This window comes from Homalodisca vitripennis, chromosome 5, assembly GCF_021130785.1.
Source record: "Homalodisca vitripennis isolate AUS2020 chromosome 5, UT_GWSS_2.1, whole genome shotgun sequence".
In the NCBI taxonomy this organism is placed as follows: domain Eukaryota; kingdom Metazoa; phylum Arthropoda; class Insecta; order Hemiptera; family Cicadellidae; genus Homalodisca; species Homalodisca vitripennis.
In genome coordinates this window covers 115,098,709-115,158,366 of record NC_060211.1, presented here as the reverse complement: position 1 = coordinate 115,158,366, position 59,658 = coordinate 115,098,709, and the positions used below count along the sequence as shown (strand labels likewise).

Below are 59,658 nucleotides of genomic sequence, written 5' to 3'. Positions count from 1 at the left end.
TTGGTATTTAAAGTACACATAGATTTAAAAGAATATGTATTAATCGTTTTTTTATTAAATTTTGCATATTACAATACATTTTTTGAGTTAAACAAAATATTTAATTTTTTGTCTTTTGAGCTGTTATGTCTATTTTTCCCTGTGTAAAAGTGTGCATTAGTATGTTGGTGAATTGTGGTAAAAATTTGGTTGAAATAAATGCAGTAGTTCCTGAGGAATCTGCGTTCAAAGTTTAAAAAAACCTGTTTTTTCGGGAAACGGCAAAAAATGATGAATACATAAAATTGTAAGCAAAAACTTTAGTTTAAATTACTTAAAACTGGCCAGTTCCGTAGGTTTGGTCATCAGGGCCTTCTTCCTTATCTTCCAGCTTTCTCTTAACTTTTGCCTAGCTTGCATTTTGAAATCTGAAGAGTTTACGCTCCGATGCTTTAATGCGGTGTTGGTCCATTTGTTTCATGCTAGGAACAGTAAACTTTCCAACGTTCATCTCTAGTTTTTGGAACATCTTGCATTTAGTTACATTACCACTATTGTACACTGACACAGCATCATACACTCTGAAATGTAGTGTTTTCATTTCAACAAAGCCGGTTTTGGGTAGCCTAGACCAAATAACCGCGTTCACACTTTCGTTTGGATTTTGTGTCTTGTCGTGTAAATATTTCCGCAACAGTTCTTTGTCAGATAGACTTTTAAAAACTGGTTTTATAAATTCCATTACAGCCAGAGGAATACTATTTTTGTGGCTGTAAGTCTCACCTTTAGCATTTGCCTTTTGGTATCCGCACCAACTTGTCTCGCCTTTCGGACACAAATCGTGGTGTGGGTCATTGTCACTTGAAATCTTGTGGAAGTACAAAGCCAAATGTTTTTCACCATGTTGTCGAGAATGTCTGTGTTCCTTCTTATTGCTAAACCATAATAGGTCTGGAGTTGATCGATGACAGCTTGAGATAGCCTATTCTTCCCACCTAAGCCTTTACCGTCAGAAAAAAATAATATGTTTGTTTTCTGATTTTAGTCTTCTCACATTCTTTTCTAGACAAGTCAGAGACATTCCAATTTAGATATTTTATTATCAGGACCATATGGTTCCAATTCTTGAACAGCATATCTTTCCAATTCAAATCACACATAGCAAATTTTGCGTATTTAAGCACTGCACAAATGATTTCAAAAATTAATTATGTACACTTTTATATAATGTTTTATACATAAAATTACTCGTAATAAGGTGTAGAATTATAAAAAAATTAATATTTTTTTTCAATTTTTGCCCTCGTGCTCCCCTTAACATACATTTTTAATACAAATATGTAAAAGATTTTCTGAATGTGCAAACAACTAAGTCGCTCACACATTTTGCGATGTTTTATAACAGCTGCGGACAAATATTTTCCAAAAGAATGATGGTTATATCGCTACTACGAGTGTAAAGCGTGGTATCCGTATACTAAAACTGTAAAATTTTGAGCATTATCATTTAGGAGTGATAAAAACCGAATTCAACACTATGCAACTACGTTTTAGTTTCACTATCATCTAAGTTTCCGGTTCATGCATGCACACGGTTCGTATCTAACACAATTGAAATCATGAATTAGTTTGCTCTTTGGAATTTAGTATCTTTACGATTATGTAAACCTTTCTAAACATATTAATATCTTTCAAACTGATGTTTCATACAATGGTGATCACTTTTGTTGATATACTATTGTTGATATACATTTATTTGGCTTCCTTTTGGAACTAGTTGTTCAAGGTTTTCGTCGCCAAGCTTGTCAGCTTTATATTAAACATGAACGCACCTGTGAGCTACAAATATAAAATTATTTAACCTGCTTTAATCTATGAAAATCGGCAACACTTTTACAATTGAGGAGTTCAATAGTTTTATGTTTCACAATAATAAGTTCTTAATCACGCTATAACTGTTAAAATTTTGAATTATACACTTCTGGATATAATCTATCTTTATAATTTTATCTAAGAAAATAAATATTTTCCGAAAAGTGTAGAGTTCATTTTTTAAATCACGTATTCTGTAAATTTAAAGTAACTGCCTTTCATTAGAACAAGCTAATTTTAAACCGTTTTCATATTAACATCATATTGGTGAAATATGACTCTCTACAGATAGAACAAACTAATTCAAGATTTGGATTGTGTTTGATATGAACCGTGTAAGTGAATGAAAGGGAAACGTAATGATATTAAAACTAAAACACACTTGCATGATTTTTAATTCGGTTTTAACGCTCCTAAATGAGCATTTTTAAACTTTTACAATTTCGGCATACGAGTAATACGCTTTAAACTCGTAGCACCGATATAACCATAATGTTTTTAGACAATTTTTGTCCGGTGGTATCATAAAAAACCTAAAGGTGTGTGAGCTAATTATTTGTTTGTACATTCAGAAAATCTGTTACGTATGTTACGTATATGTATTGAATAAGGTAAAAGATATTTTACAATATAATGTAAACGTCTGCTTGTTAAATTTATATTGGATTTGTGTTAAAAAAGGAAAACAATTGTATTCTTGCTATTGTTCTGAATATGAAGTCTATTTGGAGTTACTCCCTCTTTGTAAATTTGAAAAGGTCGCAATTTTGAAATCAACAGTCGGATCTGAATTGTTTAATAACATGCTATGCGTTTATCTTTGTAAACTCGTACAAAGACAAATGCAAAATGATGCGAGATGGTCAAGATTGGACCATTATTGTTATACAGAGTTATTATTATTTTTAGATTTGTGCTCGTATTAATAGAAAAGCTGAAATTCATATTCAGTGTGATTGGGTCAGAAACAACCCCAGTCTGTTTACGGTCTGTTGGGCTTGTCAATCGTAGTCAACGAGGGGTGAACAGTGGCTGGCTGTGAAGCAACATTCAACTACAACTCTCCGAAAGTGTTCACAATATCTACGCACTTCGATATTTATCAGGCTACCACAAGGTATGATAGTTGAAAGGGTGGAATCTGCGTTCAAGAAAAAGCTTAGGCAGTATTTACTTAAACAATGTTTTCACAATACAGTCTTTGTACAAATTATGTAATATACCTTTAGAGAAATTTTATTTAACATTGATTTGTTTAACTTATATTTTAACTTCAATGAATGAAATGATAATTATTGATAATGATTATTGGCTGAGCGTCTGCGAGGCTTATCGCTTTAGGGGCTGGAGAAATTTCTGCCCGTCTGTCCTCTCAGTATGTCCAGAACTAACTGACCTAGAGACTTGAATTTTGCATAAAGACTCATTTATATATAGTTCGAGCTCGATGTTAGTACATGTCACCCTACAAGCTTTGGCTAAAATGTGGCGAAAAGTTTACATTGGATTTATGATCTACAACGATAAAATCAGAAGTAAATAAATTTGTAAACAAATTCAGTACATTCATAAGACCTTTTAACATGTTACATATTGACACATGTAGCCGCAAAATATCTCGAGAAATAGCATATATATGGATACTTAAAATTTCACACGAAATCAATTGCTACATAGACATGGCCAAGGAATATTGGACTGTTTAGTAGCCATAAGAAAACTATTCCACAAATTTTATGAACAATTAATGTTTTCTCTGAACCCCATGTGAGGCACATGGGATCATGTAGCCTACTGACTAAATATTCCTGAGAAATAGACTTATTTGAATTGTGAACAAGGATGAGTTCTATTACAATACATTATATATTATATTACAGCCATGTGAATTGGCTGAGCGTCATTCGAGCCACACTCTGTAGGCCGAATGAATTTCTTCTTTGCGTCCTAAGGTGGGAGGGGGGAGAGATGTAAACATTTATTTTCTGAGTGATTGTCTCTCTGCACTCAGGACATCTCATGAATGAAATGGCGATGGCCGTATAAGATGTTTTATCTTTTTTGTAAATTATATCTTTTATCTTAATCATTGTAAATATGTGAAGGAAAAAGTAATTTTGAAGAATGGCAAAATCTTTTCGCCCATACACTTTTCAAAAATTATAATAGTTGTTGTCAAGCAGTTTCCAAAGGAAGGATGATTATGAGGATAAAGCGTAGTAGACCAAAATGGTATACATTTGAGAATTCTAATTTAAGAGCGTTGGACACTGAATTCAAAACCAGCAGGTAAGTTTTAGTTTAACTATCATATAAGTTTCCTTTTCGTGCACCCACACGGTTCTTATCTATCATAATTAAAATCTTGAATTAGTTCGTTTGCTCAAGAACAGGGCGGCAAGAGTTGGGTGGTGGTAGCATCATTTTAATTTTTCATATTTATAATAACATACTTGTAAAACATTAAAATATAATATGTTATGTTATATTATGCGTCTTAATGAGTGCGGTGCATCGTAATATGTATTTGTTTATATCAACAGATTTTTTTGAGAGAAAATACGCAACCACCTCGCCTACTACCGCTCTACTACTATTGGATAAAAATATAGAAAACAGAGTTTTAATGTACTATCAGTTTGAAAAACTATTAAAGCTACAATTAAATCATTGCAATTTTGTTAGTTTATTTCTGCGTGTACACATATAAAGCAAATAATGTACAAAGAATAATGTCTACTTTATAATAGCAATGAAAAAAGTTACCGATTTTTGGCGCTTCTCGATCCAACTTTAAAATTCGCATATCGGATATCCGTAGTTCTATTGTTATAATAAGTACACGAGTAATACTTTTGAGCATGTAATTTTAGAAGTTTTGAATTACACGAGCCAAATTTATTATGCCATTATTATGTTAGCTATTATTCTTGATCGGGTAGTTAAACAATTCGGCATTGGTCACGTCATGATGTCCGTAAACTCATCATCTTGGTCGTTTAATGTTGTAAATCCCTATCAAACGCTAATTTTTAACAGATTTTGTTGGGACGCGCAAACCGCCAGATTGCCAAGGGCGGTGTTCCAACAATCTTGCGCAGGCCGATCGAGCCCATGATCGAAGAAAGAAGAAGCCGTAATAACTGTGGTTTTAAGTTATTTGGCCATTTCTCATGAGGGCTTTGAACCAGCAGTGGTAGATTGCTTAAAACTTAATTGCTTGCCAAGAAGTCGTTATTTTAAATATTTTACAATAATTTACATTAGATCTGTTTGCGCGGCCGTGTTTTGCATACAATCAGACATAATAACAATAAGCTAGACTAAAAATGTTACGAGTACTTAAGTAAGCTGCAGGTAATTTCTTTTAAATCTAAAGATATACTTTTCAAATCCAACAATTTACATTCAATTTTCAGTGTAATTATTGTTATTGTTTTCTGCAAGTTTATGGGAAAATATAACTAATTTTAAAGATATCCAGATATTTATTTACGTATTTAATAATGCAAACCTTATTAAATACCTTAGTTAGTAGAACTAACTTCAATTGCGAATTAATGAAGAAACGTAATTATAATTTATAGAAAACCACGAAGTAATAATATATTACCTGTATGTTACATTATAGCTTGGTCCCTTATTGTGAACTGTAAATTAATGTATATTGTGTTACTGTACAGGAGTGACTGGTGGGTGGTGGGAAGGGGTGAGCATGAATGGGGACCGGTTAACGACTGATGGCACAGGGGTGCACAATTACTAAATACGGACTTGATTGGATTGAAACAGTGAATCAGGCAAGTGGTCTTGACGCTTCTATTAATTAACGTACCACATCCAAATTGGATTGATACAAAATACGTTTAAAGCCAAATTAGGGTTAATGATAAAAACTATTTTCAACAAAACTCCTGTGATCTTTGAAAAATGGTGGTTTACAAAAATGATTTAATTTAATATTATTGGATATTATTTGGATTATGTCTAAACACAGGATTGACATTTAAACACATTTGGAATTGATTCCAGGTACAGCCCTGTGTGGAAACTATAATGCTGTAATCACACTATTTGTCTACGTATCTTTTATAATGATTCTATAGGTGATTTAATGTTAAACACATGTATCCTTTGATGGTAAAGCCCCTGATCTTTGTACACCCCACAGAAGTCTCACTAGAACTCAGTTCATGACGCAATCTTATGGTCAGACCTAGGCATTACCATTTACGGACACAGAGCAATACTGACGAATTCTGCTTACTGATCTTAGTACTTATTACGCGATTCATAGTACTTACATCTGTCTAGTGCAACAAAATATGAGGTATAAAATCTTTAAACATTTAAAGGAATGAATGACATGATATTCGTGCATTTTTATTATCTTTCAACAGTTTTAAAGAAGGGCGTTATACAAATCGACCGCCTCTATTTTCCCGTACTGGATTTTGATTAATCCTTTTTAAAATGAAAGAGAGCTGACCCCACTCCCCCCGGTGGCCGCACTCTAAAACGTAACGATTGACCAATATGACCAGTACATTAATTTAGAAGTTGCGCGTATAATACCTCATAGAAAAGCCAAGGTAGATTGCAGAGAAGCAGCTTCTCTTCAAATTATTACAATTCACTTAAATAACGCGACGAAACAATTTAATATTCGTAGTTAGTTTCACTGTTGGAGTAGCGTGGAATTCGTTCTGGAGCTATGCTATGAGACAGGGCAGTTTATGGAGAATGGGATTTTTATATAACCATATGTTACCTCAGTAAATAAGTTATACTCTTTAAACCTGAAATACAGCATTCTACCTTCAAATTGCCCCCATTGTATGTTTAGTTTAGTTAAGATTTTGGGCCACCATAAAACATTCTGTGGTATAGATAAAAACTCTGAGAAAACAAAAATACATTTTTCTGAAACTTTCTAAAAAAATAACTTTTCTTAAAATTGAAATGAAAAATTGTTTACCTACTAGTGCCTTAATTTTATTACTAATATTTTTTCATGTATTTAAGTTGGCATATTAAAAAAAAAATTTTACCATTAAAAAACTAAAGGTCCTCAATTTTATGGGTAGTTACTATTATTTAACGATCTTAGTAGTTTTAGAACTATTATATTGTATTTCCAATATTGTAGTCCTTTTATGTTTGTGTGCTTTATATAATATACATATATATATATATATATATATATATATATATATATATGTATGTGTAAGTTTAAATAATTATCATTTTGTTAACAGAACATGTTTTACACGTTATTACTATATTAGCTATTTATATATATTCATAAATATTTATTAAGCAATTATCTAGTCTGACTGAGAAATATAAATAATCAATAATAACTTTGTAGTTCTCTATTATTCTACCACCAATATACTATCGTTATGCTCTTTTTGTTGTGTTCATTGTGTAAAATATGAACCAAATATTTACTAGAGGAAATTAAGAGGCAATAAAACAGTAGGAAACCAAACGGTAGGCAGTGATATCTGACTTCTGAACATAACTTAAAAACATATGGCCCGTGTTGCCGCCGAGTCACATAGTCTGTCTTCACGCATGCCTTACTAGGGCATTTTTCTTTACATATGCTTTACAAATCATAAATATTTTATTTTTTATTTATTGCATAATTTTAATATTCATGGTATTTTATTTTGATAGAATTTATGTCAGTCTTTAAGATTATATCCAAATAATTTTAAAATGAAATCAGTAAAAAATATGGTAACAAATTCGACAATAATTTTATTATTACATACATTATTTTTATAATTTTAAATAATTTATTCTTAACATATCGGTTTTATAGAATTCTAAATATACTTTTCCTGCACAAAAACTAGTAATATAAATGTACAATGTTGAAAGTTGCGATTTAATTTAAATCGCTATATATACAAAAACAAAAAACAAAAATTCGACAAAACAAATAATACATGATTTTATAGAAACTCTAGCACGTCATTTTATACATTAATGTAGTAACTTACTACTACAGACATTATGTAAAATTTAAAGTTATTTTATATTTCATCCAATATAAAATAGAATTATTATGTAGCAACGAGAATAGTATCATGGAATCCCATAATTTCAAATTAAATTAAATATTTCAGAAATATCATTGTTTCAAATTTCTTTATTATAATAAATATTCACATAATAATTAATTATTTTTGATATACTACACGATTTACAGAATTATAATTTTGTAAAAATGGCGTTAATCTAATTTGTAAAACGCCTGATAATCTTTTACTGCAATCACTAGACATTAACGTTCACCAAGTAACATCAAATAACTTGTAGGTGATTCTACACTTTAAAATTACAGCCTTGTTATTTTACCAAATTTATACTTAGGTTCATTATTTATATTGTATTTTTTTCATACACATACCAAGGTAAACTTTTTTATTGATAACTGTATGTTATAAGTATTATAATAGTGAAATCTTAACTGCAGGTAAAATAGTACCCTTATCTTAGTTTATAGTACATACCGTTTAATATACTTGTACGTTTTGGTTGTTGGATATAGTATCAATTTTAAATTTTATTAATTTATATTCTAATATTGTGTAAATGTAATTTGCAGTTAATTTAGGTCAGCAGTTCCTTTCATGTTCATCTGGCTCATAGGCCATGACCTCTTAAGATTCGTTGGTAGCCTATGAGCTGCTAAAATTCGTGTGTATGACCTGTTAAGATTCGTTGGTAGCCTATGAGCTGCTAAAATTCGTGTATGACCTGTTAAGATTCGGTTGTAGCCTATGAGCTGCTAAAATTCGTGTGTATGACCTGTTAAGATTCGGTTGTAGCCTATGAGCTGCTAAAATTCATGTGTATGACCTGTTAAGATTCGGTTGTAGCCTATGAGCTGCTAAAATTCATGTGTATGACCTGTTAAGATTCGGTTGTAGCCTATGAGCTGCTAAAATTCATGTGTATGACCTGTTAAGATTCGGTTGTAGCCTATGAGCTGCTAAAATTCATGTGTATGACCTGTTAAGATTCGGTTGTAGCCTATGAGCTGCTAAAATTCATGTGTATGACCTGTTAAGATTCGGTTGTAGCCTATGAGCTGCTAAAATTCATGTGTATGACCTGTTAAGATTCGGTTGTAGCCTATGATCTGCTAAAATTCGTGTGTATGACCTGTTAAGATTCGGTTGTAGCCTATGATCTGCTAAAATTCGTGTGTATGACCTGTTAAGATTCGGTTGTAGCCTATGAGCTGCTTAAAATTCATGTGTATGACCTGTTAAGATTCGGTTGTAGCCTATGAGCTGCTAAAATTCATGTGTATGACCTGTTAAGATTCGGTTGTAGCCTATGAGCTGCTAAAATCCGTGTGTATGACCTGTTAAGATTCGATTGTAGCCTATGATCTGTTAAAATTCGTGTGTATGATCCTGTTAAGATTCGGTTGTAGCCTATGAGCGATTAAAATTCGTGTGTGTATGACCTGTTAAGATTCGGTTGTAGCCTATGATCTGCTAAAATTCGTGTGTATGACCTGTTAAGATTCGATTGTAGCCTATGAGCGATTAAAATTCGTGTGTATGATCTGTTAAGATTCGTGTGTACCCTATGAGCGATTAAAATTCGTGTGGTTATGCAATTTGAGCGGGAGCTTTTATACACCTGTATCCTAAACAACTTTATAATGCAGAAAATGTTTTATTTTTGCCTAAATAATGTACAAGTAGTTTAATAATAAATGTAGAGGATTACAATGTAGGACTACAGTATATGATACAATTGTCATTGTAAAATTTACAACATTTATTATTAAAGTGTCGTAGCAGAGCATCGTATACTACTAATTAAATTATACTATTATTACAATAGTATCCCTCAAGTCAGGTACTCATACAAGTCAAAAGTTCACAGCCTCTGAAAAGTCTCGCTCTCTGAGGAGCGTTCAGTGTCTATAATCTTTCCGATCACATAAATTTCTAGCCAAGAGTTCTAGGCTTCATGAACTGTGGAAGCTTTTAGCTTAGAAAGCTTACGTTGCATAGGAGTCCCGACATTTCCCTCTAGATGGTCTCAACTTAGAGTGTCTTAATTGTTGGAATCTCTCAAATGTGAGGAGTTACGGCTCTACGATCTTCCGGACTCGTACAGTTATGGGTCTTAAGAAGTTTTGTTTTCTGGAATATTTCGGTCGTGAACTCTTATGAATTTCCCTGATTTTTAACTTCTGTAAGATTTTTGCTTTTAGTAACTTTCAAATAATTAGATATTGATATCTCTATAAAACCCCATTAAGGCCGATGATAAGCTTTCCACTGTGAAGACACTAAGTTTGTGAGCTCCAAGGCACCCCAGATCTTCCGTAGCTCTCGACACCAGGGTATTCTCAGCATATTGAAGTTTATGGTGAACATGCATATGGAAACAGCTTTTGGGAGGTCTCTGGCTCTGGGAGTCCCTAGGCTATGTGCGCTAACAGCCTCTGTGAGTATACGACTTATGGGAGCTATCTAGCTTTAAAGTTTCCCGGCTTTCAACATCTCCATTTTTGTAGTATAACGACATCTAAGCGATGTATATACACTCAATAAATGCCCTTGAATGTTTTGCAGTTTTTGTCTGTTGAAAGTTTTATTCTGATTTTGACTACATTTATTCATAAGTGTACTCGTTAAATGTCCATATAACTACGAAAATTTCACAATTCCGAGAGATTGAAACCTTCACCTAAATTCAAAGTCATACATTATGTTTTCTTGATTAACTATGGAATTGCCTAAACCAATAATATTTTTTAATATCCATGCGTATATTATATATCTAAAGTATTTAGGCTCTAGAGCCAGTGTGGTGCAACAGTAGTTCATTACCCACTATTGGTCAATATTCTATACCATATAAAGTGTATACCAATCTATTACAAAACCCATTGGTTTATAAGATGTTCATAGTTGTATTGTAGTATAGTAGTGATATATAGCAAACAGTTTTAATCTCTGACTCCGTCTAAGAAGCTTTATAAGCCTATAACGATAGTAAAAAACCTATCCCAACTGAAACGCAAGCATATACAAGTTGAGATGAAGCTCGAAGAAAATGTGCATGAAATCTCTAGACTAACGATAAGGTATAAGAAGAAAAGGAAGGTTAGTGGAAATGAGGGTTAATACTCGTATAATGAATCATTATTTATTTTAACCGTACCTATCGGTACACATAATTTATATTAATTCACAATCACAATTTTCTATAGTGGGCACAGGCTGTGTCTAAGACATTATTCTTGAAGGATAAACTGAATGATGGTGTAGGATGGTATTCGGTTCCCAGAACTAACTCTGAAGGTGTGAAGCTGAAGGAGAGAGAGATTTGCGCGTACAATGAATGGAATCCGCGACTACTAGCCTATCTTCGCGGTGAATCACATTGTGGCTGGGCCTCAGTGTATTGATTATCTTGATTGATTTTTCTACACGGGCTTTGTCATCGACATGTTTGTGCCACGCTGACCTTGAAACTGAGGAGCCATTGTAGACAGGTTCAGCGGTGAAAGACTCCTTAGTGAATAGTCGCAGGTTCAGCTTGGTTAATTTAAACATCTTCCCTCTAATGTTGAAAATATAGCTTTCTCTTAATGTAATCACTAAATTTAAAACTCACTAAAATCGGTGCTAAAATCCCTTTATTTTGGGATGCTTGCTGTCGAAAGGCCTCATAATATAAGAGCCCCATAATCATATTGACATCAACGCCACATATACATAGAACGCCAATATAAAACAATTTCTATAACTTCACTAAAAAATTCAGTAAATGAAATACAATATAATACTAATAATACTATAAACTGGGGGCCCTATAAACTCTCGTAGTGGGGCCCTTCAAAACAGAAACCAACCGATAGGTTGGGCTGCTTCGTTAGTCGTACGATAGTATTCTTTCCGATAGGAGAAGCATTATACTTTGTTACTAAATGTAAACAATTAGGTATATAAAACAAAAAATGACATTTCTCAGTATTTTTTCAGTAAATAACACACTTTCTATTATTAATTTGTTACGTTCCCATAACGAAGAGTTTTTGACCGCCCTGTAAATTCACTTTCTTTTTTCATGATACCAACGATATAGTACCAAAAAAACAATGAACTAAAAGACGAACTATCATTTCATGAAAACTCCTAACGTGAAAACGGGCTTTGATTCGTATTAATTAGTGTTACTGCTATAATAGCACTCCATTATATGTTCAATAGTTTGATATATGTGAAATTTAAAAAGGTAATATTTTTAAAACATTACATCTTTTTTTAAATCTATATATAAATAAAAGAGAAACGATGTTCGATAGTGAGAGTATTGCTTGAAAACGACGATAATAGCCATATATTTATTTTTTGAGAACCGAAAATCATCGAGTGGGCAGAGAATGATTTTGCACTAATTTTGCACACAACGATCACAAAGCAAGAATGTGTACCTTAATGTACTGTGTTTACTTTCCAAGTGCTTTCTAAAAACTTGAACTAAAGGTACAAACGGCGAGGTGGAAATCAAGCAGATGTGCCCTTAAATACTCGTATTATTAATGTAATCGTTGTTTCTACTTCTGTTGTTCAAAAGCTACTATGTACAATTGTGTTGTAATTTTGCATGAACATAGAAATACGCCTCCTTTTGTTTAATTTAATTTTTGTTGTGTCAGGACTCTCATCATACTACATATAAGTGCTCTCACTTGAAAATTACGAACCCAAATTTAGTATAATTCTCACCTGGCCAAAAACAGTTTAAGTGCAACTGAAATATTTGGAGCTATTAAAACAATATCATGGAACATTAATTAAATCAGAGTTTATTTATTAGTGTTATAGACATTGCTCCACTTTCCGGCCATGATAAACTACCTTTTAACACAAAATCCAACTAACCTAAAGTGAATCATAGGATGGAAATTACTTTAAATGATCATCACCTATCTCAGGAAAACTTGTTATGTCATTTGAAAAGAATATCCACAAAAGTTCCCAGTTGGTTAGTAGAAGATTCAGCGAAAAAAAAAAACATATTGAACGCCATAACGGGTGTAGCTTTGATATATTAAAAATGAGATCTTAAAAATACTCACTGGCACTGAATCAACTGGTTGTAGAAAGTCTCTATGTACACATCTCCACATATGCCACAGCTTCGCTTCTGGAAACTCATGGCTTATTCTACGTACTTAGCTATGTACTGATTATTAGTATCAAGTATTGTTATAAATGTACTCTAGAAATCGCCAGCGTTAGTATTGTTTACTAATTGCTTAAGTATTGATAAACCGGTTTATTCTTGGACACCTTTTGACACTTGAGGCATCGAGATTTTCGAAGCTCCAAAAGGACGATACCTGTAGAAGGACTCGGACTCTGAGATGTTCCTGTCACTTTGAGTATCTTGCTTCTGCAAGCTCCTTGCATAAGGAGGTTTCTACCTGTGAAAGTACACACATTCTGGCCTTTGTAGATTTTCCACATGAGAAGCATTCATTATCGCTAACTGATAACATCTGGTAGCTTCAGGCATCATAGCATCAGATAAGCTTTATCTACTAGAGGTATACAACCATGGAGATATTAGGTATCTGGGAGATATCGGCCACTGAAAGCTTGCTGCTCAAAACTTACTACCGAGGAGGATCTCCCCTCAGGAAGGTTTTTCTCACTGAACTTTTTCAACCCACTTGAGCTCCTATCTTTTCAGAGATCCCATCATTTGATAGCTTGATCTCTTCATGCTACATGTATTTGCTAGAGCTTCTTCAAAAAGTTTACATACTTTATCGTTTTTTCTACTCCAAGCACTTGGAGCAGAGCATCTGGCCATAGGAAACTCTCTGCCCTCAATAGGTCTTGATGTCAATTTTGTAATTGAGAAGATGTCTAATTGTGGAATTTCCAGTTATTATGAGCTGACAATGGAAGCTTGCATGTTCTCGAAGGCATTATATCTTCTAGAACCTCTCAGACTCTCAGCTTTTGGAAAACCTCAACTTCTAGAAATTCCTGGCACCAAGAGGGTTCTAACTTCTTCTTGCTAATTTGAATAAATTTTCGGCTTTTGGGATATTTTGACCAATGGGAGCATCAACCACTAGAAACCCTACTTCCTTTATAAGGTTTAGGGCTTAAGACTAAGACTTCTGAAATGCATCAGGAAAGTTTTATATTACACGTACTAACTGACTATAGCTCTCTATTAAATGTGTTTTATTCAATTTCTAAATCAGAAATGGTTTAACGGTTGAACGGTCATACGCAATGTTTTTTAGATAATAATTTTAATAGTTTATTTAATGATTTCTGAATTACACGCAAACCGCTTTAGATCATTAGTCCTGAGTATAGTCAGCCAAGAGTTCTACAAACGAGTAGTTATGACTACAGTTTTTTTAGAGTCCACATCGATAACGAACCTACTAGTTCTCACGAGTATAAATTTTTGATTACTCTTCATACCCTTAGTTAGCTCAGCGAAGAATAAAACAATGATTTTCCTACTCTAGGCGCCAAATTGTGGCCTGTGCGGGCATTGTCGCACTAGCTCGCAATCTCGTAGTGCCCCAGCAGCGATCAAGGTCACAGTTGCGGCGACAAAGACCCAAACCTCACATAGTCTTCTTCGCTAATCCACGGCCAAGGGCCTCCGCCGTGTGAGGGGACTGTAATAGTGTTCGTCTCGCTCTCAGTGCCAAATAAAAAACGTCATTGAAGAAATATGTAGTCTATGTTCCAACCATATCCTGAATCAATAAAAACACCCGTAATGGGCAACAAGATTACGTAAACAGTGGTGTGTCGACACAACCTTCTCTTTCAACGAAAAATTAAATAGGTTTTTTAAAACGCTTAATAAAATCAGCTTCAAATGAGCTATTCATAACGCATCACGCAATTCAGAACAAGTTAGTTAGTTATATAACTCTTAGTAGTCCCTACTGTGTGAGCTGTTGTCTCAATGATATAATCAGTCAAAGTGTGTAAAGCCAATTAAAATCAGACATGGAACTGAATAATAAGTACAATAATTCATAATTTAGACATTTCAGCCGTGTTGCGATGGTCATTCATTATATCTTCTGATTACATTAATTCTCAAAATTACTTCGAGTGACATTCAAAAGGGTTTCTTTTCAAAGCCTTATTATGAATTCTCAAGTAATACGAGATAATATATTTATAATAACTAGCATCGTAAGTTTGTATTATTGGCTGAGCGTTAGCGAAGCCTATTACTCGAGAGACCTGCACGATATCTGGAAAATGAACGGATATGGACTTATATGAACAACACAGTTCGATGATGGTGAATGTCACCCCATGGGGTTATTGGAGCCTATAACTCAGGAGACTGAAACAACTTTTTATTTGTTTGCCGGAGGGTATGTAAAAAAGTATTTCCTGTATGATTATATGTATGTCTATCAATCTGTCTCCAAGGCCATTTCAAGAACGAAGTGTGACGCGATGCGTGGTGTAGCTTAGTCCTACATTGTTATTATTATGTCTTATGTTTATTATTTAACATTATTATTTTACAATAAAAGTTTGGAAATTCACTTCATCCATGCTAGCTAAGAGATGCATTAAGTATACACCCAAATTTATATAACGATAAATACATAGCGATAAATCTTTGATATACTGATGAAGAATGCACGTAGCGGATATCTAGGAACCCGTGTAGTAGCAACAAATTTGTGCTTAGTTAACTGTCCCCTCCCCCCTCCACAACTAAAAGGGGTTTCGGTGTTGAGTTATATTCGTGATAACAGTGTTATTCCTCCTAACGCCCAGTGAGGAACGTTCCGACGTGTTGCCAATTAGGGGGTATGATTTCTCGATTCCTCTTTCAATTAATTCAAGGCTGAAGTAAAAATGAGTAATTGTTAACCTCTTGTAACAGTTAGAGAACGCTGATGGGGTATTTTACGGATCCCTGGAACCATTATAGGTCCTTATCCTTGGCTATAACTTTTGCAGTGATCAAAATTGTAAATACATCTCGTCAATTATGCTTGGATAGTTCTGCTTAAGTAAAATACTCTTGAGACAACACTAATCATTTAATACTTCTGTATTGTTTCCATTTAAAATGTACGAACAAACAAATTATAAAAGTGGTAAATGTAACCTTCTGTCAAAAAATTAGGATTCCCGAACCAACATTCATTACCAATGTTATAACAGTATCGTAGTGTAGGCTAAATACTTGTATCCTAATCACGTGCTACTGTGATGAACTGACCGACAATGAAGTTGGCCGTGTGTGACTGTGAAAGTTGTTCTACAAACGGTGTTAGATATTAGAGTCTAATGTCTAATCTTTGGCAATAATTGTTTGTATCTTAGGTTGTCTCCTAACTATACTAACATACTAACATATGGCACAAGTCTTGTATTTTATTTAATAAAATAACAAAAACGTTAATTTAAGAAAAACTATTTCTTACATTTGAAATGAACCAATTTAAAATACCTGAATAACGTAATCCAGACACTTTACTTCTTTATACCGAGTTTTTGGTGTTCGAAAATAAACATATAAAAAATACACTCAATCATCAACGGGAAAAATGAATCAACATAACTAATCAAATATTCAATTCTATAATTCTACGAACAAAGCAAAGCCTCAGTTTTCTGTGTAAATTATTAATCTACACTGTCAATACTTACAAGTAAATTATAACTAGGTGTTTTAGTTGACGTTTTGATATTTGTTATTGCATAAATAACAACAACCATTAAAATAGTATCTGTTACTAATCATAAACAAATCTCTGATTAAATTTAATATGTATTTTTTAATTTTTAGTCGGAACAATTTCTTTTATATGACAATGGAAATAAATGTTACTGTTAATTTATACAAAAAGGCTCTATTTTGAAGTTTTAACTATGGAAAGATTGTGAAGGAAATCGGATTATTTTCGGACATTTTACTTAGTTTAGTGACCTAACACATAACTATTTAACTAGTTATGCGTTGGGTTAGATAATATTATAGATCTCGAAACGTAGTATTACTGATTTTGTATCACTGAACGATGCCAAATGTCCGAAAATAATCCCGTTTCTTTAAAAAAAGCTCTTGCTTTCCAACTTTAAGTTTAAAATTTTATTTTGAACTATAAGGATAACTTGTCTTTTTACTCGAAATAAACAACAACATTGTCCCGTGTAATCTTTTAACCTTCAAACCCCCAGTCGTCTGCGTAAGCATGTCTCGAGACCAAGCTGTAGTAAAATTAAGTTAATTACAAAATCTTAAAAACCTGTTGATAAAAAAGACAAATATGGCGAAACCACCATTCAAAGTCTTATCTGAATAAACAGCCACTTCGGCTTGCGTCAATATAATAGTCCCTGGAGCCTGTTTCCACCTAGTTAACGCGTTATAAGCATGTAATAACGCGTTACATTGCAAACTTGATAAGTGTTTATTGTCCACGATTAACGTGGAGGTCAATTGTTATTACATAATAGTAACACAACCGTGAAACACAGAACACGTGACTTGAACACAAGGTTACAAATCTATAATATATATATAACTCAGTTAGATATGAGAGTTCTGTAAACTTTGTTGAAACTGATAGTTGCAATTGTGTTTCGTTCTTTTTACTTTAGACATAATGAAACGGCTAAGAATTAAATCTTACGAAACCATGGCTTATGTTCGGTTCTCCGTTTTAGGACAGACAGGAACCGTCTTAGAGCTCTGGCCACTTTTTTTGTAAACGTTTAGTAAACAACTGTTGTATCGCAACTACACAACACATTTGTGTACTTGTTTAAAGTTTGTTATCGAATATGGAAGGTTTGAAAGGATAATACTATTTCGGACATTTGCCATTGTTATAAGTTACAACATTTGTAAAAGTAGTTTCGACGATTGGGATCTATCTTCTTCATCAGGTGTCAACACTCTTAAGAGATAAGGAAGGGGCAAACACATAAAAAACTAGTACCTGATTATGTGGTGATTTAACTCACCGAATTCTTGGTTGAAAATTAGAAAAGTGTATTTATTTCACACACACACACACACACACACACACACACACACACACACACACACACACACACACACACACACACACACACACACACACACCACACACACACACACACACACACACACACACACACACACACACACACACACACACACACACACACACACACACACACACACACACACACACACACCCACACACACACACACACACACACACACACACACACACACACAACACACACACACACACACACACACACACACACACACACACACACATTTTAATAGACAAACTAGTTTTATCGCATTGAAATGCATATAATTTCAGTTTAATTTAAAAACTCGCAAGACTTGGGCAAACAAAAGTTAATCTTCTTTGTCAATATTTACAGAGTGTTGAAGTAGACAGAAATATTTGAATACTCTTTCTATTCTTTATTGTTTGATAAAATCCTATAAACCCTGTAAAATCCTGTAACCTATAACAACAACCTAAACAATGTTGTTTTATATCAAGATACTGGATGATTCATAGGAAATTTTAAAATTTGCAATACAATATTGATAGGCCTTGATGGCAAAACTTTGAAATTCTATTTTGAAATGTTTAATTATTATATCAATACAAAGTTGTAATAATTTTACATACTAAATGTGCGGTATTTAACTGTTGCCCTAACTTTATCACTTTTACTTCTCACTTTTTTCCCTTCGACCCTCACAGAATCCAATGAAATTATTATCAACTTTGCAAAATGTCCCAAAAGGGCTGAACTTGAGGACTAGGGATGATTTTTGGACAATATACAATTTGGGTTGCGAGATTCATCAATTTAAAGTTCTATCTGTATTGAACATTTTAGAGCAAACAAAAGTTAATTATCTTAAACTATATTTACAGGATGTAACAACACTTTTAGAAATACACCTTTAAGTTACATTTAAGTACTGTGTTGTACTAACTAAACATGGAGCAGCACTAACATTTCCCCAAGCTTATTTTTGAGCTAACTCAAACTAAACTTGTAAAATACAGAAAAGTGAAAACTCAACATTCTAATTAATTATTAACGTACAATTAATTTTTTTAACAAATAAAAGATAATTTTAAGATAACACTTTTTTATTTCAACTTATCGTCTATATCTCGTGTTTAAAAATGGCAGCAGAAAATCATAAATGCAATATGTTTTGAGAAATGTGTTATTTCTTAGCTTTATACAGCTACACTATACAAAAGTCCAAAAAACCAAGTCAAATTCATACACAATACACGTTTCTGAAATATAAAAACATATATGGCACTGTAACTAACACGACTATAGCCTCTGAATAAAACGCCTACAGTTGCTGACTGTGCAGACTGCACGTCCGCCTACACCGCGTACAGAAGGGCCAAGGGATCGGCGCGCGCGGGCCGGCCGTCTGATTGGTGGGCGGTGGAGAGGGGCGCCTTTTCGAAAGAACATTGGGCTTTTCCTTAGAACCCACCCTTCGGTATTCTTATGGCCCAAGAAGCAAGGACTAGAATATTTACTGATTTATTCAGTCGTCTCGTGGTTATATTCAAATAAAGGTGTTCCGATAGTTTAGTTCTTTTAAATCAATCACAGAATGACAGCGCGTAGGTGAGGTCAATGTTTCGTGAAAGGATAGTAGATCCTCAGTCGCGCGCTCAGATCCCTTGACCCATCTGTACGCCCTGCTGACTGTTAATAAAATATGTAGGATATCCATTTCCGTTTAGTACTTGTAATAAATTAAAATCGTTGTCGGCATATATCGATATATTTCTAATTACTTCAAGACAAATATTCATTAGAACGGCGTTAGATTCGCCAAAAAGAACGTCAACTACGTTCCGACAAAACTTGAATACTTGGCAATAACCAGTAAAACCTAACATTTATTTTCAGTTTAAAATAACCCATTTACTGTGTTGTTAAGCAACAAAAATTATTGTAAATACAAAAGTATACTTTAATGCTTGTTTTTATCAAAACGAGAAATCGTAAACACGCATTAACCGCGCTATTTTTTATAACTTACGTAAGCTTGCTACGAATCGTCACGATTCACAGGAGAAAAGAATTAATGCAATATGAATACGACGATGCGGCAAAATAACTGGAATAATGAAGTACACAAAATAGCGTAGTAGTGGGATCAGGGAGTTTTTGCTGAAATGATTATAATGAGTAGTGATTAACATGCGAGGCCGTGAGTCGATCGCTATAGCGCATAATCACGCGGTTGCACGTTTTTGTTTTCATAGGTTTTATTAAACGGGCAGTTTTTTGTTGCTGTGGCCCGGGTGTGGACCAATCTTGTAGTATTATGCCATTTGCATCCTGACGGGGCTGGTTAAAACGTTGAATTTAGTTTATGGTTTAGCTTAGTAATCGTAAGCAACGTAGAATAACGCAGAGGTCTGAGCTAAGAGCTTTACCAAGCTATTCCCCACATACCTATTTTAATAGTAGGCTGTGTTATTGATAAAGTAAAACTAACCTATAGATATCTTTCTGGAAATTTTAAGATATGTCCTGTACACGTTTCCGTACTTTCCAAGAGTCGAGTGATCGAACTGCAAAAGAATGTGTGTGTGTGTGTGTGTGTGTGTGTGGGGGGGGGGGGGGGGCGCGTTATGACTGCTATGTAGAAATACACAAGGCTTCTGTAGAAATTGCGTAGAAAACAGTTTTTGATTGGGAAACTCTGTCGTCTTGACTGCAAAGCTGGTTATGAGATATCTAAACATTGATGTAAAATACGAGCTACACAAGGCTTCTGTAGAAATTGCGTAGAAAACAGTTTTTGATTGGGAAACTCCGTCTTCTTGACTGCAAAGCTGGTTATGAGATATCTAAACATTGATTTAAAATACGAGCTACACAAGGCTTCTGTAGAAATTGCGTAGAAAACAGTTTTTGATTGGGAAACTCTGTCGTCTTGACTGCAAAGCTGGTTATGAGATATCTAAACATTGATTTAAAATACGAGCTACACAAGGCTTCTGTAGAAATTGCGTAGAAAACAGTTTTTGATTGGGAAACTCCGTCTTCTTGACTGCAAAGCTGGTTATGAGATATCTAAACATTGATTTAAAATACGAGCTACACAAGGCTTCTGTAGAAATTGCGTAGAAAACAGTTTTTGATTGGGAAACTCTGTCGTCTTGACTGCAAAGCTGGTTATGAGATATCTAAACATTGATTTAAAATACGAGCTACACAAGGCTTCTGTAGAAATTGCGTAGAAAACAGTTTTTGATTGGGAAACTCCGTCTTCTTGACTGCAAAGCTGGTTATGAGATATCTAAACATTGATTTAAAATACGAGCTACACAAGGCTTCTGTAGAAATTGCGTAGAAAACAGTTTTTGATTGGGAAACTCCGTCTTCTTAACTGTAAAGCTTGTTATGAGATATCTAAACATTGATTTAAAATACGAGCTACACAAGGCTTCTGTAGAAATTGCGTAGAAAACAGTTTTTGATTGGGAAACTCCGTCTTCTTGACTGCAAAGCTGGTTATGAGATATCTAAACATTGATTTAAAATACGAGCTACACAAGGCTTCTGTAGAAATTGCGTAGAAAACAGTTTTTGATTGGGAAACTCTGTCGTCTTGACTGCAAAGCTGGTTATGAGATATCTAAACATTGATTTAAAATACGAGCTACACAAGGCTTCTGTAGAAATTGCGTAGAAAACAGTTTTTGATTGGGAAACTCCGTCTTCTTGACTGCAAAGCTGGTTATGAGATATCTAAACATTGATTTAAAATACGAGCTACACAAGGCTTCTGTAGAAATTGCGTAGAAAACAGTTTTTGATTGGGAAACTCTGTCGTCTTGACTGCAAAGCTGGTTATGAGATATCTAAACATTGATTTAAAATACGAGCTACACAAGGCTTCTGTAGAAATTGCGTAGAAAACAGTTTTTGATTGGGAAACTCCGTCTTCTTGACTGCAAAGCTGGTTATGAGATATCTAAACATTGATTTAAAATACGAGCTACACAAGGCTTCTGTAGAAATTGCGTAGAAAACAGTTTTTGATTGGGAAACTCCGTCTTCTTAACTGTAAAGCTTGTTATGAGATATCTAAACATTGATTTAAAATACGAGCTACACAAGGCTTCTGTAGAAATTGCGTAGAAAACAGTTTTTGATTGGGAAACTCCGTCTTCTTGACTGCAAAGCTGGTTATGAGATATCTAAACATTGATTTAAAATACGAGCTACACAAGGATTCTGTAGAAATTGCGTAGAAAACAGTTTTTGATTGGGAAACTCTGTCTTCTTAACTGTAAAGCTGGTTATGAGATATCTAAACATTGATTTAAAATACGAGCTACACAAGGCTTCTGTAGAAATTGCGTATAAAACCGTTTTTGATTGGGAAACTCCGTCTTCTAGACTACAGGGCTGGTTATGATATATCATAGATAGATTTTGGGAGTGCCGATGGCCAAGTGGTCTAAGTCGTTGGACTTTGGGTCTGAGTTAGAGACAACGCAGGTTCAGATCCTGTCTGCGACCGTTGCACTTTTTATCAGTACAATCAACCTAGTACTGTATCAACTCTCCCACTTATTCTGTTTGATAAGATTTTCGCACAGGCCAGTGGCCCGTGAGGACGGACAGAATAAGGCTTAAAAAGGGATCGGCCTCTCCTTTTTTAAGAACAAAATTTTAAAAAGATATATTTTACCCTGTGGGTCCTCTTTCTTCAGTGCGATTAGCTCCAACATTGCTATTTAACAACAACATTGTTATTCAATTGTAGGATGTCCCTTAATAGTGACTATACTATGTGAATTGTTTATATTTACATATTCCAATAGGGAGATTATATTTCTACTTAAAAAGGGATCCGAACTTCAGCATGTTTAAATATACTATGAGAGCTTGTACACGCGCTTGTACATAACATTTTGTAAATTGTTTATTGTTAAAACATTATACAAAAAATGAAGTGAAATAACAATGTGATTACAAAAATCACAAAATAAGCAATATAATAATTTAGGTAATATATGTGTGTTAATTTAAATTGAGTGTATAAGAAACCTTTACATCCGCCAAATCCAGACAGACGGCAGCGCTGCCTTTATTACTCTAATATAATAAACAGTAGGTGATACGCTAGGTTTGATCAGTCTATGTTTGAGGTTGGTCTGGCTACTATTTACCCAGACGACATCGATCATGATGAGACCGACTTCTCTTAAGCCCCTAAGTTAAGGGCAGCCGATAGCGTGATCTACAGAGGGTACTTGTTAAATAAACGTGTCAGACATTTACAAAGAACAAATTACAGACATGGTGCGCTAACACTTCCCAATAGCCGCCCCGCAACCTTTTTAACCGCTATCTAAAACTTTCGGACACCTCTGGCAAATTTCCTTTTAGTTTTGTAGAAACTAAACTTTGTACATTTAATTGAAGCTTGTGGAATATTACAGTTCGTAAGTATTTACTTCGTGAGTAGCCATTACAAAATCTCCTTTCACACATTTTCAAATACAAACACCTTTCGTTATTGAATTTATTCTATCTGATATAAATAGTTTGTATATATATATATATATATATATATATATATATATATATATATATTATAATTCATTTATATTTTTAGCGAGCTTATTTTGGGAATTTTTGGTGAGCAATTTCATGTATGGCTTGTTGTAATAATAAAACAAATTAGCTGTATGTAAATTAATTGTATCATAAGGATTTATTAATTTTCAGTTTGATTACATACTATAGCTTAGTTGTTGATCCAATCTGTTTTTTACTTATAGGAGTTGGAAGTGTGTTCTGTTTAATTCAGGACACAAAGTCCTTTCTATGGAGGACATAGGGTTCACTCTCCTACACTGAGCTTGGGGCGAAGTATAAAATATATAATGATACCCATAATTATATAATTATTTCTTGCGTATACGTATATATTAGTTCTTTAGCTAGAAGGGGAAGGTTGGGGACGGAGAGTAGTTTATAAGCGGTATCAGGGACTATCCTGCCTACTTAAGCCCATCGCTGTGGTTGAAACTATTCTATGAAAGAAACACATATAATATCTCAATAACTATAAGATTATTATTTATCCTTCCGTTTAAGCAATACAGTTAAGTTCCAACTTAACACATAGCAAAGCAAACTTTATAAACATAAAAACTTTTGTTTTAGCTCCAAATGTCACTGAACAAAATATGTACTCTTTATATGAAAACAGAAGTAATATTTTCACAGTCAGTGATCCTAAAGCGGAAAAGCTTATACAGTTTCTATAAAAAGTGTCACGGTTGTACTCAATTCGTTTACAAATTTATTTATTCTGTGATGTTCTCATTTCCATCATAATTACCCTTTAAGACAAATGTGAATGTTGACTGATGCTCAGCCAAATCTCATGGAGATACGTGCACAATAATCGAACTCAATCTTCCTTGTATAGAAATCAAGCTTCGTGCAAATGTCAGGTCTGCAAGTCTGTTAGTGTGTGAGGTATCGTGCAAAGAAACAAACAGACGCTTCTAGACGGATAGAAATGAAATTTTCCCAGCCCTTACAGTAATAGGCTTCGCTAACGCTCAGCAAATTACATAGCTCACATCAATACCGAATTAAATTAGAATAAATATAATTTGAAAATATGTTAAATATGTAAATCAATATAGGACCTTCTTCTATTATATAAACTACTAAATATTTTACATACATGTATCTTAAGGGGTGATGTTTTAACATCTGGATAAAGATAACTCACAAATACATCCAATACTCCGGCTATATTTTTACAGGAATAATAAAATTAAATGAAGGGAAGTATAAATACACAATGAGAAAGGAAATCATATGATAGATGCTGCTGCCATAGGAAACAGGTGTCATATTCATTTATTAGACACCTATTACTGATGAGACGGGGCTTATCGCATTCCGAAGAGATATTTCTGACTATACTCATCTCCTGCAGGATTTTCATTCCACATCCTTGCAGTAGTTACGGCTGCCTCAAAGAGTAAATGACTTCAGAAGGTGAAATGTTAGATCCACTCTCGCCAACAGCTTCGCTTTTTGAGACCACAAAAGTTCACCTGGAGGAGACAATAGTTCATATACTATCGATGTAGGTATCAATTGAAACCCTTTCTTCACCTTCACGAGCAAGAAAGAGAATCCGAAAGCAAGCAAACCGCTTCATAATTCACTCAGAATGGGTCACCACTGTAATGAACTGGATGATGACTTACGCAACTTTACAACCTGCTCAGCATCAAATCAGGGATGATGAAAGTCAAGGAAGGGAAGCCAAGTTCACCGTCGCGCACGGAAGAGTGGAAAAGCCAGTGAGGACATCCTTTGGCAGACGCAGCCATTGCAGAAGCGGGGCACGTACCGAGCGATCTCAACTTTCCTAACGTTACTTACACTCTATATCCCTTTTGGTAGTCTTTGATAATTGGTATGAGTACAACAGTACTAATGGCATTAATGGCATTATCCACTCAGAATAGCTGGTAAATGGCCTATTACATGTTTCTCCATGGGACCACCATTATCATACAATAAGAGCCGGCTGTACTGGCAGACACCATGATTTTGGTCTTATAAGAACAATGACATAACAATTCAGATTTTAATTTTAGACAAAGAATTGTATGAGGTGACTCATTTTAAAATACGATAAATACGCATCCAAATGCTTTTTAATATTTTATTAACAATTTTTTACAGACATACTGTGATGTTATACAGCTGTAGGTGTCAGCATGGTTACCCAAGAGATCAATCTAGAAGTATTTGTGAACGCTCAGCCAAATGGTTGGATGGCGAGCATGGTGTCATCAAAGTCCAGGTTGCTTGTATAGAAATGAAGCTTCATGTAAAAGTTCAGGTCTATATGATAGTTCCTTCTCAAGATATAGTGTGGTGAGACAGAAAGAAATACAGCAGACAGACAGAGAGAAATGAGACTGTTCCAATCCATCGCTAACGCTCAGGTAACAAAACTCAAGATCGTTTCGCTACGCCCAGTTATTAAACTTACTCTCAATTCATATTTGCATTTAAAATTTTATTTTGTGTGGTTAAAGAAAACCTGAAGGGTAGCCCCTAAAATGAGCAGATGAGGTTGAGGGGAGATCTTCCTACACACTTCCTTCTCGTCCACTTATTGCAGCACGCAATTACGGTCACAAATAAAGCAAAATACATAAAACAATGAGACAACTTTAAAGCTCGATATTTACTTTAGGGGATTTAAATTATAAATTACTACCTATTTTTAGTTTGGTTATGTAAAGTTACACATACATGAATGAAGGCACTGTTTTATACATAAGTACAAGGAATTTCAGAATTCTATGAAAGTTCCACGAAAGGTGCATTAATGGCTAATACATTTTGGTGAAAATCAATACCGCAATTTTCCAATTTTATAGCATTATACTACTCAACATTGAAATAACTTGAATAAAACATTTATTTTGATGCACTGTTTGATTTGAAAACTACTGAGTTGAGAGATCTCTTTGCTCATGGAGGGGCGATTTAAAGCCGTACAAATAAATGATAAGTAGTTTTCCGCTGTTTTTGTATTTCAATACGTACTTTAAAAATCGTGCGCAGAGTTCTTTGATACATGTTATTCTCCTTATCCTTGATGTTCACATTCTTCCTGTGCTAGATTGCATTCTCTGCAACACTAGCATTGGCGAGGTAGTTACGTAGTAATGATAATAATGTTGCAGTTACGAGTAGGTGAAATCATGAAAGGTTTGTACAACGATCGTGTGGCCTGGGAGTGTGACCGTCTTGTTCACGTGTACTGGAGGGATTGTAATGGAGGGAATATAATTATTTATACTTCTTACTTTTTATAATCATCCTTATTAATATTTATCATGATTTGTTCATCTGTTTATTGTTTTTATGGCGTCGCGTCGCGCTGTGGATGTTTAGGAAAATAAGTTTAATTGGTGCCCTTAACAGTTTGGGTGCTTCTATTAATTTTAGTCACAATGATGTATGTAAACTATATAACACATTTATCAGTTCCTTTAGTGAACCAGTAACCTGGAATTCTGTAGCTATTAATGGATGCTCTCTGCAATATTGTTGAGTATCAGAGCATACATTTTAGCTTATACAATATAGAATACGAACTGTTATTAAAACCATACGTTGTAAATGATGAGAATAGCTGTGGAAGTTTCTTAAAGTAAAGATATTGATACATACATCAGTGTTGATAATTGCACCTTTACAACATCGAAGCTATCAATAATCCATAATCAGTAGATCGAGAAAGAAAAGTATTCAAGGATTGAATTAAAAGACTAGGAAAAGCTCAGTATTAGAAAGGTTATAGAAGATTTTTCTTCAATGCAACACACGTTCCGAGATTCATAATCCAATATCTTTCTATTATGATAGGAATACCTCGAAATGTGGTGTTCCTATATTTATTTTCCTTTCACAGTATTAGATGTTCGAAACATTCTTTTACCTAAAAAAAACTCCATCGTCGATAACAAACTTTAAATAAAGAATCCTTTTTGTATCTACGTTGTCCGTTTTCAACACAGTTTATTATCGTAGTAAATTTAAGACCCATGTTCATTTCTCACCTTCATGCGCATGACCCTTACCCATTTCAGAATTATATGAATTCTAACCACTGTTTTTGAAGCGACTGTTCGGTTCCGGCTTAGTGACTAGTTTTCATAACGCATTTATGAAATGTATTGCAATTATTGTTGCTGAGAGCTGCGGATTGGCTGTTGTACCCCGAAGGATGCAGAGGACGAAGGTCGCCCCTCCCTCTGGCTAGGGCCGCCTCGCCTGCCTGGGCCTCAGTCCGCTCTACAACCGCTGATGGTGTCTAACCTCCATACAGAAGCAAAGGATTGGATCATAAACGTAAGGGAATAACATCCACTATTTATATACGTTTAGAAAATGTATTATGACGTGCTTTGAAAATTATAGCTCATTTAAGTAACCAAATTCATAAAAAATACCAATAAGTGTTTAATTTATTTATAAAAAGAAGGTAACTAATAAATTCAGCATAGCAACTTATAATCATAACTTTTTCGCAAGAAGTAATTATACGCAACGCTCTAAGAAATGCAGATGTCCTACGACTTCATGATCCCAATTATACTAACTGACACAAGTTTATTAAATGTGATCTGAACTGTACTGATTATTCCAAACCGTTGATTAAGTTGGTTGTTTATGTCCCTGCACATAATAGTTGTTATCGTAGAACCTACGGATCTTGGTCTTGCGGGAAATATCTTGTTTAAGTCGCTTATTTAATTACTCTTTACAATAAAGCGGAACGAACATGTAAGCGGTATTCGGTATATTTGAATGAAAACCTAGATAGAAAGTTGGTTACTAAAACTTTTAACAAACCCGTAGAACAACATTGAGTCTGACTTTATTTAAGAGGTTTATTTTGTTTACTTGTAGTAGTAGATAACAGAATACGCGCGTGTCGTGCGTTCATGACCTGTTATAGTATTAGTTACTCGTATTTCACAAATGATGATGATTAAAAGTGTGTGGTTGTTGTATTTACCAGATATCGCTTATATGTATGTATATGGCTGGCATTTTAGTGTATCATTAAAAAAAATGTGATAGTCCCGTCTTAAAACCCTTTAAGATATGTAAATATTTTATAATTACGTACATAAGTCTAAACCTACCCCATTATTGATGATACCATTCAATTTGTCAAAAATTGACGCTCATATAGTATACATAACATTAGTAAACTGTAATAATTTACAATAGAAAAGTTAGTAAAATAGAGGCGAAACGCTTGGCACTATGAATAACTCATTTATGTACTTTCCTCCCCACTCCTTATTGACCAAACCCCTCTGATCTTAGCTTCATTTGCCGCTCGCATATGTCCAGTCTATTTCTTTCTTTGGTCTGTGACTTTATTGCCATTGACATAGAAGATAAAAGAAAAATAATCTCTGATCGCTCGTTATTAGGGAATAGGCGTTGGCGAATTACTACAATATTAGATAATGTTATCTAAAACTAGACTCAACTTTTAAACATAAATTTTGATTGCATGTTTTATTTCATAGTAATATTAAAATGATATCCAAGATAGACTAAATTGGTATTTTTATACTATTTATGCCAGAATCAAGTGAAAAGGAGAATCGTCGTTATCTTTAAATCGGTATCTATCGAGTATTGTAATCGGTTTACAACTGTAAAAATAAATAAATATACTTTTATTATCTCAAGAGTATTTCAAATTTTAACATTGCTTTTCGTATTATTAATTCTTGTCGTATCACAGGAACATAATAAAAAAAGTAACATACATCTAAATTAGTCTTGGTTTTAATAACTCTACAAATCTTCTTTTAAAATTGAACATAAACAATATTAGAATAATAAATCGGAAACTAAAACCCTTTTAAAATTCTTTTATTTCAGACACGTGTTTCGGTATAAACGTGCCGAAACACGTGTCTGAAATAAAAGAATTTTAAAAGGGTTTTAGTTTCCGATTTATTATTCACATAAAGATAACCCTATAATGTGGAGTTCATAACATAATAAACAGTATTGTTAATTAGTAGTAGAAGGTCATCAAATAGCTTGGAGATAAGTTATAAAAATCTTTTTCTCCCGACTTCAGGCTTCACTTTAGGACAGTGAGGCTCTGAATTCTGACAGGTGCTACATTGATAAACCTCACCACAAAACAAGAGTCTCATGCACATACTTAGGCACTATGGCTCTTTCTGAGTAACAGATTTATGACAATACACAACTTCCATTGAAAGCATGTAGACAACATTCTGGAAAGGAGCCACGTGATTATAAAGACGAAGATTAACAAACAGGATGGATGAATTTTTTATTCTACCAATGTTTCCAGAGATACTGTTCCCATATGCGGGACAGCAGTAATATAATGATGAGATGACTAGGGAATGCAAGAGCTGAACCTTTGTTAGATACGACATCAGTGCTTTAAACCTATACGTACCCCACTGCTTTAAACGTCTGAAAAGTACACGTTGTACCGTTTTAATAGCATGGTCAGAAAATGTAACCAACAAAATGTAACCCCATAACATGTAACCCATAATAACAATGTATGTTTGCAACAACGCATTTCTTATGAGATTTAGTGAATCTCTACGCATACCAACACTACCATCATTAGCAGGTTTGAAATTAAAACGCAAAAAACAGTTAAATTCACACTGAGGTTATGATAAATTTCTGATTATTAATTAAAAAAAAAAACATTTTTCTCTACTGCCACAAGTACCAGTCACAATACATTCCACCTTCGAGAGGATCCTATTAGTATGTGAGACACATTCAGTCCGTTTACTGTGTCTCCTGGTTACCAGTTAGTATGTGAGACACATTCAATCCAGTTCCTGTGTATTCTGGTTACCAGTTAGTATGTGAGACACATTCAGTCAGTCTACTGTGTCTCCTGGTTACCAGTTAGTATGTGAGACACATTCAGTCCGTTTACTGTGTCTCCTGGTTACCAGTTAGTATGTGAGGCACATTCAGTCCACTTACTGTGTCTCCTGGCTACCAGGTAGTATGTGAGACACACATAGTCCATTTACTGTGTCTCCTGGTTACCAGTTAGTATGTGAGACACATACAGTCCAGTTACTGTGTCTCCTGGTTACCAGTTAGTATGTGAGGCACATTCAGTCCATTTACTGTGTCTCCTGGTTACCGGTCAGTATGTGAGGCACATTCAGTCCACTTACTGTGTATCCTGGCTACCAGTTAGTATGTGAGACACACAGTCCATTTACTGTGTCTCCTGGTTACCAGTTAGTATAATTCAGTCCATTTACTGTGTCTCCTGGCTACCAGTTAGTATGTGAGACACACAGTCCATTTACTGTGTCTCCTGGTTACCAGTTAGTATGTGAGACACATACAGTCCAGTTACTGTGTCTTCTGGTTAACCACTTATGTATTTCCGGGACTTCCTACTGGGCTTCGGTCAGATATAACAAAATCTAATAAATGGTATGTCATTCATGTTTGTTGATTCTTGTAATAACGTTTTGTTACGTCTTCGTTGTGTACGTTCTCCAAAAAATTAGTAAGTGAAGTTTTATCTGCTTTACAATAACTTTAAATGTAACTTAATTGTGGGAGTTTTAAAAAAAGAATTCAAAATTGGCCTCCGAATTTGACAGAGTTACATTAGAGACCTCTAAACCGTGCCATTCTTCTTTCTATAATTAATTTAAAATTAGGTGGTCCTATTTGAAAAAATTGACTTGCCCCAAAAAATACCCCATGTCTGGAATAGGAAATTGTCATACATAAAAAAATTTATAAGGGGGGCAGGCTTTCAACACAACCGGTATATATTATATGAATATATTTGTACTAAAACTGATATGGATGTTGTATGGAAGGTACAACTCATGACATAACATGAACTCATCCATAACAATGCCATGAAAGCCTCATGAGCTGTGAAATTTTATATGAATGGGTTAAGATATTACAAAACACAATGTATTTTTTTAGGCACGCGTAACGTGTCCGCTACCTTAGAAAAAGGAAACTTGTAGACCGATAAACCTTTCCCATCCACCAATTGATATATTGAAAAATGACACTACTGTAAGGTAAGTAATTATTTTTGTAAGTGTTATTTATGATTTTTATCAAACAGAGTAATACATTCTGTATAGCTCTTTGAAATAAAATTTAACAAAAATCCAACTCTTGCACAAGGTGAAAACCTTGACCATTACTGACAGAGGAGGTGTTTTCAGTACAAGGATGTTGAACCTGTGGTAGACTCAGTCTCGCACGGGAACTATCGCCCTCGCCCGGCAAACATCTCTAAGTAGCAGCCTTGCAAAGTAATAGACTATTATTATTACTTAAGGTGTGGCTTTATTATTGCTAATCACGCGAATCATTATTGTACAAGAGCCTCTTACGTAATAACCCAGTTAATAACAATTTCCTGATTATATAAAAGTTAAGTGCACTGGTCCCTAATTGTAAATTATATGAAACCATTCCGTCTAGTACCTATGTTGTATATTTATTCGGGACATGAAAATTCTCATCAAAATAATATTTAGACATATCTAAGGAGAGATTTGATGACAACATCTCTTACATCCCATTCCGACTGTTCAAGCATTTAAAAAGAATTATAGTGTATCACTATATGACATTGCTGGTTATTACACGTAATAGGCACAAGGTTAGCAATAATGAATTGGTCAGAGAGCACTGTTACGTCAATGGTTAGGTTGTCAGTTGGATTCTAAACCTTTTTAGTTTGGATCTAAGCATAATATACGTTGGAAGAAAAAAATAAAGAAATTTATTTATTCTTGTTTTAACAATAAACACATTTATATGTAACTTAGCTATCGCACAGGAAGGGTTATTCAATGTGAATATTGAGTTTATTTCCAGTTCACCTTTCTCTTATTGCAGCATCTGGAATCTGACACTGTATCAGATTTGAATTGATGTAATGAGATGAAATGATGACTAAGAAACGATGTATGAGTTCATTTTGAGCTTCTTCGTCGGCATGTTTTTAAATCTCTTCCGATGAACATGGCTCCAGATTCCAGGACTCACGTCTGAGACAGTGTCAGATTCCAGACCCTGTACCAACATAAAGTTGAATCGGAGCTCAACTCAACCAACATTCACAAACGAATATATGTATATAAAAAAGTGTTCTCAATTTATTTATCGGAGTTAGACTGTAACATCAAAAGTTGATTTACGAATAATAAAAGGTAACGTTTTGCAAACGTTTGTAACTAGTTTAAACAATTCGGCCTTTTTATTAGTAAGCCAGGACAATTGTTAATGCGATTCTGGACCGTCATGAAAGTCCAACAATATTCATCGAAAAGATGCTGTAGGAATAAAAGTGAGGAGAATAGTATTAAAAAGACCTCAATGTCGTTAATATTTGTAAAATATAACAGCCAAATGTGTTCACTTCCATTAATAAATGGTATCTTCCCACATATCAACATGTTATTTAACCAGTAGTGCTTTAAATTAATTCCATAAGCTCATGAGCTAAGCTTTTTATTCGGGGTTTTCTGGAAAAATCGATACATGTAAATTCGTCTTTAGGCATACAAGTTGTTGATGAAACATACACAAGGTAGAGAATTGTAAACGAGTTATGATCTGTCCGCACTCAGCAGGGATCAGTCCAAGGCCATCTCGGATCACAGATCAGTCACGGCCTCCGTGTCGGTGTTGGCAACGCTTCACCACGCTTGGCCGTTCATTGTTCATCGTAATTGTATAATTAATTTATGCTTCAACACTTCACGTCACTCCCAACAATCATTTTTTATTTTATCAGATAACATCATATGCTAAGTTGACACAGTCTATTGCAATCTGCAATTAGTTGTTTTTTGATAAATGATCAGTGCTATTGTTGCTCACTTTAATATACCGGTCTAACGATTTAGACAAACACTTTTATTGCTACATCTTGTCAACGTAAAGTTAACTAATGGTTGGTTAAATCTGGTTTATTAGTATTTATTTATTAGTTTTTAATATATGATTTTGATAATAAAAAACTTAGATGGACGGACCAAGGTAGAGCATTCATTGGTTGCATTGAGATTCTCTGTTCCATTTCAACAAAGGAACACTATCAAAAGTGTGCGTAGAGAGCTTTGTTACGCCCCGGCTCACCCGGCAAGTGAGAGATCCGGGTACGAGTCCAGGCGGAGCAAGTACTTTTTTCTTCAATGTTTATTGAAATTATAGATATAAATATAATACAAAGTATACTTGTTTTTGTTAACCATTATATAATATTAATGCCCAAACAAAGTAGAGTATTAAATGTGTTTTCCAAGAAAATCTAAAAGCGTTAGATCCGAAGCGTTTGTGGAAAGAGAGGAAAAGGGATGTTATCTTCCCAACATTCTGATTTTTCCAACAATCCATTAATAAAAGTATCCAGATGTGTATATCTGCTGCTAGTTTTATATGTTGAAATACAAATAATCAAATAATTTTTGACGTGACAACGTCTTAAATTAGGTTGCGGCTCGGAGTCACTCATGAAAAAGTGTAACGCCCGGTAACGTTACGATGCCCGTCCAGTGGGTCCGCCGCACGGGATCCGCACGGGATAAAGCAGATAACTGTGGGTCCGCCGCACGGGATAAAGCAGATAACTATGTTTATTCGTGAAAATGTGGAGTGCTTAGATTCGTCATTTACAACAACTACAACAATAAAGGTAAATAATTGTACACTGATATTTCATTATCGTAAACTATGATTGATTGATTAATTGTTAGATTGACACAAAAGTTGAGAAACTGAGTTTATAGGTTATGTCATACTATTGACAAATGTTGATAGTGTTAAGTAAATTATTAGTTTAAATCACTCTGCAATCAATCGTAATTCAGTCGATTGAGAAGAAACAGCGCGTATTGCTAGTCAAACATTTAAAATAACAAATTATAACCTCTAACCTGTCATAACAGTGCGACCAAACAAACGAACTAAACCGACCAATCACCACGCGCGGAGTTAGAATTTAACTGTGTTTAGCAAGAATTTCAAATTCCAATTTTAGTAAATGTTTTATTCAACTTTACCATTTACAATAACAAATTTTAATTAATTTCAAATTATGTACAATGTTTTAGTAAACAAAATATATTTCTATAGTTAAAATTTGTGCAATTCTTATTTTCATTCAATTCCTTGTTCCTATTGTGCAATTTAATAATATTCATATCAATAAATATTCTACCGAGAAAAAGACGTTGTCACGTAAAATCTTCGCCCGTAAAACCGACTTTACAGGCAACCATAATTTTTTATTTTATCATAACTGATATACTGCAGCAAAACATTTATTATATTTAACTTATATTTTTTAAATTAGAATTTCTTTTCTCTTCAGATGTAGTTAGTTATACGTATAAATAACCCGAATAAAAATAATCATTAAATTAGCTAAATCTCTGATTAGAATCCGTTCATAGATTATGTTTACGAGCAACGAAGATCTCTCAGTTAGTAACAATGTATGTTGCAGGTGTCAGCAAAAAACGAATTTTTTCCCAAAGAAAAATGTATTGTCACCGTGCTAGTTTTAAAGAACTACGAAAGAAGTAGGATAAAAATGCAAAATTATTTTTACATTATTCATATACATTGTATGTTTTCATCTTTATAAGCAACCGCCAGGCATAAAATAATAATTAAGTATTAAGATAATTAAAGTCCTCGTTTACAATTAAATGTTTTATATTTAAACTCATTGGCTGGCGCTGATTTCATTTTTGTATCAGATGTTTGATTTTTTTTCTGTGAAGAGTTTTTTTAGAAAACGTTACCAATTTTTTACCTTTTTGATATCCTTCTATTTACACGCCACTAAAACTAGCGCGGCTGATGATCAATTTCTTTCTAATTGAATGAAAATTAATATAAGTTTAGCTTAGATGTATAGAATCTTCTTTATTGATTTCATGAAAGAGTAGGTTTTGTGTTTTTACGAGTAAAATGCATATTGGCTCTTGGCTCCCAAATTAATAGAGAATCACGATTAGCGCGATAACATTGATAAAGTCACTGGTATGATTATAATACTAGTGATTTTTAAGTATTTTAAATGGTGGAATTAGTTTGTCTAAATGTACTGTAAAATTATTAGCGCCATACATTGAGATTCAAAAGTTCATGAAAACGAATCTGAGCATCTACATCAATAATGGCTAAAAATAAAAGCTTTCAAGCTCCAATGCATTTTACGTACATTGTGCACTAAGAGTAATGAACTAATTTAGGAACGTGTTTTATAGCAATAAAGGGTCAAGCTTTCTACCGAAGGCGGTGGTGGTCACTGAGCTCGCACATCGCCTGTGAGTGTGAGAGTGTAGAAAGTGTTTGGCTAGTGGACACAGCGGACGTCTGTCTCTCAATTAGGTAAGTAATTCTAACCTCGATAATGTTTCATTATATATTTTGCACACGAAACAGCCATATTAAACTGCATACGTGACCTAGAAAAATTAAAAATAAAGTTGATAGAAACAAGATAGTACAAAAAATAACATGTGGTATTGAAACTACAATAAATTATTAAGAACTTTGTATGAACTCTTTTTTCCATTGATGACATGAACTACTAGAAAAATGTTAATACTTACAATAAATTTCATATTAAGTTGCAATGAAAGGACTAAGTTAGATGATATACTCTCAGAGTTACTGTTTTGCAGAATTTAAAAGTAGTTGTACTAGAAGAAACTCTATTATCTTTTGCAAACGAGAAATACTCCATTATTAGGAAATTAAACGGAATGCAAAGGAACAAGTAAGTATCGTGTACGAATCTTTTAATACATTTATACTAAAAACCAATTAGCAACAAAACTATTATTATCGTCTGTATTCAGTTAGATGCTTTATTCTTAATGCAAGTCCTCTACAAATATGCTTCAAAAATGCTACTTATGTAGTTCACTAATAATGCTATACTTCTCTACTAATGTAGTTCACTACTGACGTATTGTTGCTTACTAGATGTATTGTAGTTCTTGCCCATATACAGTACATCTCTACAGATGTACTGTGATTCACTACTTCTATAGTTCTCCAATGATGTAGTCTACTATTTTGTATTGTTATATGTTAAATTATATGTAATTGTATATGTTATATTTGTATTGATATACGTAGTTTACTAATGGAGCAGTTCTCTTATGTAGTTCACTACTGATATAGTTCTCTACGGATGTTGTTAACTACTGCTATAGTTCACTACTGTGTCCTCACAGAATGGCCGACTCCCGCCTGCCCGTGGCCGACCAGGACCTCCACTTCGTCTGGCTAGACTACACCGTGTTCGGTGGTATGCTGCTGGTGTCCACGAGCATAGGGCTCTACCACGGCTGCAGGATACTCCGCCCAGGGACTGCCAAGGAGAGTGATAACTCACCCGGGGAGTTCCTTATCGCCAACGGCAAGCTGGGCACCCTTCCTGTCGCTCTCTCGATGTTGGCCAGGTTAGCCGGTTATCTCAGTCAATGTAAAAACCTAAAAAACTGATGTCACTGTACAGCAACGAAATATACAATCTTTATTGAAACTACTTTTACTTCTGGTCTGTTAGCCAAATGGTTTCATTAAGTCTGTTCATTTAAAATAGGTAATCTTCACTTTTTGAATTCCAAAAGTATGAATGAGTGGAGTCATATTCTTTGGAACATCTGTGAGTACGACGCTTAATAGAACCTAATATTTATTTAATATTGATTATTAAAAAACAAGTATTGTTTGTTTCTGAACTATATTATAAATATCCTATGCATATCTCAGTCGTCAATACATAGCTTATATACACTATTCGCTAAACATATTACACAACAATAAACCTTATCGATCTAATCCTTTTTTATGATTAGGTAGACAGTAATTCCTGATAGGTTGGGTATACCGTTAGAGCTTACCTGAATCTAGTGACCATGATCAAAAACGTCTGTTATACCTAACACTTTTGTATTCCTATAAACTACTAATAAACCGACCCCAAAACGTCTGAAGTCTAACAAAGTCTGACTGTTTATGACCTTAGTTATATTTATCTAAATACCAACAAAACCTATTTATAAGGAGTTATATAGCTATAAAAATTTAAAAGTACGTCTAAGAAATGCCAAGGTACGCCAGTACACCTGTTTGATACCCAAGGTATTGAACAAAGTTGTCAGATTAAATCAGAATATGATTAGTAACTCGCAATAGAAAGCTGAATGAAAACGACGAGAAAGCGTTTTAGAGATATATTTTGGTTTCACTTTGCGATAACTGTTCGTGTTGTTTACTTTCTATAGAGGTGATAATATAGTCTCGTATATGAATGCAATTTTATTTAATGCTAAAAAAAACTAAAAGCAGTTTATGATTTTTACACAATTTATAATAAAAAATAGATAGCACAATGTTTAAAGGTTCCGATACACCAAATTGTTACGTATAAAAATCATGTATGTAATAATAAGGTAAGAACAAACAAATACTAGAGTGTATTACATGGTAAATTTATCTTCTATACTCCTCAAACAAAAATGTTGTTAAAAGCATCTTTGATGCAATTTTTCTTTCATTCTTTCTTTTTTTCAATAATATAAAACTATGTTTATATGATATTCAATAATAATAAATCCAATATTGACTCCAATATTTTAGGAGATTCCTGAGTCAGTTTGTATGACAGTGTGCATGTTAAGTGATTTATTTGTTTATAAATTAAGATTACAGTTTATGTTTCATGCAATTTCTTTATTCTTGTGATATGTTACTCACCTTGTATAGATACTTCCAACAATGATTTTGGTTTTAAACCAAAAATTATTTGCGTTTAACCATAGTTTAGGTTAATGATGTTAATGATTTTCTATATTTAAGTGGAATTTTCACAAGGTGTTTGCAGTGGTTCATTCTTTATTTTTTAATCATATTTAAAATTGATGCAACGAAGTATCGAGTGACACCACAGACGTAACTTCAATGCAGATTAAATTAACATACTCTATCTGTATATGACATAATTAGTATATTCTGTTTTTCTCGTTGCAATTATGGCTACACATAAGAACAATGGAAAAATGTAATAATATTGTTAGTTAATTTTCTGTCCTTTGACCAGTGAGGAATCCCTTTAAGACACCAAAATTGAATATGCAGGCGATTGTGGGCTGGGAATATTAAACTAGGGACAGCTTGGCATGCACTGAAGTGTCAGCACGCGCAGACCACCGGCACTGAGGATGTAAGAGCATATGACATCCGCTGAACTGGTTGGCAGTTTTATACACAATTGCTTCTGATTGAATAACTAACTCAGAGGTTACTCATCCAATGCTTAAAATGAGGCATGGAAAAATTGAGGGCTCCGACTGCCATATGTGAAGTGAGTGTGAAGTACCAGGTAGTAAATATTTGTACTGTAACAACCATAGGTACGTGGCGCAGCCCTAGCGTCGGACCTGAGAACTAACTGAAATATTTTGTTTCTGACAGTGGAAGGATTGTGAAGGAAACAGGATTTATACGGACATTTGCCATCGTTCAGTAATCAAAAAAAATATTAACACCACGTTTCGAGATCTGCAATCTGTTCTATTCTTCAGTTAAATTATGTGCTAGGTTAGTATTTACCTGAAGATGAGATCAGATTGCAGATCTCAAAACGTAGTGATACTGATGTTTTTGTATTACTGAACGATTGCAAATGATCGGAAAAATTCTGTTTCCTTCATAACTGAAATTATTCCCCTGACCTTATCATTTGTATGTGTGTGTAATAAACTACATTACACGTTTCTGAGTATAATACAGTAATACAGTAATACAGTGTTCACTGCAGTTTCTTGTCGTCCATCACGCTGATGGGACAGCCGGCCGAAGTGTACCAGTATGGTGCACAGATGTGGATCTTCGGTCTTGCTACTTTCTTCCTCGTCCCCTTCGTCGGATACGTCATGATTCCCTTCTATCGCAAAGCAAAATACACTTCAGCTTACCAGGTCAGTGAAAAATGTAACTACTTATGTGAGAAAATTTGTCTACCTTAATTTAATGTGAACAGCTTAAAATTTAGTCTCTTTCTTACTAATTCAGTTCGTGATTTGGTTTCTATAAAGTAATCACTCCAATTGTACGTATTTGTAATCAGACCTATGTGAATTTTAATCTGATATGGAATAACATTTCCCATAACCAAGTAGTCTTCGTCATGTTCTAATGAATAGACCTAATATAAAATAATACCTTGATTTACTATATATTTTGTTATGACTAGGCATAATGCTATTTTTGCAGATATTTTTAGGTTTCCTCGTGAGAAAACGTTTAATATTTTAGATCTTACTCTTAAAAATAAATTACTATTCCTAAGAGTTGAAAGGAATGTTAATATTTAATCATTCTACATAATTACTATGTATTTAAACGTTTTGTATTTCAAATTTTACATATTTTCAGGATGTTAATAAATAAGTTTACACCAACAGGTCTTGCATTCTGAGAGATATATCGTACACGGATATTGTACACTATAACTTTCAACTAAGTACTTATGTAATCTTTTAAAGACAAATTTAACTTAAAATTATTCAATATGTCTTGCATTTTACAGTACTTCGGACACAGATTCAATCGCTGGTTGCAGTTGCTGGCCTCCTTACTTTTCAGTGTGCAAATGGTAAGAGTCTTTTTATTATTACAATATTTTAACTATTATTACCTATTAGTAATGCATTAGAATGACTGACAGAAAGAATATTCAATAACATTATACTGCAATACTACCACTAAACAATGACTGGCGAAAGTAATCGTGCATATCTTTACTAGCTATTTCTATATAGGACGTTTGTAACTGACATTTTTTCTAGTAGTTAACTAATATACCTTTTGCCAATAATTATTTCTATGTTAAAAATTATTTAGTTCAATATTTCCTCACTGAAGCAGAACTAAAATATGATTTTATCACCACAGTAACATTATATTATTAATAAGAGGAAAAGATTGTGGATGGAGGGTAATGTAAAATTAAACAATATTGGTTTTGTTTAATGAAAACATATAATTTTAACATCCCCTAATTTCACCGCGGCATGAAATTGTCTATTTATACGTCATATAAATGATACTTAAAATAGAAAGAAAAAGTTAATATCCGTTACATTGAGCCTGACAAGTTATTGGATTTGACATCAATAAAATGTTACTATATTCGGAATATTAATGCTATGTAACTACATTTCCCAATGTTCTCTCTGACACTGCGACTACTTCGTACAGGCTGTCTAGCCCAGTTCTTCCAGTGTTTGTTGTTAACGTTTGTTAGTAATTAACATTGATTCTTCAGGGAGCCATTAGAAAACGTTTATTACACTTATTAATGTAATAAAATAAAGCAAATGTCAAATTCGTTTCAGTTTGCAGGGGCATTCAAAAACTGTAACACACACAGGCGTGTTCAGTAATTAAGTAACGATGGTGCTAAGAGTGGATTCTGTTCTTCCTTGGCTTGGGGTATGGAATAACCGCAGCGAGAGAGAGGGACATTTCCTCAAGAACTATGCAACTGTATTACTTAAAAAGATCTTTCTGGTACAAGTCTAATGTTTAAGAAATTAAAATTTTAATCTACTTCACTAATATAAATAGTATTGTTGATAAAATTTTAAAACTCACATGTGTTTATCAAAGTAGTTGTAAAAATTAAAGAAGACAGATATTGTCTTTTAGTTAATGATCCATTAATTTTATATAATGCAGCGGAAAGAACTTCAGAATCTTTGGTATTTAATAGTCGGTAGAATCTAAGTATAAAACTATATAAATCCTTAAAAACTGTATAATGTGTTCGAACGACGCGACGCCCGAAGGTAACGACTGTTTTAAGTCAAATATACCACATGTCATTGCGTCAGCAGCCGGTTCTTGTTCAACAGAGTCAACAAGTTTACAAACTATCCTGACGTCACATAGATCTCGTCATCTCGGATTCAATAATATGCTGCTTTGCTTGATTAAGGTTTGCATTGAATACTTTGAGAAAATTAAATCACTTACATATTGATTACAGATGTCTGGGAATACTTTTTTTAAACTGACAATATACTCGTAGTTTATTTTAAAACTTAGCTAGGACTATAAGTACGAAAGTGAAACTTTCGAAAATTATTGTAAGATAATTTCTAAAAAAAACAATATAATAAATAAATACAGATTTCTAACAACCTCACATTCTGTAATGTATTAACTGAATAATACACTAATAATACGCTTGACTACAAAAGTAACATTTTAATGGTACTGTAAATACTTTTACGGAATTTTTAAATTATGGTTTATAGTTTTGGAAACGTTAATGAAGACAAATTTCATATTATTTGTTAGTAAATGATCCAGTAATGTTTTTTAATAAGGCGGCAACAGCTTTGTTGGGAAAGATCATTACATAGTTTAAGGACAGAACCGATCGCCCTTTCTTCATATGATTTCAAACGATGATTTGGATACTTATAATTAAGGACACTGCCAGAAGGGCTGTTTTGTTATTTATTTTAACATTTTCTTTGTTATAAATAATTCAAATATGATCTGGGTGGAAATTAAAAGTAAACGATCATTTATGTTAATTCCAGACAACTTACAATATCTATATTTTAAACGTTTTATAGCTGTTTTAAAATTAAATTAATTGTATTTAATTATGTTTCCAATTGAAGTTGAGATCTGACAGTTCGCAATTTTATTATTGTTTTTATATATGTATATAAATAATATCAAAAATAAAACTGTTGATGTGTAAGGTACCAACTGTGTCTTAATTGCTTAATCAAAAATACGAAGCCTTACCCTATTTAACATGAGAGACATTAAACAAAATTTTTCCATAGGGAGAAACGTTTTACCAAAACTCTCTTAAAGCCGAATTTTATAACAAATTAAAATTAAAAAAACAATTTCCGAGAAATATAATTTCAAAAATTATGTACATATATAACTATAGAATGTATCTCCCACAAACTCACATCACTGTAAGTAAAGCAGGGGTTCCTCAAAAACATGATCTGTTCTTGGTTCTAAATATAAACTATAAAAACTACCATTCTATAACAAACATGCCAATAATTTATGGTCAGAGACTTAAAATTAAGTTTTAGTTTGTTAATCTATAAAAATATATTAAACATAAACCTGCCGAAAAATTTCTGTTGCGACAGAAAATAGAAGGTAAACAATAACTTCTTCATAACATTCGAAACACATAGGTTGGAATATTATTATATGGGATATGTTTTGTTAACGACTATTACAAGATAAATTAAAAATTAGTAGTAGACAATGAATTTAAGCGTTTGATCCATCCATATATCTGCAGCCCGAGGGCCACAACGAGGAGCCACTTGCCAGCTACGCGTCGAACTCGGTATTGCTATTTTCGATATTTAAGGGTTTGGAGGCCAATATTTGTCCTAATCTATGTTCCATATTCATGGTGGGCTTAATAAAATATTTCTTTCTCGCAAAATAACAACGTACATTTTAAAATTTTGTTTGTATTTAGTTTTTTAGTCAACTAATTTTAAATCACGAACATGCTATTTGTTAAATATGTTATAATAAAGAGACAGATTTAATAGTGAGATGTATTGATAGTTCAAAACAACTAAAAAGCCAAAGTTACCAGCCAAAAAGACATATAAATGCATTAAGATTTCATTCAAACGTTTTACTTTATTACACCCAAGAACTTATTTTATGATATACTTATTAAATCTCTACATACAGTATTTTCATAATAATGACATTTTACCATAAAATGCAGTAGACTGTAAAAGCTACCATGGACGAGTTCTAAATCTCCGAATGCTGGTTTAAAATCATTATCTGAAACTAATATTATAAAAAAGTAAATATTATATGTAACTATTATGGCATTTTAATAATAAAGGTTTTTACTTTGTAGGTTTTTACAAGTGTTCAAATTTCTTGCAGAATGGAATAATACTAACAGAATTTTGGTTTTGTCTGTATACAGGTGCTCTACCTAGCTCTGGTACTCTATGCTCCAGCTCTGGCTATGCATCAGGGTAGGTAGCATAAAACGTCGTTCCACTTTTTATTTTACGTAGCGTGACATTGTTTTGTGCCCTTAGTTTATAAAACATTACATTTTATTATATGTTTGCATTTTTTATTACTCTGTAAATTTATTTCAATAGAAGTTCAGCGCAATATTTTATACAAAGGTTATTGTAATTTTACTATCATATCAGCGCAATCCTGTATTGTTTCAGTGACCGGATTCAATACAATGCTCGTGGTGTCTATAATGTACATTGTCTGCATCTTTTATACGACAATTGTAAGTGAAAGTGTAATTACTTACTATACAAATTTTAACTGTACACTACTGTTTTCTTTTTAATGTTATAAATGTTGCCTAACCTATGTGGATTATACATGAAGTAGTAGGCGGATCTTCTACTACTGCCCTTGCTGCTTCCTACTATTACAGCGTTGTACCTCTGTCCCATTACTAAGCCTAAATCTTACTACAGTCCATAACAGATGGAGCTGTCTCTCAATAAATGATTAATGCTTATTTATACCGGGTGTCTTAAACGACCCCCCCCCTCCATTAACTTTCTTATGAATAGAGATGGAGTGAGTTACATTGGGAGGTGTTTATATGGCCAATTGAGGTGTTTTTGAGGTATGCACATCTTTAACTCCCCCCAAAATACCCCATTAATTTTTTAATACCCCATGTCTAAATTTTTAAACAGCAACCTCTAGCAAGTGACACCTAATTTTTAAGGTATTATACAAAGAAGAAGAATGCCATAAACCACAGGTATCTAATATTACTCTATCAAGCTTGGTGGCCAATTCTAGTTTGAATTGTTGTATAAAGCCCCACAGTTTAAGTTACACTAGTTAAGTTATTGTGAGGGAGGTAACACATTCACTCACTAGTGTCAAAGTGGATTTTTAAGACATCCGGTATATAACAAACATGTCAATACCATATGTATTTCCATAAATCAGCACGATCATTCATTGTATTTCGAAATTAAAATGTATTGGACACACTTCCTGCGCTAGCATTTTAACATGTGAGATATTTAAAAAACTAAACTTTTTAGATTTGGCTTATTAGCATCAAATCACACACGTGATAAGCATATATGCCATTTCCTTAAAATCTATGTTAATATGGACACACTATTGAGGTTATTGAAGAGATGTGCCAGTTGGCTGACGGAGGGTTGTACTGTAGGGAGGGATGAAGGCGGTGGTATGGACGGACACCTTCCAAGTGGTGGTGTTGTACGCCGCAATGTTCACCGTTCTGGCCAAGGGAACGTCGGACATCGGAGGCTTCCAAGTCGTCTGGGAGCGCAACCAAGCTTTCAACCGTACTAATCTCTTTACGTAAGTTGTCCTTCTATTCAGTTCAGATGGCACAGCAGCGATTGTTATAATTATTCTATAAATTTAAAGTAAAAATACTTATGTTTTGTGGGTATTTTCATATATTTTCATGCTCCAAAATTCTAGTTCTACTCCAGAAGAAAGGTTCCCTTAGGGCTTTTTTATATCTTCCAGTTGAACCTACACTGGATGCAGCAAAACTGAAGTATCATTTACAACCCTCTGGTTGTCCAGGAGCGTCACATCACTAACGGCAACTATCGAGATATTTGGGGTAAGAGTAAATCTACTGCGGAGGATGAATGAGGGGCTGATGCGAGTCTGGACATGAGAGAATTCTGTCCTCAGCCTGCTTTGACCGGATAAGCTGTAATAGAGTGAACAGTCGAAGCGGGAGTCAATTAATGTCTTCTCTTCTTCCACGGTGACATGACAGAGATATAGTGTCCGCTAGTATCCTCCTCGCGGTATCTCGCAGGAGGCAGGCCCCACTGCCAACCTTACCCGTCCTGAGTATCCTGTCAATCCGGAAGTAAACGGAAACGTCCTTTTAGGACTAAGTGATATAAGAAGTGTCTTAGCACCTTGTCCTAAGTGCACAAAAGTCATGCTCTCAATTTCGTTACTTGCAAAATGGTATTACACCCCTTTTACCTTTTATGAACCGCTATTGAATTTTCGTTTAGTGATGTTAGGAATCATAGACATACTTTTTATTACAATTTACCTTATAGCACCAACACTGCATATCTTAGTAGAAACAGACTTTAACGATCACAATAAATCTTCTTATTATGAGGTTGGAATATTTTATATTAGCGGCATTCCACTTGAAAGTTTGATGCCTATAATGAAGCTATAAAGGTCACTGTAAACGGTAGACCAATTCTTTGGTATGTGATAAATATCTTGTTGTTTTTGTTCGAATATTAACAATTAAGTGCAATACATATCAACTTGCAAACGCTGTGTTACAACAATGATGCAATATGGATTTAGTAATGATTAATTCACAGACCAATTTTATTTTGCTGAAATCTGTTTTTAGTTGGAGTTGGGACCCGACAGTTCGCTATTCTGTTCTGTCTTCGTTTATTGGCTCTTCATTTCTTCATGTAGCCATCTATGGGGGAAACCAGCTCCAAGTCCAGCGGTACTTGACTGTCGGCTCCAACGAACAAGCCAGAAAGTAGGTACAGACTGTTTACGTCTTTAAAATCTTTAAAAAAAGTATTTATATCTATATATATATATAAATGAAACTGTTCGTGTGTAACAGCATCACTCACAAACGGCTGGACGGATTCGCCTAATTTTTTTTTTAAATTTGTTCGTCTTGATCTGTAGAAGGTTATAGGATACTTTTTATCCCTTTCCCGATTCAGGATTCCGCCCCACTGGTTACAGAAATACCCGTAAGAAATGCATTGCAGCAAACATATGTTATTAAGTGAAAGAGTCTTTTCAAATTTTTAATCAGCTGTTCTTTGTAAACATATATAATGCGACAAAAAATATATTTATATATAAATTTCTTTACACTTATAGTTTTAAAGCATAGAGTAAGCTTAAGAGAAACGACAAATTTTGTTTAAACTGTTTCTGCAATCATAATATATAAAAATGAATGTTTGTGTGTTTGTCCTTTATAGACTCAGAAACTATTGGACCGATCACTATGAAAATTTGTATTTTTCTATGTAGAAGGTTTATACGCAATGCCCATTGATGTAACTAACCACCAGGCTGTACTGCAAGATATAAAAGTTATCAAAGCGCCTGCACATTATAAACTGCAATTACAACACAGTAGTTACGTATATTAAAATATCCAAACACTATTTGAAGGCAAAGAAATATACGGGCAAAGCTTAAGAGACGCGTGCGAAGCCGCGGGAAACAGCTAGTGAATTTATAAAATAGAAGCAATTTCGACTTAAGGTAAAAAAAAAACAAACATATTATCATATAAATTGAATCCACAGTTTGTTATGACTGTAACCTATGATAGATTAATAAATAAGTAAGTGCTGAAAACATATTATTATTAAAATAACTATAACCCATTGTGTCTTTTATACTTCGTCAGTTATTTCCTATTAAGCTCCATTTTATTTATATTATTCCCTAACCTCATAGTTGATCTGGCTTTGTAAACCCTTACAGTGTCATAGGGTAATAATAATTGTAATGTAATTTATTCCAATCCTCAACACCATTGCTTTGGAGATAGATGTGATGTTTCTGCCCTTAAATCCCCTTGGAAGCAACACACTAAAATCTGTCTAGAAGAATAAATTTCAGATTTTACATAATTGTGATAGCTAGTGGGGGTAAGATATATGTTGACATAAGTATGTTTATTAAGTGTTCAACACATATAAGCCTAAAAGCATTATAACTTATCTTCATCGACTCTGTCGAGTGTCCTTTGTTCTTTATTAGTGGCCTTCCTTTAATGGCCAACATAATTTTAGCCTATTATTGTATTTCCAGCATGCTGTGGATCAACATGGTGGGCTGGACTCTGGTGGTGATCCTCACAGCGTATGCCGGGATGCTCATCTTCGCTTACTTTTGTTACTGCGATCCACTCTTGACAGGTGTAAGAATATTTTTATTTATTTATTTTTCAAAATAAGGTTTTAAATAATTTACACTCAAACTTGGGCTTTAAAAAGACGTTTCTGTCATATTACTATTAAACTGCTTGAAATTACTTTATAATTAATAAAATGAAGTATCATAAACCAGTACTACAGGATCAAAAGGTCAATAATATATTGTAGAAATAAGCAGTCACCAAAATCACCTTAAGTAATCACCTTTTTGTATTATGTAAAGAGAAGTTTAAGATTGAATTTAAGTTTATAATAAGAAGTTTTTGGCTCACCGGCCACAATACTCAGGCAAATTTCTGTTTCAGTTCATAACTGGTTCAATGATACTCAAGGGCACTATAAATCATCTGGTTCCTGAAAGCTTCTTGAAAGAAAATTACACTAACTCTGGGAGGAACCGGCCTAGCTCACCGACTACAGAGAGCTCCCGGTCTTTAGTAGCTCACGGACTCCCTTAAGAGCCAATCCATGAAATATCTCTGGTTCTTGCAGACTCCGGCCTCTGACAGCTCTCAACCTCTATGATTTTCCAACCTACAGAAACTTCCGGCTTCTAAAAGATCCCAGTCTCTGGCTCTGTTCTCAGGCCGATCGTCGGTTTTAGAAACTCCCAAGTATATAAAATGTAAAAAAGCTTTGAATTTTGTTTAAAATAATTAATGAAATGTGTGTGCAGGCCGTGACAACTCCTGACCAGCTGTTCCCCTTATACGTGATGACAACATTGCAAGGATACCCTGGGGTTCCAGGACTCTTCCTTGCAGGCATATTTAGTGCTGGCCTCAGGTAATTCGTCTACTTTGTTAGTACCCGGCTTTTCTGTAATATCTCGAGGTTTTGTAATTTTAAATAGTAATTTAACAAACCAAACTACCTCACTACATAGCAATGAATCGTAGAAAATTTTAAATTAACATGCATGAAATGAGTTTCTTATTGGCAAAATATTGTTGTGATGTGATGCGAGAATATAATGCTTCAAGACTATCATTGTGACTATGATGTTTTAATGTCCCAATTATTGTTATGTATGTGTAACTTTATTTCGTAAGCCAAAAAAATATACGCTAAATATTAAAATATACTATAAATATCTGACAAGATGTTGTTTTAAAAAGAACAGAGTTGGAAACGCAAAACGTTAAAAATTCAGACAAAGAAATTCAGACAGATTGTAATTTAGCTTATGGCCATTTTTTTATATTTCAGAAGATCTGTGACCCAAACCTTAAATCCTAACCCTAACAAAATGATGATTAATTTGCATAATTTCATTCATGACATTGTAATTGTCTTGTATGTATGTGCCTACTCGTGTGCACACGCGAGTTCAAGTATATAGACATATGTGCACCACTATCAGTTCTCACAAATCGACCCTTACAGGTGTCTGTGTACGTATGTAACTTCCAAACCAAACTGTATTCAGAGCTCGTACTGAATGTTTTTTATGGGGGGGGGGTGAGAGGGTATGGAAACGAAGAAAATGATAATGATATGTCTTATTTAGGGAGGAGATAAGTGTCCCTTTATTTATATAGGCTTTTCTATGATTATTATATAGTTCGTATTTCACTAACATATTTAACGACTTACATTGGCTACTGAAAACTTATTACTGTGTCTGATAAATGCACTAATCTTTAAAACTATTATTTAAACAAAAACAATCATATAATATCACTTTCGTCCGCTCCATTGCTTCGTCACAACGCTGTTGTACATCTTTCCACCAATTTCATCCTCGTCAAATGGATCTTCATTCACATCTTCACCCATCTTTACAATGTCTTTAAGATGCTTACGTCCCCTTTTCCAAAGACACTCCTGTGCAATTATCAAGTATTGAGAATCTATTTTTATATTGAGAGTCTCCAACACCTTTTCTATTATTACCATTTCTTTAGGATTGCATTGCGATTAAATTCTCGCTAAATATGTCTTGAAGTGGAATGAATGGCATGATCAACCGAGGAGATATGCTGTAACCAGAATCACCAAACAAATTACCATCACTGTTATATTAAAATATCACGTCCTGCAATTCCTTAATCACCAAAGATTCTCGCAGACATTTATGCTGCTGTAACCCATACGAATGATATATTCATCTCCAATTGACGGTTTTAGAGTATTTTCCCCCAGATTATTTGCATCACTATGTAGAAGAAATAAATATTGTATGATTCAAAACACATCAGCTCCTTGCACCGAATAAACACTCTTCTTTCATTGAATGTTCTTGACATGATCTTATGAACATTCATAAACATCGCCATTGTCAAGTCGAGTGACAACTAACAAAATGGAATGTGCGCTCCTCATACTCAGGTGAATAGTTATATTTTCACTTTAATCACAGCACAACCAACACTTATAAATATAACTTATTTAAAAAAAAAAACTAAATTAAGTTTTAATTTTAAAATACTGAAGTGGTAGCTACGTTTCAATAATTTCACTGAATAGGTTATTTTAGGAAAAATAAAATAATGTACTATAATCAACTGAAGTTTTAAGATCTATTGTAACTATAATTTTATTAAGACACTTTCATCCTCTCACCATCTTTACTAAACACTAATTTGAAAATCAATAAAAATAAGCCAAAGAGACAGAGAAATTCCTAGTTGAACAAAATAAACGAATCCACCGAATATTTGAATTAATGTCTAAAAAAGCTGTTTTGTCAAATAAGAAATAGTGGTTGGATTTGTAGATTAATAGCAACAATCTTTTTGAATGTGTATTGTATGTGTATAGAACTCAAGTAAGGTTTGGAGACAAGTGGTTTTCAATTCATGTATGTATGGCCTCGACCACATTTGTCACTCATTTAGAATGTTCTCGGGTTCGATCTCAGACGCGATAATGGACCCTAGCGCAGGTTATTTAGTTATTTGTAACAAATAAAAACTACCTTGATCGACCAAATAAAACAATATACTTTAATTGATGAAGAATTTGAAATTTACTTAAAACAGATTTAAAAGCCATGCATTTAGAACAGGAGAGAGAGCGAGAGAGCGATACCACGCGAGCATGACGCGTTCAACACTCCGGCACGGCTGCTCTGATAACAATGGACTTCCTCCTAGAGTGACGTTGTTCCAGACGCTAACTAAGCAAAGGAATCTTAGCGCACATTCCTGTGTGTCTACTGCTAATTAACAGCGCAGCTGCTATACGTATAGAAAGTCTTCAGGCTTACTGGTGACAGATCTGGTCTTACAATTCATATGCTATATGAAATTATGTATATTCTCCTCCTGCATTCCTAACGACTAACTGTATTATATTTATTATTCATTATTACAATGAAACCATTAAATTTTATGTTGAATAAACAAATAAAATATTTTACCAATATTTTATTGTAAATTGGCTGACTGAGACCGTACAAGATGTTACCGGTCTGGCCTTACAACTACTGTATATGCCGGAGGTCGTGACATATTCATTTTTTTACACCTCCATTCACACGCTGGAGATTTTCTTTCTTGGAAGTTGGTTGGATCATGGAGTTTAAAAGACCTGAAACGCTGTGTATTTCAATCACTTTACATCGCGATGATGGGAGGGGAACATTTTGAACACTTACTTTGATCACAGGTACTTAAAAATTGGTGTTTACTTGTAATACTTAATAATTTACATTGTTCAATTGTTTTAAAATTCAAATAGCTATAACTACTGAATGAATCCACCTTTTTAAGTCCAGTTTGCGGCCTTGTACTCTGCTAAGTAAGACCTTTAATTTGATACCAAACTTGACCTATGCTGCTATTTAAGAATTTTGTCTGACTCCTTGTGGACCACCCCCCCCAAAGGGATTATCTGGTCGGTAATTGGGCAGATATGTGCGTTACTATCACCAGTAAGCACGTGTGAACTTTGGTATTTTTTTATATTGTGGTTTAAAAATTAAAAAAGAGGTTCCAGACTTAATTGACACCCTGTATAACTCAATTTATGTTAACATTGGATTTGGAAAGATACTAGGTGTTTCTCCTAGTAACCCTAGCCACTTCAAAAATTACTTGCTCCAGGTATTTACCCAACTTTGGTTGATGTTTCTATAGCAAATATGACCGTTAAATAATATTGCAAACCAATAACACTAAGCTTGTTGTTTCGTTTTTATATCTTTGCACATTTTCTTTCCCTTCATTTCAAAGTTCACTTTTCTTTAATAGTAAGTAAATAATTGTCTCGACATTTAATTAATTTTAACGCCATAAATTGCGATTAAATCTTTAAATTTTGTAGTTTTATCGTCTAGCAAAACTGTATTAATATACATATAATTTACACAGCATATGGTATGGCTTCATCTTCTTGTTAACATTATTTCTTTCTTCTCTTCCGTTTTCTTTGGTCGATGCTCTGTGGTAGAATATGTTTAAATGCTACGGAATAAAAAATACAGTTCTGCCGGTCCTACAAATATTACGCTCTGCGACGCTTTATAATAAAACATGCCTATTTTAATATCAATAGATTCATTTAAAGAGGACACATAAATTAATCTGGAGACTAATTATAATAAGTCGAGTAGATAGATAAGTCGATAGTAGTAGTCGAGGGATAATTTATAAACGATTTTAGTGCTTATAAATATAAAATAATAGCATAAAATAAGGAAATAAAAATATTTTCATTAATTCTTTTACCATTATGTATATTTATTATTATTTCAATATATAGTACCTTACCAGATTTCTATACTGTGTCATGCTTATATATTCTAAAATTATAATTATCCCAGTAATAATAGAAAAGTATAAAAAATGACAACATAGAACATAGAAAAGATGCACTCACTCTGACGACAATTGTGAGATAAATGACTGTTCCAGCACGGTCTCTACTGGTGTCAACTCATTGGCAGCCATCTGGTTCGCGGAGTTGGATGGCACCAGCTTCAAGGAGCGGTTAACAGAAAAGAAAGCCGGCATCACAGTCAAGCTCTTGGCTTTGTTCTTCGGAGTCCTGTCCTACCTGCTGGTGTTCCTGGTGCCGTTCATGGGAGGACTTGTCCCGGTATCGTTCTATAGAGTCATTCAATACCATTAGTAGAATCGGTTCTATAAAAATGGTTTATATTGAAAATTTAATATGTTAGAGCTGTATTCATTTAATGGGCATCTCTACTTATTTAACGTACATAACTCTTCTTCAAGTCTCTATAGCAATTAGAACAACCTCAAAATACCTCCAAGTGTGCTAAGTTCAAAAGTAAACATTACGAATATAGTACAAAAAGACAGTCATCAGATTGGCATTATTGTAAACCAATTGCATGATGACAGTCTCATTACTGTCTTCGATTGGTTTTACTTGCTACTTTAATAAACCGATACAGAGAGGTTCTCCGCACAGACGAACGGACTATCCTTATACGTGTTGACCCTAAAATACGTTTGGTTCTTCTTTGGCTAAGAGGAATCTATATGCTAAACTGCAAGTGTCTAGGACTTGTATATTAAGTATTATTGCACATACGAACGGAAAATATTTGACGGACAATAAAATCATATAACAGAATATACGATATTTGAGAGCGACATGTAGTTTAAGATACTGTGAGGACGTTTGGATGTTACTGGAGAATATGTTATCATGTAGAACACCGTATCAATCCCCAGGCTTAAGATGTTGAATGTAAACCTCTTCAGAACAGATTCTTAGTAGTTTATAAGATATCGATTCTCGTATCTGACTTGTTATTATGTATACTCGACAAATTTTTATTTTACTATGAATAATTCAACAAATAATAAAAATATATTTTTAAACTTTGTTGTGTACAAATACAAATTTTTATTATTTGTTGAATTATTCATAGTAAAATACAATTTTTCAACTATACAAAATAATTAGACAGATACGAAAATCAATATTTTGAAAAAACATTCAACATATGTGCTAAAGTGCGTAATCTCCCATTGTGTATTATTGTGTCTCTAAGTTGACCCATTGCATTTAGCCAAGCCTTGCATTCAATACGATGATAAAATCTACGATATTCAAGAGATCCTTGTCTGTGATTATTACGTTATTATTCTCTAAAGCTAACGTACATCAACTCTGAGCGTCCGAATGAAATAAATGACGAGATTTCAGTCCGTATTATAAAATCAATTTTTATTCCGCCCAACTAATTCCACTTTATTAGGCGTCTTTCTGTGGGTTCGAACCTTTCTAACATAGGAATTTTACAGATTCTAGTATCTTTGATAGTACTTAAATGCTCAAAGAGCTAAATGGCTGATCATAAACTACTACTATAGTACAAAATATGTGAGTACTAATTCAGTTATTGATTATAGTGATTGTGAATGAGAGAATACACCAGGATTTCTGAGACTTTTGATAAAGCAAGCATTAATTAATAATACTAATAATGCATCGAACATTTTTCAATATTTATACAACAGGGTGCGGTAGAAAAAATGAGTTCTTAGATATAAAAACGAAACATTTTTAAGGAGATCAAAAATGTAACTGGTCTAGGTAGAAAGAAATATAGTACATTTTAGGCACCAGTAGTAAGTACTATTTCATGTTTAGTAAGTTTTTAAAACAATGTCTTCAAGATTATTATTTACACAATACTGAAGAAGAAGATCTCATAGTTTTGTATAACGTATTCACATATATCACGGGGGTGTGGCCTTAGGTAACCTTCTCAATCCGCTGTCTCAGCTAGCTCTAGAAATGTGTGAGCGCGATAGTTGAGCAATTTATCCTTCACTCGTATGCAAAAGAAGAAATCACAAACGCTCAGTATGGTGATCGTGTAGCCACTGAATGCGACGTGATCACCGATTTATTGTTTTTGTAATACGCACGCACTGCAAGGCCTCAATATCCTCGATACAAACTACGTTGAATACTGAAATGGGGTCACAGATGAAAGACAGTGATAACAGGTTGTTCCTCCTCCCTCCCCCACAGTTCGAGAACTGGCTCAGCCTAATCACTTAATTGGTTCTGCCGCACTATTTACTGTTGGCTTTCAGATAATCTAAAACCTTTTACGCATTAATACTCAATTATCACTTTACAAGAAAAAAGAAAGTGCGTTTGGGTGCTTAGTAGTCACATCTGTAAAATGAGACACCAAGGGGGCTTTACTACAAAAAATAAGGACTTTGCTTTTTAAGTTTGTCCGTTTATTGGGTTCTTTTTAATGAAGAACACACACGTATCTGATCCATTTGTTCATAAAAAGATTGAAGTTTTATTATTCCAGCCTACAATCATGATTGATCCAGTGCCGTTCGTTTTTGCAATACTGTACGGACTTTTGTTTATAGTTAGATATTACCAAAATACTTATTTGTTCATAAAATATTTCATTCACAAACTGCTGCAATACCATTTAAGTCTTTTACAATTAGTTGTGTTATTTTGCTTAGATCTTTCATAATATATTTCATATGGTTATGAACAACATATATCATTTTACCAAAGATGATCTGATATGTCTTTATTTGACTATTTTAAATATAAGTTTTGTCTATTTTAGGTGACGATTTCACTGTCCAGTATATTTGCTGGGTCGCTATTCGGCGTCTTCATGCTCGGAATGTATGTCAAAAGAGCCAATAGCATTGTGAGTAATAGCTTTATATTAAATAAAGTCGTGTATAGTCAGTTTAATATGTTTAATCGTTTACACTGCTTTATAATGAGTAAGCGTGGTATAAAATTTTGGATTTATAATAGTCGTTATAAAAGCTATAATAGGTGTTCCATAGTAAGTTATAATATAAATACATTAAATAACGAGTACACGTAACTGTAAAGTAAATGGCATTATAACAAAATTATAAAGGTTAGTATTTAGAATTTCATAGTACCAGGCATCTAGTCCAAATGTGGCTCTATGCGTATAAACATTTTCATTGAAACCTATGAGCTGTGTATACAGCTTACAGGGACCTGGAAACTCTCCTTCCCCAAAGCTGAAAGCGTATAAAGAATGAAAGTACGGAAGAAATTCGATTTCCTGAACTTACCGATTAGTCGATAGGTGATTTATTGTAATCTGTGGAAACATGTATAACAGAAAATTGATAGTAAAATATTTTAAGGCAAACCCTTTTATAATTACAAATACAAATATTTAATACATAGTAAATACATTTAAATGTGAACATCAACTAGTATTTTTACACTATTTAGAACAGTAAATGATAAAAAATAAAATAATGATTAGTAATGTTTTGTAATGTACAGGGAGCCACATGCGGTTTGCTGTCCGGGGTTATCATTATGTCCTGGATATGTGTCGGGTCTATAGTGGCCTCCAAGTCCGGCCAGATAGTGGACTCTGTGTTGCCATCCTCCACAGAACAATGCGTCGGTAACTTCACCACCGTCTCGGTCAACAGTCTGTGTTAGTAATGTTTTGTAATGTACAGGGAGCCACATGCGGTTTGCTGTCCGGGGTTATCATTATGTCCTGGATATGTGTCGGGTCTATAGTGGCCTCCAAGTCCGGCCAGATAGTGGACTCTGTGTTGCCATCCTCCACAGAACAATGCGTCGGTAACTTCACCACCGTCTCTCTCTCAACTGAGTGAGTATAAATTGACACTAGTTACAATTCCATGTCTTTTATTATGAATACATGTTACAATTAATTTAAGTAAAACTCCCTGTGTATCTGCTTTCATTATATTATCAACTAGGATAAAATAGGATGATCAATTAATATAATTGTTATAAGGTATTTTCCACAGTATGTGTTATTCTACGAATACAATAATAGATTACAATCCCAAAACCAATATACTTGTGAGATAGTTTCGATTATTCTAGCGTGTTTTTGTGTTTTTAGATATTTATACTGGGTGCCCCAAAATTACAGGACCAAACTTCACCAAATTGTTCAGGAGGTCAAACTGAACGAAAAATATTATATCATGTATAGTCTTGTCTTGCTTCGTTTACCTTAGATCGGCCATTTTGTTTTTTACATACAATTAATTTTATTTTCAATACAGGTTTACCGATTTTGTTGAAACTTGGCATAAATATTATAAACATGAATATAAGTTGTAAAACAAAATATTTAAAAAAATCTTATGTATTTTCAAAATGGCGGCCATTTAAAATGTTAAAACTTAAATAACTTGAAAACCAACCGTTTATTATGGCCGCCATTTTGAAAATACACGTAAGATTTTTTTAAATATTTTTTTTACAACTTATATTCATGTTTATAATATTTATGCCAAGTTTAAACAAAATCGGTAAACCCGTATTGAAAATAAAATTAATTGTATGTAAAAAACAAAATGGCCGATCTAAAGTAAACTAAGTAAGATAGGACTATACATTATATAACATTTTTCGTTCAGTTTGACCTCCTGAACAATTTGGTGAAGTTTGGTCCTGTAATTTTGGGACACACTGTATATTGGTTTGGTTAAGCTATAACATTGTTTTTGCTTCTGTATTCTAAGTATATTGACGTAAACGTACTGTAGATACGTACTAATATGTGAAATAAGAACCAAAACTACAAGTACCCTTTAAACCTTTAATAAACCATCAATATCCCTAACAGTTAAGTCTTTAATTTGGCTAACCAATAAGACAATCTCGTCCGTGAGTTTGGTATAAAATAAAACTTGTCATCAAATCCAAAGTGTAATGCAAATTTCTTGGAAAATATCAAAAGACATGTCACTCTTTACGCCACTTTACGCCTATACACCTACGAATCTACATTTGCAGGATACCAGATAATGATTATTAAATTATAGGTTGCATCGCACATATTTTTTTTAATGTTGGTATATTTTGGAAACATTTAGTGTAAAAATTATGTTTTGCTAATTTTAGAAAATTATCATAACCATAGTAACAAATTTAAGTATGTCCCCATACATAAAAAACAAACAAAACATAAAAAACAATTTAGAAATTGGATATCAATTATTTCTTTGTAGTACATATAATTCTATAAATGTTGATATATTTTAGAAACCTTTAGTGTAAGGATTATATATTTTGTAATTTTTTTAAAGTAGTCGTACCCACAGTAACGAATTTAGCCCTTCTTATACTAGTTAGTTGTGGTTTGTACAATATATTTAATTTTTATTCAAGACAACCTGAATGAACTAGGATGTACCATATAGGTTGTACCACTTTTCAAAAAATAAAAATTAAGAAAGTATGGGTAACAATAATTTTTGATTACTTACTTAAAGCACGACTATCTCCATATTCTCCTAAAAAACAATGTATTACACTAGTAGATTTAGAGTGTAAATATTTATTTTTATTTTCCTTACGGGTTTATTATCGAGAGTTCCTGGGCAAAATATAAAAAATCTGAATAATCTAAAAATATTGGTGGTAAAATCAAATTTTTGTCAGGAGAATATATTTTTTCATGTTCAATTCATAGTTTTTTAAGATAAGTTTCTCAAAGATAAAAATTAGAAACGTTTTATCACTCCACAAGGAATTATAAACATTTAAGGTAGTAAATTAAAGATTAGATCAATACATTAGTTATAGGTTCAGGGAGTTGCACGTTTTTTATTCATTTATGAACTCATTATGAATTTAGATTATCGATAAAGTTTGGAAAAAACCCTCGATCCCTCTTGTAACGTGGGGAGAAACTGACCGGTAGCCATAAAAAATAATATAAAAATCTGGATTCGGCCCTGGATAAGATAATGCACGATAATGTACATGTAAACATTGGATTAACTCTCTGAGAACTGGGTTATCTAATCTGGTGTAATCAAAATATTACAAGGAAATTTAACTCTTTATTTTTATCTTTCCAGCGTCAGACCCAGTTTCAGGACAATTCTTTTTACGTATTAGATAGAATAATAAGAACATTCATATCAAACAAACAAACAATATATAAGAGAATAGTCTCACAATAACTGATAAGAATTTAAAATGTATGAAGTTGTAAAAGCAAAAATGTGTTATGCAAATACGTACAGAGCCCCCGAGAGCCCAAGGGCTCTCCACATTTTGTAATCTATTGTTTTACCTACCAACTCTTTATGTTCTACTAAAATGAGTGTACGTACTAGTCATATAAGAAAAATATTTGTTCAGAACCGTAATTTCTTTGTGAATAGCTACAGTTTTGATCTTGGCCAATTATTGATGTCGCAGCTGTAAAAAATTCATCATCTGTCAGCCCAGCGAACTTGGCTGAGATATGTATGGGATACATCTTTATATCCAATTTGAACTTGTTTCCTCATTTAGCCTAAATCGGCCGATAAAAACCTACTACCTTGAGGTGTCACAACTTTCTTGGTTTGTGACCAGACATCGATTAGAACTCTATTTGGGTCAAAGATAAGTTTATCTAGGTCATCAAAAGCCAAAACACATGTATCACAGTACTTTCTTTCCTTAAAAATGCTGCTGTACAACTCTGTATCTGTCGTTGCAGACCTACAAAAGAGCCAGAGTATGCTTGGTACATCTACCGTATCTCATACCTGTGGTACTGCCTGCTGTCCCAGCTGATAACGGTGGGTGTGGGGGTAGTGGTAAGTATAATCTCAGAGCCATTCCTGCCTGCCCACCGCTGCCAGAACCCACCCCGAGGAACCTACCTACCTGCGCCTCAACAAGATCTCCTCAGTCTACACGAGTCTTAGTTTAAAAAATAAACCTTGTCTATTTTTATGTTTTTAAACTGTGTTTATCATTTGCACAAATCTTGAGTTGAGTAAAGAAAGTGGAGATGTGAGTGAGAGAACAGGTGGACGGGGATCCTCCTCGTGTTGTAGGAATTTTTAAATATTTACTTATTAGGAATTTATTAGCCTTTCAGAAACCCCTCTCAGACCTACCTTTGCAGCTGAAAATGTTCTTTTCTTAGACATATTTTGATGATTAGTTAGGTTTTTTTTCCGATTTCCAAAAATTTAAGCCACTATAAAATATTACTGTACTAAAACACCCAACTTATAATAAAAATGTTTTAGAACAGCTAAGACGGACATAATAAAAGAACTTGAAGTGGCAGAATGTTT

General features: G+C 33.7%; 1 protein-coding gene across 1 annotated transcript; it reads left to right on the top strand.

Moving 5' to 3' along the window:
- The first annotated feature begins 27,803 nt into the window (after positions 1–27,803).
- On the top strand, positions 27,804–59,318 carry LOC124362751 (sodium-coupled monocarboxylate transporter 2-like). Its single transcript, XM_046817505.1, has 15 exons — positions 27,804–27,863; positions 35,831–35,954; positions 36,809–37,036; positions 39,400–39,559; positions 40,171–40,236; positions 43,594–43,645; positions 43,853–43,920; positions 44,839–44,993; positions 46,042–46,182; positions 47,490–47,598; positions 48,291–48,400; positions 52,474–52,657; positions 55,149–55,235; positions 55,862–56,204; positions 59,070–59,318. Exons 3-14 carry the CDS (start codon positions 36,810–36,812, stop codon positions 56,024–56,026), a joined length of 1,524 nt encoding a protein of 507 aa, XP_046673461.1. The 5' UTR covers positions 27,804–27,863; positions 35,831–35,954; position 36,809; the 3' UTR covers positions 56,027–56,204; positions 59,070–59,318.
- Positions 59,319–59,658: the final 340 nt, after the last annotated feature.

Excerpts from the sequence above, each read along its gene's own strand:
- LOC124362751 (XM_046817505.1), top strand. The coding sequence starts at position 36,810 with ATGGCCGACTCCCGCCTGCCCGTGGCCGACCAGGACCTCCACTTCGTC. Across the intron at positions 44,994-46,041 it reads AACCGTACTAATCTCTTTAC|TTGGAGTTGGGACCCGACAG; the intron begins GTAAGTTGTCCT and ends ATCTGTTTTTAG. Across the intron at positions 52,658-55,148 it reads TCATGGGAGGACTTGTCCCG|GTGACGATTTCACTGTCCAG; the intron begins GTATCGTTCTAT and ends TGTCTATTTTAG.